Below are 72089 nucleotides of genomic sequence, written 5' to 3' on the forward strand. Positions count from 1 at the left end.
GATTTGCAAGTGGCACAAAATGTACCAAATTTTGAGGATATGCGCATGCAATTTCAGCAAGTGCAACAACTTCTCTAGTCCTTGTCCAATTTAGTAATTTGTACTTAGTCCCTTGAGGTTTGGGAGAATTATGATTTAGATTACCAAAAGAGGCATCAAGGTTGGAAGATTTAGCTTGAGGCTTGGCTAATTTAGCTTTAGGCTTGGAAGAAGTAGCATGATGGTTTGCTGAAGTAGCATGGTGATTGGCCGAATCATTTGGTAAGTTTCCAGATCCTTGATGATTTGTGCTAACACAAGAAGACTGCCATTAAAGTATACCATAATCTATGAATTTGGTGTTAATTTAATATTTAATAATAAAGTGTAGGAAAAATGTACTTATCAAGTTACCATTTTTCTCCATCTGTCCAACTAGTAGAGAATGGACACTATTTCTCAAATCTTCCCACTCTTTTTCCAGTATAATAACCCTCTCACAATTATATGTTTGAACACTCACTTGTGAAGGTGTTGCACCAAACCCAAGTCCCTTTACTCTACCTTTACATTTGGGTCCAAGTGCTTTGGCAAGAGCATCATTCTTAACAGAATACTTATCAACATCTGTTACATTCTTATTTGCTTTTTGAATTTTTCTTCTAAGATGAAAAAGAAAAATGTTAACTTATAAAATAAAGACTATAATACTAATAAAATTGAGTATAAATTGTTGCATTCATTATCGCTGCATTTGCAACCTATTCGTTTTAAAATTCACCAGATTTCCTTGTATGCCCACGAATCCATACATCTCCCCTTGTTATTACATCAGGTGATTCACTTTCTCTTATCAAAGTCATTAGAAATTAAAAGACAAGCACTAAGAGAGAATATTGGATCATGATCATTATACAACAGCACCACTCACAATTATGTTAAAAAGTAAAATATGATTAACAAAAATAAAAACTGTAGTTTCCCATCTTATCTTTAAGGCGAGCATAGCCTTTATGACTCATTATGTGTTGCATAGTTTGTTTTACCCTCATTTTCTTGAATCTCTCACTTATCTGCTATATATCTAGAATTTATTCAATATAATTGTTATGGATTGGAAATACTGAAAATAGAATGGATATATTTGAAAAAAAAAAAAGAAATACTATTACCTTATATTTTGGACCCAAACATTTCTTAACGAAACTCCGTCATTGTACCAAACTCACATTATTAGGCTTGAGTTGCTTTGTAGCACGCTTAAAACCAATTTGCTCTCCTCGTTTCTAGCCTTCCTTTAGCATTTTGCATTTATAATCTCATCAATGCTTTGAAATCTTTTGTAATGACAGTCATCAACAACAAATTTATTCTAAAACATTAACTTATTGAAACTGATAGAGAACTAATTTAACATGGGAAAAAAAAAACATAATATAAGGTTTTTATATTACCTGAACATGCTCCCACAATTGATGCTTAAAGTCATCAACAAATTCTTTCCGTGCATCTATTGTAATGGGAACCAACTCCGTTGCCGTGACACCAAGGAAAGAAGCATACTTAGTTGCATTTTTCCCAAATGGTTGGCCTCGATGATTGAAGTCAACTAGGAGCTTTTCCCCTTTGTTAAGATATTGCAAGTTAGCCCGACCCCTAGGTTTCCTTTTTCCTTCATTATTCTTAGACTCACCAACCTTGCCTTTGCCTTTTACCGTGGATGCTTATTTAGTGGAAGGTGAATTATTATCATCACCTCCTTCATTGTCAAGTGTGGATGCTATGTTAGGTGGAGGATTAGAAGCTCCCTCTTGTATTCGTAAATTACTACCTTGTCTTGCCTATAAGACAACAGCAACAATAACAGCTATCTATTTCTTTGATCGCTTGGCACCCTATTTTGATGACTATATAAGAATGTAAATGAAGCAAATAAAAAAAAAAAAAAAAAGTGAGAACACTTTATACAATTACATGAGGTTAAAAAAAGAAAAGAAAAGAAAAGAAATTGGTAGAGTGGGTCAACTTACTTCACCAGACATATTCACTTTTCTGCAGACTTCCAAAAAATAAATTTCAACCTGTGAACCACAAACATTAATGTAATGATCATAAGTACCATCTCCTAATTTGTATCCTTAAAATCATGAAAAAGATAGCTATCCAAGTGCACATTCAACCTGTGAACCAAACATTAATGTAATCATCATAAGTATCTCCTAATTTGTATCCTCAAAATCATGAAAAGGATAGCTATTGTCACCTAAATGCACGTCAAGTCTTGTTACATCTATAGTATGAACAATGTACAAGCACTCTCATCTCATCAAAATTATCAAAATCATAAAATCCCCTTACCGGTGCATCTAGTACAACATACCAATTTGATTCATCAAATACTCTCCAATAAAATACTTTCGTAGCTTGAGAAGCTAAAATAAATGGATTATTTATAAATTGATGTAGGCCTTGATGGAGATTAACCAATGTGAATCCCCCTTTAGCTTTGACACCATTGGTTATGTTTGCCCAATCATAGTATATATGCACTTTAAACACGTGATAGTCAAGCAAGATTATATCATTTATAACCCCATAATAAGTAACTTTTCCAATGGCTTGAGATGTGTCTTTGCACTAGATCGACATAGTGTGTCTGCTTCCAAGGATGCACTATTATCTTGTGTACTTCGGTCAACATCTCTTCTGTGGAAGCGATTTCCATTGATGATATAGCTAGAGTAAGACATTACATCTCTCGAAGGCCCATATGCAAACCACTTCACTGTAGTTGACATACCACCAGTATTGCCCAACTTGACTTTTCTTTCTAATCAGTCACTAAAAGTTGATACATGTTGTCTTTGTAAAAGGCTTTCATTATTCAAATTGTGCTTTAATGAAAAGGGTTTGGACCAACTTTTTCTTAACCAAAAACCATGTTAAAGTTTTATTTAATAAGAAGGGCTTAAAATTTAATTTAAAAGGACAAATAATCAGACTCACCTAAAAATAATTGTGACAGTGGTGCCCACACCTCCCCATAGGTTTTTGACATCTTTCACGCCTATGTGTGTGCTATCCATGCACCAACACCTATTTTTTTTCTCTCTTTTTTTTTCCCCCATGTAGTAGCTTCTTGTGGAGCCCACTTCTTTCTCTCCCTCACTCTCCCCTTTCTTACATCATCCCCTCTCCCTAGTCCCTAATTGACAAAGAAGTGGTTTTTTTTTTCTTTTTTATTTTGTGGGGCATCTTTTAAGCTGTCCCCTCCCCACATCTCTCTCCCTCGCATCACTTCATCTCTCTACACAACCAACTTCTTGTTTGTTTTCCCTATACATGGCCAAGTTTGAAATTTGAATTGTCTTCCCGTTACTTTATCATGAAAGACTTGAGTAAATACTGGTATTATCACTATTTCTTAAGTTGAACACTATCTATTTCTTAAACTCAACACCGACTATTTCTAGAAATGAACTACTTCACTATTTCTTAAATTAAATACTGGTCCTAGAATTATTTCTTAAACTGAAAAATTGACTATTCCTTAAACTGAAAATGGACTATTTCCTAAACTAAACACTGACTATTTCTAGAATTGAACATGGGTACTATCACTATTTCTTATACTGAGTATTTTTAATAGGAAAAACTAATGAAAAGGGCTTCAAATTTTTGTATTTTAACAAAAAACCATCTACTAACTTTATTTAATGTTAAGGACAAAAGAATAAAAAAAAAAAAATAAACATAAAAAAACACAACTTGTGTTGGGCGTGCATACCATCCCCCCTTTCCACACTCCTCTTTTTCCTCTAGTTATCAGCTATCATTAAGAGATTTATTTATTTTTTCTTAGAATAAGAAAAAGACTTCAAATTGAATTACATTCCTCAGTTTTATTTTTGTGGTGTTGTTTTCCAATAATAGTCAAGATGACAAGAGATTTTTCAATGTGCCTGGAATACTGGGTGGTGCACCACGTGTCTCTATACAAGTGGTGCACCACGTGTCTCTATACAAGTGGTGAGATTCTTATATTAAAAAATTGATAACATAAAAAATAAAATTTCCCATCATTTACATAATAATACGTGGTGTATCACTTGTGTTACGGGTACAAGGAAAATTTTCTCCAAGATGATACCCAAGCTTAATAAATGGGAGGGAGAGCTACATTAAATTATTGTAGGCATGTAAAAAATGTGAGGGAATTTTAATTTGGTAATTAAAAACAGATTTTTAAATATAATTACTGAGAACATAATCTTCTCATGGTTTTGATCTAAAGGATTACTTCTGGGTTCATCGTTTTCGGTGCAATGGGTGCTTTTACAGGACAAAAAAAAGTCTAAGTTTCAAACCTTATGAAACTGAACCAAGAATTAGACATTATTTATAAAACTTGACCAATAAGTAGACACTATTTATGAAACTGGACTAATAAGTAAACAGTATTTATGAAACTGGACCAATAAGTAGACACTATTTATGAAATGAAACCAAGAATTAAGCAATATTTCTTAAACTAAACCAATAGGTGAAAACTATTTATGAAACTGGATCAAGAACTAGACACTATTTATTGAAGTGGACTAATAACTAGGCACTATTTATGAAATCAGACTAAGAAAGAGACACTATTTATGAAACTGTATCAATTACTATACACAATTTATGAAACTGGATCTAATAACTTGGCACTATTTAAGAAACATGACTAAGAACGAGACACTATTTATGAAAGTGGACCAAGAGCTAGGCACTATTTATGAAATTGGACTAATAAATTGTGTATTACCGTTTAATTTCATAAATAGTGTTCAGTTTCATAAATAGTTTCTGTGATGGAAGCACGGGTCCCGTGCGTCAGATCTTTTTTCTTAATTTTTTTTATATATTAAGATTGTATCATTTTCATTAAAATTTAAGTTCTTTTGTCATTTTATTAAAATTTAAGAGTTTTTCATTAATATTTAGGGTAAATTACAAAAAACTACCTCAACTATTGGTCTCACGACACTTTCATACCTCATCTTTTAAAAATAACAATGTCATACCTCATCTTACGAATTTGTGCCAATATCAAACATCCGTCAGTTTTTCTGTTACTTTTTCTGTTAAATGCTGATGTGGCTAGAGATGAGACCCACTCACTAATCCAATTGAATTAAAAAATAAAAAAAATATAATTTTAATAATTAAAAATTAAAAAAAATTAAAAATTAAAAAAGTAAAAAAAATAAAAAAATGGCCTAAGGGATCTGGCCTTCCCTTCCACCTACATCAACCCTTTTTCACCCAAATTTTAAATTAAATCCTTTTACCAGTCTCCTCCAACCTTCCTCCATCGACGATGACCGCAATTTCTTCCCCCATCCCCTCTCTCTCTCTAAAATCGCCTCCCCGACTCACAAGTCAATTCCGTCAAGGACCTTCGTGAGCACCACTCCAAAAACCCTCGCCTGCAATCTGAAACCGTTTGTAGGGTTTGTATAGACGACAACGACAAAGAGGCCTGAGCTCACGGCATTGATCACAAGTGTCTTGAGATTTCAAAATTGGGGAAAACAGAGAAAATGAGATGGATTAGGATCTGCAGGTACATCAGTCAATCATCCCCTTTCCGAAGCATTTCCGGCGACACTGCATTGACCTACCAACGGGGACCAGCGAAGTAGCAGTAGTCAAAGAGAAAGACGACGACGGCGATGAAGACATGTGGGTGGTTGAAGGGTGCGAATGAAGCTCGCATGTGTCTGAGATCAGAATTAGGACGACTGGTTGTGCGGGAAGTTGAGGATCGCTTTGGCGCCCCGAAGCTTGAACGCTGCTTGATCGTAAGCATTGGCTACTTCAATTGCCATGTCGAAGGTCCCCAGCCAGACCCGAAAGCCTCTGTGGTTCGAATCCTGGATCTCTGCTGCATATTTGCCCCACGGTCTTTGTCAGGCCCCTCGGTAGTGCTTCTTCTTCTCTTCGTTTAAACTCACTTTTTGAACCGCCGTCGACTTCATGGCAGCTTGGTCCGAGTTGGTGAACTCGATCCACGCAGTTTTGTTGGGAAGCGAGATTGTGAGTACAGGCTTTCAGACCGGGTTGGCGGGTTTAAGTTGCATGGAGGGCGGGGAGAGGTGGGTCTGGGGGGGAGATGTTGGCCTAGGTGGGGAGATGTTGGCGTGGGTGGGGAAGGGGTCGGGGGTTGTAGGGAAGAGGAAGGAGAGGGGATTTGGGTTGTGGGGAAGGGGAAGGGGTCAGGGAAAATGGGTGTTTGGGTTTATTTTTATTTTTATTTTTATTTTTATTTTAAATAGTAAAATATTTTTTTTAATTTTTTATTAATTTTTTAATAGAAAGTGGGACCCGAATCAAGCCACGTCAGCACTTAACTGAGAAATTCACGGCCAAGCTAACGGAAAGTATAACATTGGACCAAATTCTAAAGATGTGGTATGACATTGTCAATTTTAAAAGATGAGGTATGAAAGTATCGTGAGACCAATAGTTGAGGTAGTTTTTTGTCATTTACCCTAATATTTAATTATTTTTCATTAAATAAAGTTATAGTATGATTTTTTGTTAAAATAAACTTAGCCCAAACCCTTTTCATGAAAGCTCCCTTTTAATATGCATAAAACAAAAACACAATTTCAGGACTCTCTGTGATTGACTAATGTTACATGGCAAAGCTCTTTTTGTTGGAAGTATGCCCACAAAGCCACTCATTTGATGTAATAGCTTTTTGGAATACTTATTGTGTTAAACTTTTAATAGAGGGCAAAGCTTATTGTTAATCACTATTTATAGTATCTTGTGTTTAAGCAATAAGGGAATCCAAGGAATGTATTTGATCTAAGAGACAAGTGATTTAAGTTAGTTAAATTAACGAGACCTTTCTCTTATGTTCATTCCTAAAACGTTCCTAGCCATAGGATTGCCAATTGGGCATTGACAATCCGCTAAGGTTAGTATGTGTTATGTCGACTCAAGCGTGAGTATGAACTAGTCTCAAGTCATTTGGTGTTGGACACTAAGGCAAACACATAGGTGCTCAAAAGAGTAATCGAGTACACTGAACAACGATCAAACGAGAGTTCGAACATACATGTCATGTGAGAACTCAATAGTTGCAATATGCAAAGTAGTCCTTTGACCTGAGGCATCATTGATGTCTAATGGTTAGGTCCTTGATCTTTGATTATGTCAACGGCATTCCATTGGAGTGTCCACGGCATTGTTGGGGTCAAGCTATCTAGTCATGTAGGCATATGAATGTACAACAAGGGATCTCTAACCTTCCATGATGGAAGGAGAATACTCTAAGATATGATTCGAGAGTCTTTGGCCAAAGCATATGAATATGACTAAGGAAGGTGTTCCAAATCTTATTCAATTGAATCATATAGAGAAGTATCACATTGGATAGTAGACATGAAACAAACTATCACTTAAACAATGTGATTAAGAGTATTGTATTAGAGAAGGACCGTATTGCATTGTAGTTGTAACTGGATAGGTTCTCCAACCACTTCTACTTAGCTTGGGTAACCATGACATGCTGCTAGGCGTCACCCATGGTTTGTGGAAGCCCTAAAGATTAGCAAACACTAATTTTAAGGGAGAATTGAAATGTGGTTTCAATTCACAATCGATCGTTAAGAGTAACATCGCCCACTACCTCGCTAATTGGAACCTAATGGATCGTACACCGAGTAAGGATATAAGTGAAGAAATTATATGAAATGGATAAGCAATTAAATGGTTTAATTGAAGAATGGTCAAGATTAATTAAATAGTTAATTAATTATACGAAACGTTCGTATTAGGCGTTTAAGTTAGTTTTGGGCTTCGGGGCGCAAAAACGTTTTGGTCCACAAGGCCCATTATGTTTAAGTTGTATGACAACTAAAACAAAATGGGCAATTAAGCCCAATAACAACATATGGCCGGCCATAAGGGTGGAGGGTAGTGAACTTGGCTTAATTGCAAGTTTGCCACTCCATTGTGAGGTGGTATAAATACATCTTTATAACCATTTCATCCCAAGGGTTTTTCTAATAGAATTTGGGTGAAACCTATTCTCTCAATTTCTACAAAGAGGCCGGCCACCTTAGGGGAAGAAAATCTAGCAATCTTTCTTCCCTAAGTCATCCATTTCATCTTCACACAACATCTTTGGTGTGGAGACTTAGAGACACCAAACTTTTGGTGTTTTGGAGAACAAATCCTCAAATCCTCAAAGAAGAAAAAGGAGCACTAAAAGGGAGGAAATCACAAGGAAGATCCAAGGAGCAAGGAGGTGACTTGAAGGCCCTCCACTTGGGTGAATCCCTTGTGCAATCAAGGATGAGCTTCAAGGGTAAAGAATCTCTAAATTCTTATTCTCTTTAATATTGTTAAAGAGTCTTATGGTTCACCATATACTAGGCTTTGAAAGTCATGGGTTTTATGAATTGTTTTTGAATGCATGCCTACTTTAAAGTGTTATTAGTATGCCTATGTATTCAAATGTTCATGCATGTTCTTAGCTAGGACAAAATTTTTCCTACAAGTGGTATCAAGAGCCTAGGCCTAGTTTATGGTGGATCCTTTTGGGTTTTGTAATTTTTCATAATATGTGATTTAAATGTTGTAAATGTTACAAGCTTTGTTCTTGCTTTGAATATAAATTTTGTTTGAAAATTTAGCATCTCAAATGTTGTAGATGTAGTTCATTAAAGCATGAATAATGGAACTAAAAGTTGGTGCCAAGTGTTTTGGGATTTTCGGCCAAATCCAAAGGGTGATTTTTTGGGTTCATGTTAGGCTTGTTAAAATGGTTTTAAAGTGCTTTTTTGGAACCCCTAAGTACCCTAGGATAATAACCCTCATTTGAGTTGTGAAAATTTGAGTTTTTGGTGAAAGAAAACATCCATGGAGCTATTATGAGTTTTCATGTATGTTCTTCATATTTCTTGAAGTTCTTATCAAGAACAAAAAGTTTTGAAGTTTTGATTCAAAAGTTTTATGTTTTACATAAAGTTTTGATTATTAGTTGATGGGTGATGATTATTGGTGAGAAATGATTAAATGGCTTTAATTATGTCAAAGATATATTTTTGAATATTAGTTGATGGATGATGATTGTTGGTAAGAAATGATTAAATGATTTTAATTATATCAAAGATATATTTTCTTTTCAAACCATCCCCACCATCTTTAATCTCACCCACCAAAATCCACTTACAAAATTCTTTTTATCAAAAAATCTCTATGATACTATCCTTGGCCGGCCACCCCTCTAGTGGGGTGCTTTTGTGCAATTAAATAAAGTTTTGATACTTTTGTGCATTTGTATTTTGGCCCAAAAGTTTGTGTTTTTGCAAAATGGCCCAAATAAAATGAGAACAAAAATTGTTTTGTCTCTTTAATGAGAATTGGATTTTCATTATATTTAGTTCCATTTAAATCAATTCTATGGATCCAAAAACCAATTGTTTAAAGTTGCTTTCTTAGTTAATTTAGTTAATTAAGAAAAGGGTGATTATGAACCAAAGGCCTCGATAATTGAGCTATGTGATTGGCCGATTTACATTATGAATGCTTGGGTTTTAAGTAATGTAGATTTGAATGTAATTTGATTAATTCAAGTTATTGTAATGGGCATAAGTCCTTCAATTTGTTGTAAAGGGCATAAGCCCATTATTTGTGTTGTAAAAGGGCATAAGCCCTTCTTATTATTTCATGTATTCCTCTTTGTTTATATGTATGCAAATTGGAATAGTTGGGTCCAACGCCCAATAGGAAATAACGGTTTAATTGGATTAAACGCGTAACTAAAATCAACAACTATCTACCTTAAACCCAAGGTCCAACACAAGGCTCGTGTTGGATCAAATCAAACGGTTCATAATCATCCTAAAACCTAATATGACTATATAGTCCATATGAGGATGCAATGCGTTCGTTAGTAGTTCCATATAGTCTCGCTTGTTTCAACGAAACAGTGGGAGTATTATATGCTACTAAATCATATTAACTTGGACCAATAGTTGTGATAGGCCCATGTTCTTTTAATATGATTAAAATGTTTTTGATGTAGCCCAACACTACTCCCTCAAATAAAATGGATATTAAGTTGATAAGCGAGAGATGCTTTGAACATCTCTTCGTAGGCCTTCCACCGTGGTGGGCTCCAATCGTTTGTGACTTGTACACCGGCTTCACCCTATCATGGGGGAGTACAAAGTGCATGCTTACACTCAGGAGGAGTCCATAAACATATGATGAGGTAAGTGTAGGCAACGAGGATAGCCAACATCGTATCATCGTGAGGTTATTCTTGAACCCCTACACGAACTAAGCATGGTGGGAATAACTTAACTAAGTGCAATGGTGCCAACATCGTATCATCGTGAGGCAACATTCTCTAGAGGCCAAATAAGATGGGTAATTACAAACGTTGTAAATGAGTAAAGCGTTATTCTCTCATCATTATTTTTGCTAACCAACATCGTATCATCGTGAGGTGGGCTTGGTAATGGTGAGTCTCCCATGCCCCGCTAAGAGTTCAATATAACTCTCGAATTCCATTGAGGGATATGGAGTTTGCCAAAAATAGTGGGTGGTACTATTTGATTCAAGACCCAATCAAGTAGTTAATCAACAATCTAATACGATTTCTGTTATGTTATGTAGTTAACGACATGCCTAAAATACTACCCACCATTATACTTGACAAAATGGCCTAAGACTTTTTCCTTGCATATCTCTCGGATGATTTCACTAAGTTTATTGTAAACTATAAAGTGAATAGATTCGATCATACTTTTAACGAGATGATTGACATGTGCTGTAAATTTGAAAAATGTTTCAAAAAGGACAGTGGGAGTGAGAATGCAAAAACAAGGAAGAGGTTACATAAGAAGAAGGCAAAGAAATCCAAAGGAACATGCTTTCATTGTGGAAAGGATGAACGTTGGAAGAAGAAATACAGGGTGCGCATTGCGAGCCTTATGACACGAACTTTTGAAGAGACTATTTCGGTCATAGAAAGTGCTTTTACAGTGAGCTCCAATTCCTGGATATTTGATTCAGGCGCTAGTCAACATATCTGTAATACGATGCAGGGACTAGTAGGGAGCAAGACACTACGCAATGGGGAGATGGTTGTGCGAGTTGGGAACGGCGCTAAAATCTCTGCAAAAGCAATAGGCACCTACATGCTTAACCTACCCTCTGGGGAAGTCCTGGAACTTAAAAATTGTTTATATTTTCCTTCATGTATAAAGAATTTGATTTCTATCTCTAAGCTTTTACGAGATGGGCACTCAGTATTGTTTGACAAAATGAGTTGCACTTTATACTTGAACGGTCGTATTATCTCTCATGGTAATATGATAGAGGGACTTTTTCACCTAGAGACGAATAGTGGGATGCACTGTATTGAAAGCGGGAATACCTCAAAACCCAAAAGGGCTAGAGAAGAAGTTAACCAAGAAAGGATGTGGCATCTTAAACTTGGACATGTGAACCTTGAAAAGATTCGCAAGATGTCGAAAGACGGATATGTCCGCCCATTAGGTAATGACCAGATGGGTACTTGTGAATGCTGTTTGAAAGGGAAGATGACCAAATCTCCATTCACTGGGAAAGGAGAGCGTGCCACTGAAATTCTAGGGTTAATCCACACTGACGTATGTGGACCTATGTCTACTACGTCGAGAGGAGGTTTCTCCTACTATATCACATTCACCGACGATCACACTCGGTTTGGCTATGTGTATCTTATGAAGTACAAGTCAGAATCCTTTGAAAGGTTCAAAGAATTCAAGAATGAAGTTGAGAAGCAAACTGGGAAACAGATAAAAATCCTAAGATCAGATCGAGGGGGTGAATATCTGAGTAATGAATTCCTAGATTATCTCAAAGAGTGTGGAATAAAATCACAGTGGACTCCACCGGGAACTCCACAACTTAATGGAGTTTCTGAAAGGAGAAATCGAACCTTGATGAACATGGTTCGTTCTATGATGAGTTCCGCTGATCTGCCAGTAACATTCTGGGGATATGCTCTACATACAGCAGCTTACTTGCTTAATAGAGTACCTTCCAAATCAGTTTCACAAACGCCCTATGAGATATGGCATAGTAGAAAGCCAAGTCTTAATCACATTAAGATTTGGGGTTGTGAAGCATATGTCAAGAAGCTTGAAGCTACTAAGCTTGAAGCGAGATCAGAAAGGTGCTATTTTGTGGGATATCCTAGAGAAACTATGGGATATGAGTTCTACCATCCTGACGACCAGAAAGTCTTTGTCGCCAGAACTGCTAAGTTTCTAGAGGACGAATTTGTTCTCAAAGAAACTATAAGTAAAACGATGGAAATTAATGAGATTAATGATGAACCACAAACAAGCACACGACATGTTGACAACCCTGTTCCTGAACCCCTAGCTCCACGTAGATCTGAACGGGTCAATAAGCCACCTAGAAGGTATGGCTTAGACAATGACTTTGCGGAATTGCACCTTCTAGGTGACAATGACACAAAGGAAGACCCTAGAGACTACACTGAAGCAATGTCCGACATTGATTCAAAGAGATGGCAAGAGGCCATGAAATCCGAGATGGATTCCATGTATCAAAATCAAGTCTGGACTCTTGTAGACCCTCCAGAAGGTATAGTACCTGTTGGAAACAAATGGATCTTCAAGAGGAAAATAGGCGTTGATGGGAACGTGGAGACTTATAAGGCTAGACTAGTAGCCAAGGGTTACAGGCAAAGAGAAGGGATTGACTATGAAGAAACCTTTTCTCCTGTAGCCATGATTAAGTCTATTCGGATTTTGCTTGCTATAGCTGCGTACCATGATTATGAAATCTGGCAAATGGACGTGAAGACAGCCTTTCTGAACGGCTACCTAGAGGAAGAGCTTTATATGGCTCAACCCGAAGGTTTCGTGTCCAAGTCTGAAAAGACTAAGGTATGCAAGCTTCAAAGGTCCATTTATGGACTTAAGCAAGCCTCCAGGAGCTGGAACATTCGTTTTGATACTGAAATCAAATCGTTTGGTTTTACTCAAAACGAAGACGACAATTGTGTTTATCAAAAAGTCGTTGGGGAAGCAGTTGTATTCCTAGTGTTATATGTAGATGACATATTACTATTCGGGAATGACACTGCAGTACTTTCTTCTGTAAAAGTGTGGTTGTCCAAAACCTTCCACATGAAAGATTTAGGAGATGCGTCTTATGTACTTGGGATAAAGCTCTATCGTGATAGATCCAGAAAATTAATTGGATTATCCCAATCTATGTACATTGATAAGGTGCTAAGTAGCTTCCAGATGGAACAATCTAAGAAAGGTATTCTTCCTGTAGGACATGGAATTCATCTTTCTAAGTCCATGGGACCTAAGACTCCTGAAGAGATACGGCATATGAATATGATTCCTTATGCTTCCGCCATAGGAAGTCTTATGTATGCCATGATATGCACAAGGCCTGATATCGCATATGCTGTGAGCATTACTAGTCGATATCAATCTAACCCAGGATCAGAACACTGGGCAGCTGTCAAGACGGTCCTTAAGTACTTAAGAAGAACTAAGGACATGTTCCTCGTTTATGGAGGAGCGACAGAGTTGCGAGTGGAAGGCTATACAGACGCAGATTTCCAATCTGACGTCGATGATAGAAGTTCCAACTCCGGATATGTATTCACTCTGAATGGTGGGGCTGTTAGCTGGAAAAGCAAGAAACAAAGTGTAATTGCTGATTCCACGACAGAGGCTGAATATGTCGCTGCAGCTGAAGCCGGCAAAGAAGCGTTTTGGATGAAGAAGTTCATCACAGAACTTGGAGTGGTTCCAACCATTACGTCACCAGTAACTTTGTACTGTGATAATAATGGGGCGATAGCTCAAGCCAAGGAACCCAGGGCACATCAAAAGAACAAGCATTTTGATAGGCGCTTTAATATCATTAGAAGATATGCTGCCGAGGGGAAAGTCAACATCCTCAAAGTTGCTTCAGCCGATAACGTAGCAGATCCACTAACGAAGCCAATGTCTCAAATCCAACTTGACCGTCATATGGAAAAGATGGGTATTAGATACATGGGAAGATGGCTTTGAGTGCAAGTGGGAGATTGTTGGAAGTATGCCCACAAAGCCACTCATTTGATGTAATAGCTTTTTGGAATACTTATTGTGTTAAACTTTTAATAGAGGGCAAAGCTTATTGTTAATCACTATTTATAGTATCTTGTGTTTAAGCAATAAGGGAATCCAAGGAATGTATTTGATCTAAGAGACAAGTGATTTAAGTTAGTTAAATTAACGAGACCTTTCTCTTATGTTCATTCCTAAAACGTTCCTAGCCATAGGATTGCCAATTGGGCATTGACAATCCGCTAAGGTTAGTATGTGTTATGTCGACTCAAGCGTGAGTATGAACTAGTCTCAAGTCATTTGGTGTTGGACACTAAGGCAAACACATAGGTGCTCAAAAGAGTAATCGAGTACACTGAACAACGATCAAACGAGAGTTCGAACATACATGTCATGTGAGAACTCAATAGTTGCAATATGCAAAGTAGTCCTTTGACCTGAGGCATCATTGATGTCTAATGGTTAGGTCCTTGATCTTTGATTATGTCAACGGCATTCCATTGGAGTGTCCACGGCATTGTTGGGGTCAAGCTATCTAGTCATGTAGGCATATGAATGTACAACAAGGGATCTCTAACCTTCCATGATGGAAGGAGAATACTCTAAGATATGATTCGAGAGTCTTTGGCCAAAGCATATGAATATGACTAAGGAAGGTGTTCCAAATCTTATTCAATTGAATCATATAGAGAAGTATCACATTGGATAGTAGACATGAAACAAACTATCACTTAAACAATGTGATTAAGAGTATTGTATTAGAGAAGGACCGTATTGCATTGTAGTTGTAACTGGATAGGTTCTCCAACCACTTCTACTTAGCTTGGGTAACCATGACATGCTGCTAGGCGTCACCCATGGTTTGTGGAAGCCCTAAAGATTAGCAAACACTAATTTTAAGGGAGAATTGAAATGTGGTTTCAATTCACAATCGATCGTTAAGAGTAACATCGCCCACTACCTCGCTAATTGGAACCTAATGGATCGTACACCGAGTAAGGATATAAGTGAAGAAATTATATGAAATGGATAAGCAATTAAATGGTTTAATTGAAGAATGGTCAAGATTAATTAAATAGTTAATTAATTATACGAAACGTTCGTATTAGGCGTTTAAGTTAGTTTTGGGCTTCGGGGCGCAAAAACGTTTTGGTCCACAAGGCCCATTATGTTTAAGTTGTATGACAACTAAAACAAAATGGGCAATTAAGCCCAATAACAACATATGGCCGGCCATAAGGGTGGAGGGTAGTGAACTTGGCTTAATTGCAAGTTTGCCACTCCATTGTGAGGTGGTATAAATACATCTTTATAACCATTTCATCCCAAGGGTTTTTCTAATAGAATTTGGGTGAAACCTATTCTCTCAATTTCTACAAAGAGGCCGGCCACCTTAGGGGAAGAAAATCTAGCAATCTTTCTTCCCTAAGTCATCCATTTCATCTTCACACAACATCTTTGGTGTGGAGACTTAGAGACACCAAACTTTTGGTGTTTTGGAGAACAAATCCTCAAATCCTCAAAGAAGAAAAAGGAGCACTAAAAGGGAGGAAATCACAAGGAAGATCCAAGGAGCAAGGAGGTGACTTGAAGGCCCTCCACTTGGGTGAATCCCTTGTGCAATCAAGGATGAGCTTCAAGGGTAAAGAATCTCTAAATTCTTATTCTCTTTAATATTGTTAAAGAGTCTTATGGTTCACCATATACTAGGCTTTGAAAGTCATGGGTTTTATGAATTGTTTTTGAATGCATGCCTACTTTAAAGTGTTATTAGTATGCCTATGTATTCAAATGTTCATGCATGTTCTTAGCTAGGACAAAATTTTTCCTTCACTTTTCTGGTAAGAATCATTTGCATTCATATAGGATTTGTTTTCCCTATTAAAGATTGATTTGGTGTGGGATTTTAGAAGTCTATACAAATTTGCATAGTCTTAAAAAAGGAAGAGGTTTAAATAAGGAAAATCACTTTGTATATTAGGTAAAAGAGTTAACCTAGTATATAAAGGGCTGTGCTCGGAGTTTTACAAGACACCTTTTACACTCTAATCAAAATCGCGATATTGTTTTACAAGGTCAAGGGGGAGAGACAAAAGGCTGTTAGGTTCTTAGATTTATCTAGGTAATAGTTTGAGAGCATAACACATCATTCATTCATCATGGAACTTTGTGTAAGCCTTTCCTGTGAGGAAGATCATCAACCTGCGTGAATCGGTATTCATCCAAGAGAAGGTGAAGATGGTGTGTTCAACAAGACAAGAGTATTTGATAAAGCTTCTTTTGTGGTGTAAGAAAGTATCAATTGAGCCTTGTACAAGTCCTTAAGTTTTTTAGTGAAATTGGCTGTGTGCCTTGTGGTTTTTCTCTCCTATGTGGAGAGTTTTTTTCCTCGTGCGAGATTTCGTACAAATACTTTATCTTTGTTTATTTTTCAGTTTGTTGTGTTTTGATTTCTGTTGTGAAGAATTAGGATTGAATCACATATCAATCTTGCATGTTGCATTTTAACATTGATCCATCCAGGTTTACAATTACGCTCTTCCCAAACTTTCTCTTATTTTCTACTTTTCCCTAGTCATTCTCCCAATCATTGAGTGCATGGGCAATTCCTACTTTTGTCGTCTCATACACACTCACTTAAGCTTGAAAGCCAATGCCTTGTCACCTTGATTTTGGTTTGAAAAACCACCAAGAATGTTCAAAATCTTGAAATTGTTTTCACAGTTTTGTGTTCTTGGTGTTCATAATGTTTTTGTTGTGTTCTTCATTTAATTTTGAATTTGGGTGTTAATCTTTGTTTAAGTTTTAGTGTTTCCTAGAATCACACCATGCCAGACAAACTAGGAAACCACACCAACAAAAGAGCAAAAGTTGACAAAAGGGGATGAGGACATCCTTTTTGAATAAACATCAATTTTTAGTTTTCTTTTGCAATTTTAAAAAAGTTGCTCAACTTTGTTGTGTTTGTAGTTTGGCCCAAAACTTTTCAATATTTGCAATTTAACCCTACCTCACTAGAAGAACAAAATATTTTGATTACAATTAGACCCATATGTACTAAATCCAATTGTTTATGTTGCATTCCAATTCAATTATTTAATGTGATTAAGTAGTTAGTAGATTGTTGACTATTAACTTGTGCCTTAAAATGATAAGTGATCTATGAGATTGAACATTAATTTAGAGAGTTTGAACCATGAAAATGTGTTTTAATTATCAATTCAATTGGACGACAATACGTGAGACGTTAATTCAAAGAGTTTTGAATCATGGGAATGTCTTTCATTTAAGTTATTGACATGAATATGTTAAATAAGTAAGTTCAATGTAATCATCATTAGCAATAAAGAAAAAGTAATTTTTATTAAGAAACTTAAGGGAGTGTAGTCCATGGAATTAAAAAGTGAAAAAACAAAATACAATTATTTATAGAGAAACAAATTTCAGGCATGAAGTATTATTTTCTTCGCCCTACATTTGCAAAAATCTGCTCTTGAGGTGTATGATGTGTTCAATAGTGAACTTAATTCTCCAAAAAAGTTACGCCGTGTCAGTATTGGATCTCGTTCCACTTGAATACCATATATTGACACCCAATCTTAATGCCCACGGAAACCCTATTTAAGATCAGAAGCTTCTACATGAAAACTTAAAAATGGCCTACAGTTATGGTAGAAGAAGATCCATATAATTCCTTCAAATTTAAATAAAGCAAGCAGATGCTAAACCATTGGGTTTGATGGGTTGTACTAATCTAGTATAGACAAGAGAGGAGTGCAGACCAACAAACTTGACGATCGAGCTAGTAGCCTTTTGTTTACGCTTTCTTTGATTGCCAATATTGTTAGATTCCTAAATTCGACTAAACTTTCTTAAAGTATAAATTAAAATGTTTTCATAGCAATAGATACTTTTGTAATTTAAGAATGTTCCTAGTTTCATTGCTTATATTATCATTTGGATTTGGAATAACACTCTTGTCAACTATCCATGTTAACATAAATTCCTAGACCAACCTCATAGTCCTATTTTCCTACCCACCATTAAAATGTTAAAAAATTAAAGGGTTTTTATCACAAATGGCCCATGAAATTGACTCAACTCATCAAGATGGTCCTTGAAATTGATAATCGATCAATGTAGTCCCTGAAAATAAGTGTTGAAAATCAATGTGGTCCATCCTTCATAATTCTTTTTAAAACTCTGTTATGTGCTGATGTGACACATAAGTGGATCCTACTAGACTAATTAATATTACCAAGTGGCTTTGAAATACTTTAAAATAATAATAAAAAAAAAAAAAACAGAAGCCGAATGAGGAACTGTATGCCTGATATCCAGAAGCCCAAAGCCCCTAATATTGCATCCACTACACAATGAAGCAGCACATCCCCAAAATTCAAAAATTAAATCGAAAATGTAATAAAATAAATTGTTGGAATACGCATCCCAACCTCCATGAGTATGTTGATGCCGCCGATGATCAGAGGGTACCTGGGCTCTAGCTTGTGCCGGTCGAACCTGTGCCTGACCTGAAAAGGCGAAAGATTGGACAAAGTGGCGGAAGTTTGAGCTTGGTCGACCTCGAAGGCCGTGCTCACAGAGGCACAAACGATGAGTCTGCTTCTGTGATTACTCAGATGGGAGAGGAAGAAGATGATGAACAATCATTTTTTTTTTACCCTTTTGTTTTTTTTTTAAGTTTTTAATTATATAAATAATTATATTACTATTTAAATATTTTAAATCCACATAGTAATATTTAATTATATTTGTAGAATTCAGTTATGTATCACATCAACACATAACATAATTTTTTTTATGGAATTGTAACGGAAGGATCACATTGATTTGCGACACCAATTTTCAAGTACTACATTGATTGATTTTCGATTTCAATGACCATCTTGATAAGGTGGGTTAATTTCAGAGACCATTTGTGATAAAAATCTAAAATTAAAATATTGTTGTAAAAATTGTGGGAATTGAATGCCCACATGGTTTAGTCAAAAGTGAAAAAGTAGGATGACTAAAAATGGTGGTATTGTCAGATTTTGTTATTGTTGGATGACATGGTTTTCAACTTGTATGGCAACGCTTTCAACATACCTTAATTTTCCTTTTAGACTTCTGCACATAAATGATTTTATATAAAAAGCATGCAGTCTATGATCAAACAACACACAAGATCAAGAGTGAAAGCAATAGTATCAATATCTCTCCCCTCTCTTTATCTGCATCTTTTGTGTGATATAGTTACAAAAATAAACAGTATGATACATTGCACCTGTTTCACTTTTAACTCTTACAAAGATTATCTCTCTTTCACTTTTACCTATTTATAACAAAATACTATTTCTTCGCCCACTATTATTTTTAGAATAAGTTTTAATATATATCTCAATTATATATTTAATTTTCGAAAGAAGAATTAAAAAAATTTACCGCCATCCTCCTCTGTTTCTTTCGAATCAGATTTTGACGAACTCCAGTTGAGTTTCAATGATGTCGAATATGGTTTCAAAGAAACCCAACTCACTGCAACCCTCCCAATTCGTTTATGACATATCCCAGGTCAAAACCTAAGAGCCTTTGCAGGAAATCCCTAACCCCACTTGAGCTTCGAATAGGGGTTTAAAAAGTGAGTGAGAAAATAGAACAACAAGGTGAGTTTAGCGGCCGGGTTTAGCATAAAAGAACGTGAAAATCCAGTTATAATACCAAAGTTGATAACACTATGATTGCCAACGATCCATCTAATTTCTTTAACAAGGATTCAGGATTTTAAAATACCTTGATAGGCGACATAACGTGTAGGCTTTTCATTTCCTTGTCTACAAGACTTTTGTCCGAGGATGTTAATTTATATGGTATATTACCCAAACTGCTATCATATCACTCATTCATATTGAACTTATGCTGAACTTACTGGAATTTGGTTCCACATTAGAAGAGCGTGGAGTGAGAAACATGAATAAACATTACCCTTGTATTCTTGTTTTTATTATTATCCTGTATTGGCCAAAGTAGTAGTTTATACAAGTTTCTTGAAATACTTTTGAATTGCCCTTCACCATTGCAAGGGAAGGGATTATTATTATTATTATTATTTTTAAATGAGGATTAGTTGTGGTACTCATTTGACATCGAATTTCAACGATCCGAATTGTCTATTTTGTAAGTCTCGATTCATAGATCTATTGTCACAGCTCGTCCCGAATTATTTTTATCGATGGCATGAACTGACTAAATTGCCCTTGAGCGTGTTGGTGGTGGTATGTGTTATTGGGCTAAGGATTTGGACCAATTAAAATCTTTCCTAAGTGTTTGGACCCATTTAGGACTTAAGCTTTTGTTTGTTTTGGTTGGTAGCCCAAACTAGGACCACACACACACACTCCCATACAACCCATTGACCCTTATCTTTCTCTTTCTCTTGGATTTTTCTGAAAGTCCGTACAACTGTACGGACAAACCTCAAACCAGACCATTTCTTCACGGATCGACGTCGAGGAGCCTGCTTTTGTGTTCCTTGTGATCTTAGGAACCAATCCATACCTTTCATTGGACGTGAAGCCTTGGTTTTCCAGAGAAACCAAGAACCCCGATTTTGAGCACTGTTCATGTGATCGTAATTGTGGACTTTTCAAGGAGTTTTGAGGTCCTAGGAAGCTTTAGAACATCTTCACGAAGCTCAGGGAAGAAAGTTGGAGTGTTTTGGACGTCGGGAAGCTTAGTTTGACGAGTTTCAAATTTTGGCCAGATTATCGAGGTTTCTTCGGCAAGATCCCGTGAATTTCAGGGCTTGAAAGTGGTAAAAATGTGTTGTACTCACTCTAAGCTTAATTTTGAGACAAATTTCATGAATTTTGGTTAAGAAATTAAGAAGATATGAAGTTTTAAAGTTTTTTCCGGAAACCGGCGAAAATTCAAGTTGTAGACGGAGGCGCTAACGGCGGCGACCGGCGAGGCTAGTCGGAGAAGGAGAAGAATATTCCGTCAAAGTTGATGAAATATTCTAACGGCGTCAGGTAACGTCATTAATTTCTATTAGGGTTTTAACGGAATATTCCAAACGGCAGTTAAGTTTCTGTCAGGGTTGGTGGCGCTTGGGGGTGCGTCTGGCCTTGCCCTTGCCAGCGCGTGGGTGGTCCAAAAATTATTTTAAAAATATAGGGATATTCATGAGAAGTTATTAGCTAGTTTCGGTTGTATGCTTTAATTAACGTTTATTTAGTTATTTTGCATATAGGTGAGACCTATCCAGAGGATGAGCGCCATCAATCGAGGCTCGGGGGCTACGACCCTTCAACATACCAGTGAGTGGGCTTTTGGTTTTCCGTATATACCTATATACTTGAGATATTTCCTAGAAAATGAAATTGAATGATTATACATTTTGAAATGCCATGCAAAGTATCTGCCTATTTTATTTATGCATTAGTAGTTGCATATATTTATGATTAGTGTTGCGGATGCACAGGTAAGTGCCAGGTAAGTTCATAAATTAAAGATATGAGATTGTTTAAGTTGTGCAAGATATGATGTGATGCACTGAGAGCTCATAAACCTACACCCCGATGTTAGTTCTCCCGCCTAGAGTTAGGGCACAGTCCTTCACGTGACGTTCACCTCCCGCACCATATGCTCACCTTGGATCCAAGTTAGGTACACATGCTTGTCGTACAGACCATTATAGGTGGTTTTGACTCGTCGGTGACCCGCGATCATTCGCACAATCTTCACGTGATTGTAGCACTAGAGCATATTTATTTTACACATAATCTTCTCGTATAGACCACTTTAGGTGGTTCCAACTCGTATGCAGGATTTGATATGGTTGAGATTGGTTATGAGCTATAGACTAAGCCATGCAGGTCACGGTAGGTGGATCCGGCTGATATGATATCTGGCATTGATATATTTTAACTGGATTACTTATGGCATGGTATATTTCTATGGATTTTCATCCTGAGCATGATTTTTGATCTAGCATATATTATGTTTTCTGGGAATTATACAGGTTTTACGGCGAAGGGTTAGAACTTTTGAGAAATGAAATGATTTTGAAAAGCTTTGTTTTTGCCCACTCACACTTTCTGTTTTGCGCCCCTCCAGGTTTAAGGTAGAAGTGCTTTGGTGGCTCACAGGGATTTCGACGATGGTTCTGATAGAACATCAAAAATTTAGGATCACCCTTGGGTGTTATATAATTAGTACTTGTCCAGTCAGACTGCACTTAGGCTATTTATGCTCTGATTGTGTATTTCACACTTAATCTCGCACTAGCACCTTATTTTAGCTAGTACTTTTAGTAGTTTGGTTTTTATTCACTCGTATTTCTCTATATCATTATTGCTTCCGCACTATGCACATGGTTACGTCACTTTCACGTGACGGCCACCACGCCCTGATTTAGGTCGGGGTGTGTCATCTATGAACATCCTTGCAATAATTTATTTGAGGGACACTTTGTGATGCTAATTTCGTAATTTTTTTCAATGATCCGAACCATGTGTACTTTAATACATCATTCATAGATCATTCTCGTAAAAATATAGACAAATCCAAGATGACTAAGACATCCAATTATGGTAAAGAAAATTGACGAATACTGTATTTCAAAGAAACACTATTATGACTACCATTCAATCCAACAGTCAAATGATTTCGGATTTGAGTGATTTTGGGTAAATGTGATACTTGAATGAAGGCCTAAAAATGAATGGTTGGATCATTGAAATATGGTGCAAAGTGTGTCATACAAAAATAAAATCCCTTAAATAAGTTTAGGGTAAATTACACTTTACCACCTCAGGTTTGAGGTCTATAGAAACCTCATACAACATCTTCAAAACATTTCACTTTCATACCTCAAGTACTATTTTATTTCAATATAATACATCTGTTACATTTTCCATTCATTGATCCGTTAAGAGCTGACGTGGCTGCCAAATTTGTGCCATGTGGCAATCTTTTATTTTTTATATTTTTTTATGAATTTAAAATATAATAATTTACTCAAAAAAAAAAAAAAGCAAACCTGAAACCCATTCCACTTCCCTTTAACCCCTAACCCAAACCCTAAATGTCACATCTCGGACCGAGCCCCCACCACATCCCGGGCTCGACTCCACTGTAGCACGATATTATCCGCTTTGGGCTCCGACCACGCCCTCACGGTTTTGTTTATGGGAACTCACACAAGAACTTCCCAGTGGGTCGCCCATCATGGGATTGCTCTCGCGCGTTACTCACTTAACTTCGGAGTTCCTACGAAACCCGAAGCCAATGAGCTCCCAAAAGATCTCATGCTAGGTAAAGATGGGAATATCCATATAAGGCTTACAGGATCCACTCCCCTGGGCAATGTGGGACGTTACAATCCACTCCCCTCAGGGGCCCGACGTCCTCGTTGGCACACTTCCGGCCAGGGATTGGCTCTGATACCAAAATTGTCACATCTCGGCTTGGGCCCCCACCACATCCCGGGCTCGACTCCATCGTAGCACAATATTGTCTGCTTTAGGCCGCGACCACGCCAAAAACTGACACACCCCGACCCGGAATGTCCACTAGAACTCCTAATCGAGCTGTGTTATCTGACACCTGGAAGGTGGCAAAGCCATAGAATGTGATAATGTGTAAATTGTGAATAAATTTAAAACTAAAAGTTCCTATATACACAAGTGCGCGGTGAGCAGGTATGGACCCATTTCACACGTGATACAGAGCATAAGAAAAGTAAAATGAGGTAAGATAATAATTATACCAACATAAGGAGCCACCTGAACTGGGAGTGCCACAAGTCCTCATCGATATGGAACTTTGCTACTAGAACCGAGAGGGGTGCAAAATAGAAAGTGTGAGTGGGCAAACAAAGATTTTCAAAATCATTTCAATTATCAAAGGTAGTAACTTACTACCCCTCGTTGTAAAACCTGTATAGTTTCCAAAAAATCATACTACATAGAAGTATGAAATCAAATGTATACTAATAGTAAATCCAGAAATATACCACTACTCAGCATCTCATTAGCAATATAAAATAATCATGTGCTTAATAACCCATACTAGCACGTAAGCTGGAATCACTTATGGTGACTTGTACAACTACACCCATATCTCATCAATCAATGCTAGCACATAAGTCGGAGTCACTTATAGCGACCTGTACGACTTATCAATATCTTATCAATCAATGCTAGCACATAAGTCGGAGTCACCTATAGTGACCTGTACGACTTATCCTTGAAAAGTAATATGTCAGCAGGATCCACCTCTTGTAGCCTGTACGGCTGAACCCATAACTCATCACATATCCCTACACACGGGTTGGAACCACCTCTAGTGGTCTGTACAACAGGACTGGGTGTAAATAAGTACGCTCAGTGCTACGATCATGTGAAGACTGTGCGAATAATCGCGGGTCACCTACAAGTCGAAACCACCTATAGTGGTTTGTATGACAGGACCGTGCATCTACCTTGGATCGAAGGTGAGCGTAAGGTGCGGGAGGTGAACATCACGTGAAGGATTGTGCCCTGACCACGGGCGGGAGCACTAACATCGGGGTGCAGGTTTATGAGCTCTAACTGTATCTATTGTAACATATACGACTCATGGGCAACCTGTATGATAGTGTTAGAGTTGCTTATCATTGCAACCTGTACGACAAGGTCGAAGTTGCCTTGAACATACACGTAGTCATGCCATAACTCCATCATTTCAACTAATACCATAAACTCACCTGAACTTACCTGGGTGTCCTGCGTTCACCTTTGCACTTCAAAGCGTTCACAATAATTATGTGCAGGTAATATACATGTGGATATACCATGATGCAATCTAATACTCAACCATGACATCGCATTTTCAATTATATACATACATATATATATATATATATATATATAATATGGCATAAAAATGCATAAGCTGTAACGCCCTACTCCCGAACTATTTATTTTTGGGAATAATTATCAGTAACAAGCCTAACTAGACACTAGTTTAATTAACTATCATTACTTACGTTTCCTTACTTCAAATTCTTGATTCTTCACACATTGATTTATGACCAACATTTAACCACCAAATCATAAGGTTAAATCTCACATTTTCCACCAATGTCCCTCACATTACTCAATTCCCTAAATAAGGATATTGTCTCAATTATTTAATCTCACTTCTTGTATGGCTGCATCTAACGTCTCGTTAGACTGCCTACGTACCCTAAACAGGAATCAAGCCATTTGTAGTTCACATTAGTACTTCAAAGCATTCACAGTAATCATAAGCAATAATCAATTTATAAACGTTTCTGGAATTATCAATCATACACACACACACACACACACACACACACACACACAATAGAAAGGAAAAGGCCCACTCACCTAAGGTCCGCGCTATGACTCCCTAGCACGCATATTGAGACATCATGAACCAATGTCGCCTAGAACAATTATCAAATCACATCTCAAAGTTCTTACCGATAGAATACATAATTTACATAAAACACATCCCTATGTAATTCATTTCGGAAGATCCGTACTTCAGATTTCCAAATCTGTAACTTCCAAATGTCCACATTAAGCTTCTAGAACAACATCCTCAAGTTTCAGAACGATCCAACGGTCGGATTTCCGCCAATTGCCAAAATTAAGTGGCAGCCGACATTTTATTTTACAAACTTACAAATCCCATTCGGGAAGATCCGCCAATTCCTAATATCCTTAAATATTACGTACTATCAAGTACTAAGGTTTGGTGATGATCTAACAGTCGAATCGTCAATTCATGTAAGAACCCCGTGATAGCCAACTAGGTGGTCAACTACAAAACTACATTAAAACATCATAATTTCACTAAACGGATGCCAATTATGAAACCAAAGCATCCAATTTAGCCTAGGAAGGACAAGTGGGGTCTTGGCCCATGTGCTGCCACACGCGCCGCCGCGCATGGTGGTCGGCCACCACGGTTTGCCGGAAAATTCCACTATTTCTAAAAGTTCTCAAATTTCACAAAAATGAAGATCTCAAAGAGGGGAACAACTTCTTACCTACCACGAAGTCCAAAAGTGGGCGAAAGATGGTCAATTTCGCCCACAAAGCCGATGGATGCCTAAAGCTTCCCGATGTCAATTCGTCGTCAACGGTGGTCCAACGAGGTCAAGGTTGGTCAGGATTTGCTCCTAGGATGATGGACTACAAAGCCCAAGTGGTGGCATCGGCCATCACTTTGCTGATTTGCCGGAAATTTGAAAAGAGTGGAATGAGAGGGGAATGAGATCTTCAAGATGGTGGTGGTGACATCGAAAATCTCCATCGGAGTTGGCCAGAATCGGCCTTGGAAAATGGGAGGTCGTGGAGGTGTGGGTGACGGGGAAGCGGGGAGCTTTCTCCTTTCTTCTTTTTCTTCTTCTTCTTCTTCTCTCTGATTGGCTGAAGGCTTTCCTTCCTTTTATGTGATTGGTCCTTTGTGCCTAAAATCTAATTGGGATTCTTCTTATTCTTCTTCTTCTCTCTCTCTCTGATTGGCTAAAGGCTTTCCTTCCTTTTATGTGATTGGTCCTGTGATTGGTCCTTTGTGCCTAAAATCTAATTGGGCTTCTTCCTTGAAGGAGTTAAATTAAATTACCAACTGAAATATAAATAACCAAATTCAAATATTCGTAACTATATCGTTATAATCCAGACTTGCGAACAGCTTTTGCCTATGTGTTCGTACCAACGAGTATTACACAAATACGTCAAAAGAATAAGTCATACGTTCCTCTAGACGATGGTCAAAGAAAGTCAAAACCTTCACCTCTAGGGCATTGGCCATAAATTCATTCTTTTAAAATTTATAAAATCGTAGAACTAAGGATGGGTTATCACACTAAATCCCAAGTCTTCTCTGATCCACTCTTCCCTCTTCACCTCCTCGACCCACTTCGTCTTCCCCACTTGAGCACCCCCTTCTCCCATCCCCTATCATCACCCACCCCTTGCCCACCCAAGCCACCCGTTCTCCAATCACCAACCCCGTCTATCAGCCCCTGGATCTTCTCTGCCTTCACCTTTGACAACACACTACAGCCACCACGAAGCCTCGAGCTTCAGCAATCCTTGAGTTTAACACACTGCAATCACCACCAGAAGAAGATGAACACGAACCCAGAAACCCAGAAAAAGCAACTATCGGGCTCGTGCGGGGATGGAGTTGAGGTGGGAGTTGAGGAGGATGGAGGGGAAAGAAGGTTGGACATGGTGGCGGTGGAGAGCATTGGAGGTGGAGGGGTTTGGGCTTGGTGAAGGTGAGGGGATCAGGAAGGGAGGGAGAAGATGGGTTTCTGCATTCTGGGTTTATTTTTATTTATTTTTAATTATTTTTTTAATAATTTAAATAGGATAAATATTATTATATTTTAAATGCATAAAAAAAAAATTTTTTTACCACATGACACAAATTTGGCAACCACGTCCGTACAAATGTAGATACCATATTTGCCATGTCATCACTTAACGGTTTACTTAACAGATTTTTTAACGGATATATGAAATTGAAATCAAATGATAAGTAAATATATGAAATTGAATTGTTTTAAAGATGTTTTAAAGAAATAAAATCGATCCCAAATCCGAGGGGTAAAATGCAATTTACCCATAAGTTTATTTGCGATATTCTCAACGGAAGGGTTGATATGTCTACACATACCAACGAAATGTCCCAATCTGTATTTCTAAATAATATTTGACATCCACAAGAGATGGGCCACGACACAAGTTGGGAGGCAGTTGAGGCCTCTCTCGTGATTTAGTGCTCACTAGAAATTTAGCCCGCAGCCGCGGGAATGCCAACTTAATTATAAGCGTTGTATGTGTTAGAATGAGGAACTAAATGTGTTGTAACCATTGTGTGTAAACATGTAAAAAGTACTTACACAAAACAAGTACAAAGCATTCATAAAATGTATATAATAATTGTTGACAACTCTACATACATATAAATAGTTGTTCAAAATATAGCTGCTCCTATTTGATCGATGTACAAATTGACGTTAGCACGAAACTCATAATAAAAAAATGGAGGGAAGGAAAGAGGAAGATGGAGCTTTACAGGCGTGCAAACCCATGGTAAGCTTGGTGTGGCTCGTTGGAGTCGTGCAGATAGCTGTAAGCCTGCAATACTTTAGCAAATAAATTGATAATGCTTGTGCTCTGCTCTATTCTGTTCTTTCCCAAGTTGATCCTACAAACAAAAGCAGAGACAAAACTTAAAAACCGATGCCAATCAATGAAAGCTAAATAATCCCCATCCTAAATCTTTTACAAAACAAAGCAATAAGAAAATTTCAACACTAAATGTTTTTTCATACGAAAAACAAAACAATGAAATAAATTTCCACATTAGGCTTATTTCAGATATTTAACATCGTACTTTGAAATTTCTCCCACGGAATGAGACTACAGTGTTCATTGACGACCATTGTAAACAAAAGGTGGACAACTCTTTGACCATGTCATTAGACAGTTACAAAAGCTTACTTTCCATGGGCTTGTAACTTACAAATTCCAAACTCAATGTATCATTTGTGTGTCCTCAGCTTTCTTTGTGTAATCCAAAAAAACAAAAATGTGACTCTATGGCCTTCTTATAACACAAAAATATCCCTAATTAGAGCATGCCACACACCAACACATTGCTACTATATAAAATATTTTTCTCAGTGGCAAGTATTATACTCTCCTTTGGCCAAGTGGATATGAAATTGGTTGAGTATACTGTTCTAGCCAATTGGATCAATAAGCTCAAGTTTGCACTGTACAAAACCATAAGTACTCAAGACATCAAATCAAATCCTGCACTTTACAAATCACATATGGGCAAAATAATAGCTCTGAAGAAACTGAAAGAAGTAGAAGGCTTTAGAACATAAATATACCTGAGGTGCCGAAATATGGTGCTGAGGAAGTGTTTTCTTCTTATTTTGAGGGAAGAAGAACGCAGCTCTGAATTTGGACCCATTTTCTTATCCCATAGTTCCCATAACCCATAAATAATTTTAGTGTCGTTCAAATAACAAATACCCCAGATGAATTGAAAAACTGCAGAGATTAGTTTCATGAATACATAGTGAAGCCGAAAGCCATAGTTTATCTAAACAGAGGGTTTATTTAATCTAAAAAGAGGCAAAGACATACATACCAATCCTCCGAATGTTCTCTGCATGATGTTCTACTTCAAGAATGTACGACAGCTTCCCCTGCAGTACAAACTCCCACCCAAAGCACATGCCACCATGCTCTTCCTTGAACAAACAAAATAAATTATACGCAAGTAATGAGCCACTTTCTTTCGGCATCATAATTAATCTTTACTGTCATTCAATAATATACTACCACCGTGTTGACACATGTCAGAATCTAAATTACATCTGTTCTTATAAAAAATGTTTATAACATAAATTTCAATATGTCTGCTTACAATTTTTAAAGGGATTAGTGGGGATAAGATTAGGGATACGCTTTAGACATCAACCCCTTATGGATAGCCCTTCTTAATCCTTCAAGTGTAGTCTAGTCCTTCATATTAAGCATGGCCTAAATGCTGTAACAATCCGAGATAACTTGTATGGAAATGAACTGACAATGAAGGTGGGTATTTGTCTTTTGGGTGATCTCATGATGCAAACATATACTGCAGGATAGGTAGCTAAAGCTATTTATGCTTCGTTCACTTTTTAGTATCTATTTGTAAAGTGGGAAGTTCTTACCTCAAAGTTTGCCTTATATGTGACAGCTTTCTCCATGTTTGAAAGTTGAACCACTGAAATCAGAATCCCTCATATCTGCTGATGTTAAATTGACTCTTCTGCATCAGTCAGTTACATTGGTGTGAAAATGCAGATACTAATGACAAAATTAGTCTTGCTCTTTTCAAATCTAATACATTAGCTTTAGCAGGTCGTTCATTGTGGAGGGTAGCTGACAAATGCAACAAAGAAAAACTACAATTTGGGGGGGAAAAAAACATAACAAAAACCAAAATTTTGAGGAAAGAAAAATTGAAGTTTTTTTCTTATGTGAGGAACCATACCAGTATTTTATTCAATCAAGAGTTTTTCTCTGAGCTAAAAGTTGGGACTCCCACTTTTCAACTGAGAATGAAATAACAGAGAAAACGCACAAAATAAAAGGCCTAATTTCCAAATTATTTTAAAAAAATTTTAAAAATTAATTTGAATCAAACTGAAGAAAATAGGTCAAATTATGTAAATCCCAGTAAGTGGAAAAGGATATGGTGAGTGATTTTTACCTTGAAAACTCACATAGTTTGGAATGGATCATCAACAATCTCTGGAGACTCCACTGGATCCACTATGATATCATCCTCCATGGTTATGATTCAATTTCATTTAAGAAGCAAATCATCAAACACTTGGTGTCCAAAAAAAAATATGAATTTCATTTCAGAAGCAAAACACTTGGTGTGCATAAATAAAATGACACAATAATCTGAACAACCACTACAAATGGCAATGCCATTACAAAATAACGCACTTTTCTTTGGATCAAGAACTTAAAACAAAAAGCAATTTCATATTGTTCAACAAAAATCAGAAACCAGTAATTCACACACATTCACAGATCTTCAAAACAATTGGACAACTACAAATTAAACTAAGCAAATAAAAAATTTCTTGGAATTCAATCGAAATCAGCAGAAGATAAAAATTACGCAAAAGAAATGCACAATCTTGGCATTGGAATTGAAGTACCTGAAGTAGTGTAACTGGCCCGGCATCCACCATTTCAAAGTCCCCAAATCGGCTTTGAACTGCAAAACCCAAATCGAACAAAAACTAAGCAGAATGAGTAGGATTTAAAATGTTGAAAACAGCAAATGACAGAAGGTGGACCAGTAGCCCTACTATATTACCCTCAACATATGACATTGGATACAGCAATGCATAGGTGGAATGATCCAAATTTAGCACAACGACTTTCCTGCACACCAAAACAACAAATTGCCACTGTAAATATTTCACACAGATTCAAAAACCAAAATTGAAGTCATGGAAAAACTTGAAAACCCGGAATTCAGAGTAAAATTTTTACCTTCCGATGAGCTGGAGGAACTCAGACATGCCATTGCAATAAGTGGTCTTTCCTAACCCAGGCGGGGCCGATCACCACTTGCCCAAAAACCATTTTTGAGTTTTAACATCGGGCAGTAATAAACCCAACAAAGAAATCAGTCAGGTAAAACTAACATCTCAATTCAATTTTTCAATTGATTATTTAATTATGTAAATCTCACCTTCAATTGTTTTAAAATCACAAAAGCTGTTAACTATGTCATCTGATAATCAATAAATTTAAGAAAATTTAAAATGAACTCGATTCACTCCAAATGCTGATATTATATGTTCATATATATATTCACAACAACAAAAAATTCTGTTTTGAGTCCCTAGGATCAAAATAAAAACAAAAAACACTAATTCCAGTGCCTAGATATATAAACATCGCATAAAACACTCATTTGCAAACGAGGGGTAAACTCATATAAAGCTATACGTTTATATGGGTAGCAAATAAGCAGTACAGATGCAGGCACATCTATAAAGCTAAATCACAGATCGATTTCATAAGCATATTTTGCTCAAGCTTTTATAAAGGGAGACATGCAAAATCATACAGAAACATCCATTAGTAAACTGGACAATTTCAATATATATATGGAAGCATGCATGAAATCACAGAGAGAAAATAATAATACAACTTTACCTTTGAAGTGTTATTGCGTCAGGATTTGGGATGGAGATCCGACATGCACACATTTGGGATGAGAGAAATGGGGATTAAACCCAGAAGGTGGGATTCTCCGAAGAGCAAGGAAGAAGACGAAGAGAGAAAGAGGAGGGGGGGGTTTAAATGGGGAGAAGAAGAGAAGCGAGCTTCCCTTCCTAGTTGAGGTTCAAGCCCGTGGGAGAGGAGTTGCAGAGAAACTCTGTTCAGCTAGTACTAATTCAATTTACAGAAAAGGGGATTAGGGTTTTATGGAATCGGAACGGATAGACAGCACATGTTCTGGTTCGTGCAAAATCGGGAGAGAGAACTGGAGTTCGTGTAGCAAATGGAGGACTACCGCAAATGAAAAGCCGAGCTTTGTGAGAGAAAGAAGTGGAAACGGAAGGAAAATTCGAGATGTAGTGGAAGCGGAGCAGTCGACGATGATCGACACATTGGCAGCATGGACAAATACGTAAATTCACCGTGTCAAGGAAGAAAAAGAACAGGAAACAGAGAAGAAAATAAGGGCATTTCCGTCATTTCACTATTCATTAACAGTGCGTTTTAGTATATGTATATGTATTATTTCATCAGCTTCTTTGTTTCCTTTTACTTGTTCAACACTTAAATCCAACAGAGTTATTTTAATTAATTGAAATGGACATACTCTCCCCAGAATCGATGTCATTCAAGATGTCATGCAATTGGAAAATTCACTTACTGCAGCATAAAAAAATGGATAGAACTATGCTGCTGAACAAATCAGCAGCGGCTGCTTACAACCAATCACGGTTGGACATGTGAACAAGTTTATTAAAAAAATTAAAATTTGGACACGTATACAGCCGTGATTGATTGTAAGCAGTAATTGCTGCTGATCTTTCAACATCCAAGTCCAGTTCTAAAAAAAAATTTCCCATCGATTCCGTTTCTTAACTGGTGATTCCAATGTACTTGCCTATAACTTTCACTACGTATTCAATCCATGCATGCAACTTTCCTCCCTACTGCTCTGGGGTTCTGCTGATCAACTTGACTTTTGACGTACTCATTAAACTAAATATGCATTAGGAAATTAGAATTATATGCCTCATTTTAAACATTTTTAGATTAAACATTCATTCCTATAACCAAATTAATTGAGGACCGATAGACTTAAATTGTGACAACCCGTCCCGAATGTGTATATTATTTTATCCTCGAGAGCATGGAAATTTCTAATTTACCCCTGGACATTAGATGGTGTCGTGTGACATGGATTTTGGTTGTGGTCCAATTCATGTTTTCCTTAGTTTTTGGAACCAATTAGAACTTAGGTTTTATTTTTCTTTTGTTTTGGTTGGTGACCCATCTGGACCACACACACACACCACTCCCGTTGACTTTCTCTCCTCCCTCTCGATTTTTCTTCATTTTCCGTACAATTGTACGGTCAACAGGTGAACCAACCATTTCGTGCACAGATCGAGGCTGTGAAGGTGATATTTGTATTCTTTACGAGCCCAGGAACTCATTTATACCTTTGGATGGACGTGAAGACTTCGAAAGCTCGGGAACCAGGAAACCCCGATGTGGTGCATAGTGACTCCGTCGTAATCGCGGAGGTTTCGTTGAATTTTAAGGTTCTAGTGAGCCTTAAGACTGCTTCTTAAAGCTCAGGGAGGAATTTTTAAAGGTTTTGGACGTCGGGAAGCTCAGTTTTGGCAAGTTGCAGAGGTGGCTAGATTATCAGGAATTTTCCGGTGAGATTCTGTGAGTTTTAGGGCATAAAAGTGGTAAGGATATGTTCCTTTCATCCTAAGTTTCATTTTGGTTTAAATTTCATGGATTTTGGTGCTCAAATGAGTGAGATGTGACGATTAGAAGTTTTTCCAGAAACCAACAGTCGCAGAAGTCACTGGCGCTGGACTCCGGCAAACCAAGGAAGGAGAAGGGGAATATTCCGTCAACTTTGACGGAATATTACTAACGGCATTAGGTATATTTGACGGTATATTCCATGATTTAACGGAATATTCCCTAACGCCGTTAGGGTTTCCGTCCAGTGTGCCAGGCATGTGCCTGCGCGTGGTCGCGTGTGTGGCCGTGCCTTGGCCGGCGCATGAAGGTGCGTGGGACATCGGAAAACTTTTCTAAAATTATGGGGTTGTTCATGGGGTTGTGTAGGCCACGATGGTATATTCAAATACCTAAATTGAGCAAGGTATGAGAATTTATTACCTAGTTTTGTATATGTGCTTAAAAATAATGTTTAAATAGTTGTTTTGCATATAGGTGAGACTTTTCTAGAGGACGAGCACAGTCCAGCGAGACTCGGGGGCTATGACCCTTCCACATAACAATGAGTGGGCTTTTGGTTTTCAGTATATATATGCTTGGTATTTTTTCCTAGAAAATATGTTTAAATGGACTTGTGTTTTAAAATGCGATGCCAAATGTTTTATAATTAGAATATGCATTTAGTAGTTGCACATAATTATGTTTGACGCTACGGGCACTCAAGTAAGTTCCAGGTGAGTTTATAGATTGTGGATGTGAGTTGCATGATTATGCTGAGATGTATCTATAGCTCATAACCTGCACCCCGGAGTTAGTGCTCCCGCCTGTGGTCAAATGGGGTGGAACTAACAACAGCAGGCAGCAAAGCCGTCCATAGAATTTAAAGTGCGGAAGTAAAGCATATAAAAACAGAGTAGCATATCAATATATTGAATTAAAAAGAATTCAGGTTGATTGAAAAGAAACATCCATGGATGACTGATAATAACATGAAAAGAAAGGATTAAATTAATCATAGAAGATAATTCCATAAATGTAATGATGCAAATATATTTTGAAAATAAGTTTTATTGAAAACTTACTGCAATGCAGATTACAAACTGATGTTGCCTAATGGCAAATGAAACAAGTAAACAAGGTGGAGCTCGCAGGCATCCTGAATAATATATGTATTACAAGTGTTTGGAAAATAATCTCTGTCCCTTGTGGATAAGTAGAGAAATGATATTGAACTGAGCTTTTGAAGTTAAAAACTTATGCTTCTTCTGAAGATGAGTCCTTCTTATATAGAGCCAAGAGAATGATTGAGGCTTGGAAAAAAATAGATCCGGGAATCCCGCTGTCCTCTGAAGAAAGCTGGCAAAACTGGCTGAATGATGAAAGGTGATTGTGTAATCACGTTGTTTCTCTTCCAAAAGTTGGATAAATAGTGAAGATGCTTTGATTCTTTTACAAAAGTTAAAAGAATAGTGAAGATGCTTTGATTCTTTTACAAAAGCTAGATGAACAGTGACCTTTTTGTTTTTCACTATTGAAGAATAATGCCTTGTCTTTTGCGGAAGAGATGATAGCAGCTACTGCTGATGATGTTGTTAGGCTGACACAATCACATGGGCAAATAAAGCAGTTTCAATAATCGAACGGATCTTGTGCGTCTTGAAGGTCCACTTGATCAGCCCAATTGGCGGGAGGCTGAGACCCTGCATCAGAAGCGTCAGAGTCCGAGTCGGAACCTTTCTTTTTCTGTAGCATTGCTGCTTCAACCATGAGCTGTTGAGCCAAGTCCAGAAGCTGTGAGGACTTAGAAGGTTTTCCTTTGAGGGAAGATGACGGACTAATGTCTGATAGGGATTGAATTGGCTCCTGGGTTTTTAGCAACTCAGCAAATTGCTGATGAACTGGCAAAGCTTGTGAGGACGAAGTTGAAACTTTGATTGGCAGTGCCTGGGAAGATGCCTGGGGAAATTCCATTTTTACAAGATCAATAATTTTTTGGTGGTTGAATTTATCCCACCATTTTACCCATCGGGTTCTGTAAATACCACCAGTGTCTACTTCAAAGTTCCATTTGAGAATCCATGGGATCTTGTACTTGGCCATGAGCAGTGAAAAAATAGTAACTTTGTTGTCGAAATGACTTCTGTCAAAACTGGGCTGGAAGTTGTTTGTGAGTACATGACGAAGGTCATCTGGAATGATAGAAGAGCTTGGGCCATAGGAAGCCCACCAATCTGGAAACCATGCAGGAAACCGCAATCTGAAATTCTTATCAAAGGTTATGAACCATGAATGACTAAAGTCTTCTGTCTGGTGGAGGAAAATGTTGGTCCATGCTTGGATATAATCATAGTAATTGTAATTGTTGTTTGGGATGAGAACATGCTGAGTATGAAGGGGTTTTGTGTGATAAAGGGGAATTCCCCATTCGAGTTCGGTAAGGAATTTTCCAATATGGAGTGAATGATACAATATTTTGTTTTGATGAGTGGTACTGTAAATTGGCTTAATAGCAATGCTTTCTGTTTCTGAAAGGATAGCCTGGTAATATTTTAGGCTTTTATAGGATTCAGTTGGTAAGAAATGAAAATTGGGTGGAAGGAGTAATTTGGCAATGCGCTCTGGGGGTTGGTTTTTGTCAATGTGAAGAGGGATGCTAAAAAGCTTTTCTGAATTGGGATTTTGGACATATGGAGATGTTTTAGCATAGCTAGGTGTTTTAGGCTGTGAAGGTGTTGGAGAACGTACTGAAGAGTAAGGATCATAAGGGGTGGCTAAGGCCGTTTGGTAATTTGGTCGGATATTTCCTAATGTTGATCCTAAGGGAGTAAATCTGTTTGTAATGGCGAGGGCCGATGAAGAGTCGGGAATAGACTCTTGTTTTACTGGTGCTGGGGTTTGGGTAAGGGTGGTTGAGAGCCTTCGTTGCTGAGTAGGATTAGTACCCATTCTTCCCCTGCAAAAATTCTCTGGTTAGAAAATCTGGTATGCAATTCTGGCTGCCTTTAATGTATTCAATTTCAAAATCAAAAATACTTAATATGGCTTGCCAGCGTGCAAAAATTTGTTTTGATGCAATGTTTTGAACATCTTTTTGTAAAACATGTTTTGCAGATTTGCAATCAACACGAACTAAAAATTTTTGATTTAATAAATCATCTTGGAATTTGCTAATGCATAATACAATTGATAAAATCTCTTTTTTAATAGTATTATAGTTACTTTGAGCTGGATTCCAAACTCCTGAATGGAAACGAACAATTTGTTCAGGAGATCCGAAAGAAGTTTTTTGTTTAAGGATACCTCTATAACCGATATCAGATGCATAGGTTTCGACTATTTTGAGAGAGTCAGGAGTTGGAATGCCAAGGCAAGGCAAAAGTCTTGACATGATTTTTTATCTGTTTGACTATGGAAGTACGATTTTGAGACCATGATGGAGGATTCTCCTTGAGACGATCAAACAAAGGTTTGCATTGTTGACGAAGATGAGGATAAAATTCTGAAACATAATTGAGAGATCCAAGGAATCTTTGAAGTTGGGTTTTATCAATAATTCGATCTGGAAATTTATCAGCAAACTGGATGACTCGATCAATTGGTTGAATGGTAGACCTGTAAATATGGTAACCTAAAAATCTAACTTTGGTTTGAAATAACTTAATCTTAGATGCCGAGACGACTAACCCATTAGACCTAATGATCCTAACAAATGCATGCAGATGCTTCCAATGCTCATCTATTGATTTTGAGAAAATTAATACATCATCAATATAAACAATCGAAAAATGGTTGTATTGATTAAAAATCTCATTCATGATATTTTGAAATTCACTTGGTGCGTTTTTCAAGCCGAAGGGCATTACATTCCACTCATAGTGTCTGAAAGGAGTTACAAAAGCAGTTTTGTACTTGTCAGATTCATGAATTTGGATTTGCAAAAAACCTGATTTCATATCAAATTTGGAAAAAACAGTTGCTTGAGAAAGTCTTTTTATCAAATCTCTTTTATTAGGAATTGGATATCGGATCCATTCTAAAACATCATTCAAGGGTTTGTAGTTAATAACTAATCGTGGAACGCCGCGTTCTAATTCTGCATTTTTCTGGACATAAAAAGCAGAGCAAGACCATGGAGACTTGCTTTTACGGATAATTCCTTTTTCCAAAAGTTGATTAACTTCTGTTTTACAAAACTCTAAAACTTCTTGGTTCATTTGCATCGGTCGTGCTTTTGTGGGAATTTTTGATTCAGCAAAATCTTTAATATAAGGCAGTTTAACAATATGTTGTTTTCTGTGCCAAAAAGCATTTGGAAGATCGGAACAAATTTCTTTAGTAAGCTTATCAGAAAACTGACGAATAGCATTTAACAAAGATTTGTTTGTCAACTGTTCTTCAATTCTTTTGTGAATAATTTCTTCTTGTAGAAATGCAATTTGTTGGGATTTTGCAGTAATCTGGTTGAGGGTTTTTGAAACATTATCTTTTTGAAGTTGTTTTAACTTTTTAAGATCTGTTTCCATGCAAAAGTCAAAAGTAATTTTTTGGCCAAAAACCTTAGTAGAAATACAGTTATGATGAACTTTGAAAGGATAAATTAATGCAATGAAAGGGAGTCCCAAAATAACTGGATCAGAAATATTTTTAATTAAAACGAATGGAGTTTTAAAACAAACTTCCTGTTGACAAACATGAGCTTTGGGAATTTCATATTTTAACTTCATTCGGGATTGGTTTGCCGCACTGAGTACTTCGGCAGACTTATGATAATATCTAGTCGGTATTAACCCTTCTTGAATACAATTTAAATCTGCACCTGAATCAATTAAAGCAATGGTTTCTAAATGAAAATCGTCAATTATTATCTTGATTTTAGAATACCATTTTCTAATTCTAATTTTGTCTAAAACACTTAAAACAAGTTCTTTTGAAGAAGAAGATTTAACTGAGTGAGCGTCGGAATCGGAATTTGAGGAAGAACTCTCTTGTTTTTCTTCGAGCGCTTGCGTACGTACTCTATTGAGTTGTGAACGAATTTCTGTATTTTCAGATTTTAAAAACTTAATTTCCGATTTGATTTGATTAACTTCTTTTTGCAGATCTTTGAGGGTGATCTCCTTTTTGGGTTTATTAAAACGTTCCAAAGTGGTACTGAGAGAAGTCTTTTGAGAAGAAGTTTGGCTAGTGCCAGGTTCATGAAGAGAAATTAAATTTTTGAGTTTTTTCAAATAAAAAGATTTTAAATCAGGGTCATCGACTTTGCTAATTAATTCCATTAAAAACTCTTCTTGTTCTTCTTGCTTATTAAGCACTGAAATTTTATTACAACAAGTGTCTGTGCACCCAAACTTAATGTTTGGCGAGGAGACGTCGCTAGAACTGCTAGAGTCGGAAAAATCAGGATTTTTATCGGATTGACTAGAGTCGATATTTTTAATTTCTAAAGCCTGAATAAGTTGAACCTTCTCTTCTTCAGAGATCTTTAGTTGGTTAATAGCCTTTTTAACTCTACATTCATTTGCATAATGACCAAATTTACCACACTTGTAACATTTTCCCTTTTTATTCTGAAAATCCTTTTTAGACTTTCGAAAAGGTTTTTTGTTTGAAGATGGTTTTTCATAAAATTTATTTGTTTGAAAAGGTTTGTTGGAAGATTTTTTGTTTTTATAAAATCTGGATTGATGTTTAGAAAACTTGCTGGTTTGTTGGGCTTTTTTCTTTTTACTTGAAGGAGCGATTGGAGGTAAACCATATTGTTCACAAAATGTTCCAAGTTCGTATTTAGCAATAGATTTATCTTTATGAACTTGTTTTGAAATCTTCATGTCGATACACATTTTCAATCCTTCCTTTTGAATAACATTAACTATGTTACCATAAGTAAGGGTATGATAAGGTATGACACCTTCTTCATTTACTAAAACATTTCGAATTTTGTGAGCAAAAAGATTTGGTAAACCATTGATAAATTTTTCTTTCCAAAAAGGTTGATTACTATCTTCCCGAAGCATAACTCTGGATATGAAAACATCTTTATACCATCTGAAATCACTTAAGGTTGGACACCTTAAATTACTCAGTTGGTCGTGAATACGCGTAGTAACGTTGCTGGGTGTTCCTATAAAGTGTTCTATAATCGTATAAAGTAAAGTATTTACTCCGTCGGGTATTCTCTGTCCTATCGTTTCGTCAAAAATGGGAAATCCTTTCTCATCTTTTTTGACCGCAAAGCGTATTTCATCTCTGGACTGAGAAGTTAAGTGTTTCTCCCACCAGGAATGAAGCATTCCAGTAAAGCCAGTGACGAGAAGATCAACGATTTGTATCTGTGTAAAATTGTGATTTGAAATGTAGCTATTAGCAACCATGGACATGTGTTGAAGTTTGTTCAAAAGTTCTTGTTCTGATAATCCATCTATATTCCATTCATAGAGTTTGTCAGCAGAGACTGAAAATTGATTTTGGATATTTCGTTCTTCAAATTGAAGGTCAGGAGGAGTTGGCCTGGGATACCAGTTTTTTGTAAGAGAAGTAGGGTTGACCGGATGAGTACGAATACGTTTTAAATCAAAAGTTGGTTGAAGATCAATGTTTTGAAAAGCATTTTCAATATTTTGAATAGCAGAACTAGTTTCCGTGTCCTGAGAAGAATCTGGATCAGATGTGTCTTCTTCTTCGACAGAAACATCATTGTTTTGCAAAACATTAACAACTTTCTCTTTTTTGAGCTCAGTGAGCATATGATCAATTTTTTGTAAAGTAGTCATAGATTTTAAAGCAGTGGAACTTGAAGCAGTATCAGTAAAATTTACTAAAGGTTTTTCTTTTTTAGAAGATTTTGGTTGAGACGATTTGTCGATTTTGGTTTCAATATTGTCTAACTGTTTTCCAATAGTATGAAGACTTTGGTTTGTAAAATTATTCTGTTCAATGACAGGTTTAAAACCAGAATCTTCTTTTGGAATTTTAAAAGGGGTTGCGGGGATGTTGGTATTACCAGTGGAAATCAAAATAGTTTCTTTGGGAGAATGACTGGAAGAAATCAAAGTTTTGTCTTCCTTAACCCAATTTTCTTTGGTAACAACCGTAACCTTATTTTTTGTTTCATAATGTTTTTCAATAAAATCAAAGAATGATATTTCAAATTGGTATTGTTCTACAAAAGCTTTCCATTCGGCATATATGGCTAGCTTTTCTTCATCACAATACTTTTTTCTAAAAATATTTCTTCTGGGAATATTTTCCTCAGAGGCGATGTCAGCTTTAAGCTTCCTCCATTGGATTTTATGTGGTTTGTTTAAAACAAGTAATTGGTGATTCACCGATGTTGTTTCAAAATCAGAAGCAGTTGGAGAAGTGGGTTTTTCTTGGTTTGGAGGATGGTAAACAGGATGAGCAACTTGTGAAGAAGTGTCGACAGACTTTAATTTGAGCAAATCATTGATTAAATCTTGTTGTGCAGCTTCCTGCTCTTTTAACTTTTTGTTTACTAACGATTTGATCAAATCTTGATCTCGACCCAGTCTATCGGTTGACGTGGATCCAGAAAAAGACTGTCTGCTAGGAGTAAAAGATTTATGTGAATGTACTGATTCACAAGATTTTCTTGCTGGTCTATCAAAATTGATTTTTACAGTGCCGTCAAAATATTGTTCAATGTTGTCAAGATTAACAAGACTATTTTGGACGGAAACCGGCTTACTTTCATTAATTAAACACCAATCTGAAGGGAGACTGATGTCTGACCACCTAATGGTTCTTGGTACTCTTATGTTTGCGCTTTCTTGGGTTGTTTGGATCAAAAGAGTGTGGTCGCGAGGACTTTTGTTCAAAGCTTGAAAATTCATGTTTGTGCCAGTGACTTTGTAATAAATTCTAAAAATAAGTGCCAAAGGTTGTGTTCCTTCCAGGACTTGGTACCCGGAGGTTTTGATATTAAGAGTAAGAGCTTTTAAAACATGTGGATCTGAAAGACTTATTGTGAGATCAGGAAAACAATCAAAATGGATAGGTCCGTTGTAAAGACTAGATTCGATCATTCCGAGTATACTATTGTTGAAATCAGTAAATCTAGCGTCGCGTAGACATAAAAGGATAGAAGTGTTAAGACCTTTTCGTGTTAATGGTTTAACTGCGATTTGAACTAAACCAATATGAAGATACAAATCTGGAGAAAATAATTGACAAGTCTCATGCTCTTTGCTAAGAGCATAAGCCTTCTCAACTGTTTTGACGTGATGTTCTGATTTAAAAGAGGTCAAAGACCATTTTTTCTTGTAAATATTTTGGGTTGAAACTTTTGGAATGTTCCAGTCAGAAAAATCAATACTTTCGTCTGTTTGAAAATCCAGTTTTTGTTCTTCATTGACAATGTCAGGTATAGTTCCTAAGTTGGATCTAGAGCTAGTGCTGGCCATTGAATTAGATCTAAATAATCTACTCATGATATGCACAAAACAAGTATACTATATACAAGACGATCCAAGTTAAGTGCACAGTCCTGTTGTACAGAGCACTATAGGTGGTTCCGACTTGTAGGTGACCCGCGATCATTCGCACAGTCTTCAAGTGATCGTAGCACTTGAGCGTATTTATTTACACCTAGTCCTGTTGTACAAACCACTTTAGGTGGTTCCGACTCGTGTGCAGGCATACTTGTTGAGCTATTGGTTGAGCCGTACATGTCATATTAAGTGACTCCGGCTAGATGGATGAGCTGTAGATTCAGTCGTACAAGTCATATTAAGTGACTCTGACTGACATATCATTTGCATTGATTTATATCACCTGACTTACATATTTTTATGATGAGATATTTAACATGGTATATACGTGAATTTTGCTATTCTGAGCATGGTTGTGATATAGATATGTATTTTAATTTCTAGGAAATTATACAGGTTTTACGGCAAGGGGTTACTACCTTTGATAATTGAAATGGTTTTGAAAAGCTTTGTTTTTGCCCACTCACACTTTCTGTTTTGCGGCCCTCCAGGTTTTAGGTAGGAGTGCTTGTTGGTCGCTTACAAGGAATCGCGGCGGTTCTCATAGATTATCACTAATGTAAGACCACCTCTGGTATTGTATAATTAGTACTTGTCCTATTGGACTGTACTTAGACTATCTATGCTCAGATTATGGTGTATCACACTTAAATATCGGGATTTGCACTTATATTTGCTTAGTGTAAATTAGCTAGCTTGGTTATTAGTTATACACATTTCTTCATATCATTATCATTTCTGTATTGCGCACATGGCTACGTCACCCTCACGTGACGGCCATCACGCCTTGATTTCGATCAGGGTGTGTCAGTTTGGTATCAGAACCTAGATTTGGCAGTCCTGCATATCTTGTGAATATTCTAATTATTTTGGTGTCTTCTGTCAAAACTATGCCGCCTCCTAGAGAGCAACGTTCCTCGGCTGAGTCTGGTTTCCCTGATATTGCTAAGTTAGGGGAAGCTATAGCGAATGTTATTCAGTCTTCGCTTCGCCCTCCCTAGAGGACTCATTTGGAAACTATGTATAATCTGAAGTTGGATAAGTTTATGGGTAATGAAGGACATGAGGGAGCTGAACAGTGGCTCAATCATCTTGAGAAGACTTTTTGTTTGATGCATAGGCAAAGGAATCTCCCTGAGGATAAGTGGGTTGAGACGACTACCTGGTTTTTAGGTCTGGAGCCTGCATCCAGGTGGAGACAGAAGTCTTATCAGCTATCATGAAAGGAAGTTATTGATTGGGAAGTTTTTAAGTAGTTATTTCAGAAAAGATTCATTCCTCCAGAGCATATAGATCGCAAGAAGCAAGAATTTATGCACCTAAAACAAGGGAAGATGACAGCTAACGAGTACTACAGAAGGTTTACTGATTTGTCTCACTATCACCCAAAGGTTGTTGCTAATCCAGTATAGATGCTCTGTCATTTTAGGTTGGGTACTCGAAAGAAGTGGCGTTCTATGGCGACCACGACTCCTTGTGCTACCTACCAGGAGTTTTATGAGATTTTGTTTCGAATTGAAGATTCAGAAAATATGCCCAGTGATAGTGAGGAGGAAGAAAAAGATGGTAACCAGAAGAAAAATGGTAAAGATAACGGTCAATCGTCTTAGGGACCTCGTCAGACTCAAAGCTTTAAGAGAAGTAGTGCTAGTTCCGGTTCTTCTAGCAGGGGTTTGAGTTCCCCTGGGTGATGCGAGATTTATACGCGCACAAATTAAACCCTCTTTTTATCAATTGTAGTAAGTATGTAAGTAGGGATCGTTCTGGACCGGGGATTAGGAGGGATTGTTAATCACTTGGATTTGACTCAAAAACGTAAAAACACAATATAAAACACTATACTAAACTCAAAGAATGCAAAACTAAACTTTAAAACACTAAGACAAACCAAAAGACTCAAAATACTTTAAAGACACAAACTAAATTGATTTCTAACTAAATTGAGCAATAAAGTAAAGGGGGATTGAGTTTTGGACTAAATTAAACTAAATGCACAGATTGCAATTAAAACAGATTGTAAAAACGAAATTGATGAAATAGAATGATGAGAAACTAGTTAGAGGGTTCCTTATCCACACATGAACATATGCATATAATTTGATTCCCAGTTTTGACGTCAACAAACGATGAATGACAATGCTCCAAGTTAATTAGGTCCGCTTAAATTAACCTTCAGATTTCCCTAGATTCATTGGATTGAATGGAATACGCATTACAACCAAATTATTCCTAACCAAAGTCCCTAACTATGGAATACGCATGATAGAGACATTCAACAAAGATCATTAAGTTCAACAGAAATCATAAACATGTTAATCCAGCCTAGGGTTTACTAAACACAATCGTGACTAGCGATTTTTACTACTTATGAATATAAGTTCATAACGATTAGGTGAAATTCCCTTATATCCTAGCATCAAGTTTAGGCATGCAAATTAAGTGTCGACCCTCAACCCACATACATAAACAAGTTCTTAATCAAAACAGAAAAGTAAACCACATCTAAAGTTCATGAATTCATAACTGGAGTAAATCAAATCATAATCAACATATGTCCATGGCTTCAAATTCGCCTCTAACTAAAAAGAAATTAGTTCCACATGTTTAACATAATTGAACAACAAGTTAAATTAAAATAAAAGAAGAAAGAACTCCAAAAGTTGCAGATTGTAAAGATGAATTTGATGGAATTGAATGGATGGGAAGGCTAGCTAAGGGGTTCATCTCCACACATGTTACACTTGCATAATAAAACGATTTCCAATTGCTATTCAATAAACCATGAATTCTCAACACCCCAAGTTAACCGTGATGCACTAATTAACCTTCAAATCTTCCTTATGTCAATGAATTGGATGATGCATGCGACAATTCAAATCATTCTCCAACGGTCCTCAACATGAATGCATAGAAGAGGTACAGTGAGAGATCATTATGCTCTATGAAAATTATAAATGTTGACGAGGCAATTGTAACTATGAATGCATGAAACTCTTGCCAAGAATTCATTTAACGCGATTGTTTATAAGCAACCTCCACTACTTGTGAATATAAGTTTGTAACGATTAGGTGAAACTCACTTATATTCTAGCGTCATATTCATGCATGAAAATTAAGCGTGCACTCTCAATAAACATACATAAATAAGTTATCAATCAAACAGTTAAACAAATTGAATTCACAACTTATGAAACGCAATTAGCAGTAATCAAATCATAATGCAAGCATAAACATATATTTCGAATCCCCCCCTAGCCAAGGGGAGTTTAGTTCCTCATACGTACAAAACAAAGAGAATTGAATTTAAACATTGAATTCAAAGGAAAAGAAACACCTAAACATTCCAACAACTCAAACTTGAATTGTATGAACGTTTAGGCCCGCTTCTCTTCCTCTTTGTTGTAGCACAAGGTCTAAGGTGACTTTTGGGGATTATGGATGATGTAGAATGATAGGTTTTGTGGAATGGTGAAGGAAGTGATGGTGTTTGGATTGGTAGGGAACTCACGGCACAAGTGGATGTTGTTGGTGTGTATGGATGATTTTCTGAATATGGAAGAGTGAATCAATCTTTTTTGGCTGCAATGGATGCTTATTTATAGGTAGATGAATGATTAAAAGAGGGAATATGACAGCTAGGAGGATGGTGGAAAGCTGGAAATGCAAAGGGGAATGCATGTGGCTGCAAGGTGTGAAGTGAATGATGTGCATGTGGAATGGCTGGAAATGAAGGAGTAATGCACGGCTTTGAAGTGATTGTGCTGAAAATGAATTAAAGGGTGCATGTGAGTGAATGATTAAAGAGTAAATGGTTAATGAATGGTTCTTTGTTGATGGTGGAAAGCTGAAATGGTGTATGGTTGGCACGGCAAAGTTGGAGAATGAATGTGTGATGGTGTGATTGAATGATTAAAGTGCATGTGGGTGGAAATGCATGTGGAATGGCTGATTGTTTATGATGATGTGCACGGCAAGGTTGGAGAAAAGGGATAAATGGCTGAATGTGGTGCAATGATGAAGGAATAATGTCTTGGTGGCTGAAATGATGAAGTGGGATGGCTGAAATGTGTTGATATGCACGGCAAAGGGATGTTTGGTGCTGGAAATGAATGTGAAAGCATGTGAATTAAAGCTAGGGTGAATGATGATGAATGCATGTGGATTAAAGAGTGAATAGTGGAAGTGAATGTGCTGAAATGATGGAATGGGGTGCACGACAACGGGAGGAATTTCTGGAATGATGGCAGGTTGTGTATGTGAGTGATTAGGGTGAATGTGCATGTGCTTTGACAGCTAGGTTGAATTAATTAAAGGGAGTGCATGTGGCTTGGCTGGAATGAATGGAATGCAATCTGAAATGGGAGAGCATGTGGGTGAAATAATGAAGGAAATGCATGTGAATTACGTTGGAAAGTGGTGGGTTATGCACGGCAAGGTGTGGATGATTGAATGTGCATGTAGGGTTTATATGTGTGTGAAAGTGGTTGAGATGGTTTGATGAATGAGTGGATGGGGAATGGGAGTGAGGAATGTGGTTTTAAGTAGTTAGAAATAGGAAACAAAGCCCTTCCTTGCACGACAAGGAAGGGAAACATAAGGGGACACATGGCATGGCTTAAGATTGCAAGTTTTGCGACCTAGAATAGGTAGGATCCTTTGATATTAGGTCTTCAATTTCGTCCAACACTTTGGTTCCAAGCATAAGCTATCCATCCTTAGCCCAAAAGTGCTCCAAAAGGCTCCAAAATGCATCTTTTTGCTTCCTTAGCCATATGAACCTAAAAACACACGAAAATGGCTTAAACTACTAAAATTACTAAGTACTAGCAACATAAATGCAAGAAAACAAGCAAACTAAGGCGCATAAATATGCTCCTATCACTGGGCAGAGGAGAAGTGGTAGATTTTTTGGAGGTCCTCGATTCCAGAGGCAGAGGAATTCTGATAGTGCAAGTACTCCCTTATGTCGCAGATGTAATAATAAGCATTTTAGGGAGTATAGGCGAGGTAGTAGCGGATGCTATACTTGTGGTCAGATGGGGCATAGGGCTATGCATTGTCCACAGAATCAGCAGAGGCCCCAGCCACCTTTTTTACCACCACTAGTTTCGATCCAGCAAGTTTCAGGACCTCGTAATTATGCCCAGACTGGTCGTGGGGGCGCTTATCATTATCAAGGCGATGTTGCTCCTTATTCTGCAGGGAAGTATCAGTATCTGCATGATCCATATTATCAGAGTGGTTACCCTCAGTATCCTGGAGGTTATACGTAGTATCCTCCCTATTCAGCTGGTGGGTCTCAATGGTATCCTAGAGGACATTCCTAACACATGGAGGTTGCTTCTAGTAGTGCAAGACCATTGAGGCAGCCTAGTCAACCAGGTCAGGGGAGTGGTAATCAGGCTAACAGAGGTCGAGGAGGACGACAATAGGCTCAGGGACATATTCACCATATTACACTGTATGATGCTCAGAATAATCCTGATTTGATCATGGGTACATTGAATATTCTTGGCCATTTTGCTAGAGTATTAATTGGTTGTGGTGCTACGCATTTTGTTATTTCTCATACGTTTGCTCAGACAACACAACCTCATCCTACACCTCTTGAGTATGATTTAGAGTTGTCAATGCCTAGAGGGGAGACATGTTATGTTAGCTGTGTGTATACAAGATGTCCCGTGTTGGTGGAGGATGTTGTTATGCCAGCCGACCTCATCCCATTAGATATTGTTAATTTTGATGTTATTTTAGGCACATATTGGTTACATTACAATCGTGCCAATATAGATTGCTACGAGAAGATAGTCACTTTTCATTGTCCTGGATTACCTGAGGTTACATTTGTTGGTGAGCGTAGTAGAGTGAGACATGGTGTTATTTCTGCCATGAGGGCTAAAAGGTTGTTAACGAAAGGTTATCAGTGATATTTGGCTTATGTGGTGCTTGACAATAATGTTCCTAACAGTGTGGAGGATGTACGAGTAGTCAGCCATTTCCCTAATGTATTCCTTGATGATTTACTTGGATTGCCACTAGATTGAGACGTGAAGTTCACTATTGATTTACCTCCAGGTACAAACCCTATATCTTTAACTCCTTATCAAATGGCTCCTGCTGAATTGAGGGAATCGAAAATCCAGTTGCAAGAATTAGTTGATAAGGGTTTTATTCAGCTTAGTACTTCACCTTGGGGAGCTCCAGTTTTATTTGTTCGAAAGAAAGGCGGGACTGCAAAAGCTCCTTGTCTGCACGAGCGTAAAAGGTGACAACCAAACGCTCCTAGCCCACAAGAGCATAAACTGTGTACTGCAAAATCATCATCAAAACCATCACTCATTTGAACTACGTCATGACTTGATCCTTCCTCAACCAAGGGTACGTAGGCAACTTGAAACTTCAAAACTTCAAGTATAGTCACATCACCAACAAAAACACAAACACTTTGAAGCATAAAAAGCAAATTCAAAATATGAATACTTTATTTCTTTAAAGGAATGATTTGGTTACAAAACCATGTTACAAGGGTGAGCATCACACCAACGTCACCACCGAGGAAAGTTGTGACCAAAAGGCACTACACAGCATAAACTCGCTGCAGTCTTTCGCACAACCCCACATGGTAAAGGTGACACACTGGAACAAGCTCCAAGCAGCAACGGCAAAGAGCCCACGGCAAGTAGTAAGGTCAGTGTGCACGACAACGTCACCACCGAGCAAAGTTGTGACCAAAAGGCATTACATAGCATAAACTCACTACAGTCTTTTGCACAACCCCACAAGATAAAAGTGACACACTGCAACAAGCACCAGGCAAAGAGCACAGTTGCACCCACATCCTACTCACTCCGTCACCAATTGCAAATTAACAAGAAACTGCCACCAATTGTGAACATGGGTAATCCATCAAAACAACGAGGAAATCCATGAATGCAGTGAACACTTGTAGAAAAAAAAATTGCAATTTTCTTTGTATAAAAAAAAAAAAGTAAATTATAGTTTCTTCCCAATTACATAAAAAAAATTAAAAAAAAATGGCACAACAAAACAAAACAAATATATATATATATATATATGTGTGTGTGTGTGTTAAAGTGGGGTCTTTCTCCACCTTAAATGACGTCCCCCAGACCAAAATGGATGGAATCAGTCCTAAATCCAATTGGTGCAACCCGCCTCGCACCCACCTCGATCCCACCGTCATAAACCTCCAGAGCAACCCCAACTTCTTCTTCCAACACCTGGACCTGCCGCAGACTGCCGCGATTCACCAACCTTCTCCGCAGCTTCCCTGCAGGACCTCTCCGTCCAATTGTCGTCGCCTGTTGCTGTTGTATAGACTGGGAGGATCGACTGAGGAGCGTCTGCTGCTGCGGATCCAGCGAAACCAAGGAGCTCTCCGTACATGCTCGTCATCTTCAGTGGCCATCGTCATGCTCTCCGCCCAAACTTCACAACTCCCGCGTCTTCAACCACATGTCACTCTAGGAACTTCCTCTTCTGCGCATGCAGCAGATCCCAGAAGGCCGGCAGCAACTAGGTAATGACTCGAACCTCCCTCCGAAGCCATCGCTGTCAAAAGTTCCTATCCACCATAATGAGGCCATTAAAAAACCCGGTCTCTGTAAAAAGGTTACCAGGAAGAAGATTGTGGATGCCCAAAGCAATGCCAAAGTTGAAGTTGAAGGCTTGAACCCGTGCCTGGAAAGCACCACCACGTTTAGGCATTCTGAGCAACAAATCCACGCAACCTGCCCACTCTTCTCTTGCTTCGACGCTACCCACCGCAGTCCGCTCCTCCCATCGTCTCGAACTCCATCGAGTGGATTAAACCACTTTTTTAAAAAATAATAATAATAAAATAAAAAATTCAGGGCAACCCTTGTGCAGTAAGCGCAGCAAACAGCAACGGTATGGCAGCAAGCAAGGCAGTGGTTGTGCAATGGTTGCAGTTGCTGCTATCCTATACATATATATATATATATATGTATATATATATAATGGTCTCCAAAGCAGAGAGGCACATGAAGGAAGGGACGTGCACAGTAGGGGGAGTCAGAAACAAAATATTAAAAGCACTGATGGTGCGGTATGAGTGATGGTGGCGTGCGGAAAGCAAATGTAAAAAAAAAAATGAATAAAATAAGGAGGATGGCCATCATTTTGTGAGTAGTGGTGCATGCACTGAAAATAAATAAATAATATATATATATATATATATGTGTATCAATTATAAAGGCTTCAGGCACCGTGTGAAGGTAAAGAATAAAAAAAAAAGGGCAACAATGATGATGTTGGGAAGCATCTTTCAAAGGTAGCACCAACTGCCAAATGTTTAAATTAGCAGATTGAAGGGATGAAAGGGAAACGCGGGCCGACAACTTCATTTGAGAGCTGCTGCAGTTGTGGTTTTTGGACGTCGCCCATTATTAGTACTACTTTTACAGCTTTTGGAAATGAAGGCATGAAGAAGCATTCAAGGGGAGGGCATATGGCTCTCACAATGCCAAAAGCTAAAACCACTCACAATTGCAAGCTACTGTTAGCAAGTCAAGAAGGAAAAGGAGAAGACGTGGTGGCGACATAATTATTGCAAAGAAGAAAATAGGGGAAGGATGGTGCACGACACCACCTTGCAAAAGTATGATAAAAAAAATAAAAAAATAAAAAGGAAATAACACATCTTGGTGAGATATATGTTTTATCTGTATTTAGCACAATACTGACACACCCCGACCCAGAAAGTCCACTTGGACCCTGAATCAAGCTGTGCTGGCCGACACCTAGAAGGTGACGAAGCCATAAAATGTGATAGTGTATAAAAAGTGAATGAATTTGAATCCAAAAGTGTCTAAATACCAGAGTGCGCTACGAGTGGGAGCGAACCCATTTCACGCGCGATGTCAAAGCATAAGTAAGGTACAGTAATGTGGATAAGAATCATACCCTCAAAAATATTCATCAATACTAAGATTCGCCACAAATTCTTGTCGATACAAACTCAGCAGCTAAAACCTGGAGGGCACCAAACAAAAGGTGTGAGTAAGCAATAAAACCAAGCTTCCCAAAGTTACTACCTCTTTAAAAGTAATGCCCCTAAATGTAAAACCCGTATCGTTTTCCATAAGATAGTACAACATATATACATATATCCAAACCATACTCGGAAATGACCAAAACCACGGTTTGCCATCAACTCCACCATACATTAATAAGTAGGCCAAATGAACTAAATCAATACAAAGTGATATATCAGTCAAAGTCATCTAAAATGACGTGTACAACTTATCCATATCTCATCAATCATGGCTAGCATATAAGTCGGAGTCACCTATAGTGACATGTACGACTTATCCATATCTCATCAATCCTGGTACGACTTATCCATATCTCATCAATCCTGGCTAGCATATAAGTCGGAGTCACCTATAGTGACCTGTACGACTTAGCCATATCTCATCAATCATGGCTAGCATATAAGTCGGAGTCACCTACAGTGACCTCTTCGACTTATCCATATCTCATCAATCATGGCTAGCATATAAGTCGGAGTCACCTACAGTGACCTGTACGACTTATCCATATCTCATCAATCCTGGCTAGCATATAAGTCGGAGTCACCTATAGTGACCTGTACGACTTATCCATATCTCATCAATCATGGCTAGCATATAAGTCGGAGTCATCTACAGTGACCTGTACGACTTATCCATATCTCATCAATCATGGCTAGCATATAAGTCGGAGTCACCTATAGTGACCTGTACGACTTATCCATATCTTATCAATCTTGGCTAGCCAATAGCTCAATAAGTATACCTGCACATGAGTCGGAACCACCTAAAGTGGTTTGTACGACAGGACTGGGTGTAAATAAATACGCTCAAGTGCTACGATCACGTGAAGACTGGGCGAATAATCGCGGGTCACCTACGAGTCAGAACCACCTAAAGTGGTCTGTACGACAGGACTGTGCACCTACCTTGAATCCAAGGTGAGCGTAAGGTGCGGGAGGTGAACATCACGTGAAGGACTGTGCCCTGGCCACGGGCGGGAGCACTAACACCGGGGTGCAAGTTTATGAGCTATACTATGTCTCAACACAATCGTACTCACTACCATCACTAACATCAACATATACTCACCTGAAGCTTACCTGGGTGTCATGCGTCCACCTTTGCACTTGAAAGCATTCCCAATAATTATATGAAAGTAGTATACATATGGATATACCATGATGCAATCTAAAACTCAACCATGTTGTAGCATTTTCAATTATAAACAATACAGTGTGAAATGAACAATCAATAACGCTCTACTCCCGAACTACTTATTTTCAGGGATAATTATCCATAATAACCCAATTAACACTAATTAACTAACTAATTCACAAAACTAAAACTTGTCTTTATCAATTTCCTTCGCATTACTCAATTTCCCAAATAAGGCTTTTGTCTCAAATATTTTATGGCTGCATCTAACGTCTCGTTAGACTGCCTACGTACCCTAAACAGGGATCAAGCCATTCGTAGTTCATATAGGTACTTCAAGCATTCACAATAATTATATGAAGGTAATATACCTAATCGATATAAAAATATCGATAGAACTCTCAATAATATGCACAATAAAAAGGAAAAGATCCACTCACCTGGAGTGACACACCCCGTCCCGAAGGAGGGCATGCTGGCCGTCACGTGAGAGTGACGTAACCATTTGCACAGTTCGGAAGCTTTAAAATATACAACTTCTAAGATGAAACACCCGGAGGTGAGTCCTCATTTGGTTCATTCTGTCAGAACACCGTTGAATTTCCTCGTAGTCACCACACCTTTTCAATTCTTGAACCTGGAGGGGCGCAAAACAAAGTTGAGTGGGTCAGCAAAACAAACTTATTCAAAACCTTCTTTTCTCTTTTGAATATACTAACCCCTCGCCGTAAAACAAATATAGTTTCCCAGAAAATAACATATATACGTATGTATAGATATGCCAGTCATGCTCAAAGATATATCAATCATGCTTGAGAATATGCCACAACAGAATCTCATAATCAAATGTAAATGCTCAAGCGTAAATCACATCAATAACATATAATCTGGCAGCCGGGAGTCACCTAACGTGACCTGTACGGCTGCAGATAGAGCTCCAATCTCAACTCAATATCTGAATCTGCACACGAGTCGGAACCACCTAACGTGGTCTGTACGACAAGACTGGATGTAATATATACGCTCTAGTGCTACGATCACGTGAAGACTGTGCGAATAATCGCGGGTCACCTACGAGTCGGAACCACCTAATGTGGTCTGCACGACAAGGCTTGCACCTAACTTGGATCCAAGGCGAGCGTGTGGTGCTGGTGAACATACACGTGAAGGACTCTGCCCCTCTCTGGGCGGGAGCACTAACACCGGGGGTGCAGATTATGAGCTCTCTAAACATCTCAAACTATTACTGCATACAAACATGAATACCACTTACCTGGCACTTACCTGTGCGTCCACAGCACCAAATACACATATATAATTGTATGCCACTACTAATGCATGTGATGATAGTATTTCAATCATATTCCAAATGTATTTCATACGTATATCAAATGTATTTCAAATGTAGCTTACCTGGGCCTCCTCAGCACCATGCAACAGTATGCATAATTATGGTAATGCACATATTAAAATATGATGCATATATGACAGGATATTTAATTCGTATTTCTTTTAAAATACGTTTTCTGGGAAATTCGTCAAGCATACGTATATATATATATACTGAAAAATAACTGCCCACTCACTTATCACATCGACGTCTCATAGGTCCCTGAACCTCCCCTAGCTTGGTTACATTATTCCTCTGTATAATTTTCACCTATACAAAAAGTAACCAAATTGACGTTATTTAACGCACATACACCAAACATTCGTCCATAACTTTCTCATACGTTGCTCAATTTGGGTGTATGAATATACCACGGTGATCTACACGACGTCACGAACGCGTGACAATTTTCAGAACTCAATTTGGAGCTCTCACGCGCCCCCACGCGCACTGTTCACGCGCTGCCCACGCGCGCGTCTTCTTCCTCGCGTCGCCGGACTGGTTTCGCCGGCGGTGGGTGTTTTGCCGGAATTTCTGGGTAAACTTCAAAGTGTCATAACTTCTTCATTTCTTAACCATTTTCGACGTACTATATATCAAAATGAAGGTATTGACGAGACGAACACATCCATACCTTCCTCGACCCCTAACTCGCCGTGGATTCGCCGGAAAAACCCTCGAAAGCTCCGGCCAACTTTGACCACGATGATCCCGACGTCCAATTCCTTCAAACGAAGCACTCCGAGCTTCCTTAGGACCTCACCAAGCTTCCTACAAGCTTCAAAATCCCAAAAACATGCTAGTTTAAGTTTGCATGAACAGTACCTAAATCGGATTACCTCGAATCGACATGAAAACGAAGGATTTCTCACCTGAAAATGGTATGGTTGCACTCGTACGAGCTTCACGAGTTCGATGGTGTCCTTAGTTTCTTCGATCCATCAAGGTTTGGGTGATTTGTGTGTCGTCCGTACGTTTTCAGAAGGAAGAAGAAGAAATGGGAGCTCGGGAGAGAGAGAGAAGAGACAGAAAAGAGACAGAGGGAGAGGGAATCACGGGAGAGAAAGAGAGTGTGTGAGTGTGTGTGGTCCTACAACACTACACAACACAACACTACACGTAAATGTAACGAACTAGGGGTAAAATTGTAATTTCAAATGTACGTTTCGATATTTCTGGGACGGGATGTTACAACCTACCCTCCTTAATAGAATTTCGTCCCGAAATATTCATTTTAATCTAATTAAAACAATTTTGGTCCTATTACAACTATTGGTCCATTTGATTGATTTAGCTGTATATAATACTCCCACTAAGCTTTTAAAACGGTTTTTAAAGCAAGAGTATATGATACTACTAACATAAGGTTTGCATTCATTGATGGACTATATAGTTGCCTTAGGGCCTTAGGATGACTATGAACCTTTGATTCGATTCAACACGAGCCTAGTGTTGAATCTCGGTCTAGGGATGGTGATTGATTTTAGTTACGCGTTTAATCACATTAAGGCGTGTTGTCTTATTGGGCGTTGGACCCAACTACTCCAATTTCATGCATATCGAATAAAACAAGAAAGGAGTACTTCAAAGTAAATAAGAGCTTATGCTCTTTTACAACAATTGATCAAATCAAATTACTTTAAAGTAAAGAAGAGCTTATGCTCTTTTACAACAATTGATCATATCAAATTACAACCAAAATTTAATCTACACATTCCCATGGTTCAAACAAATTTGAAACGGCCTTTCACATAGCTCAATTATAGCAGGCTTAGGTTCATAATCACCATTTCTTTAATTAATTAACGCTTTAACTAATTAAACTTGAATGCAACATTTTCATTTGGTTTTTGTATCCATAGAATTGATTTAAATGGAGCTAAATGAAATGAAAATCCAATTCTCATTTAAAGAGACAAAACAATTTTGTTCTCTACCTAATTTGGGCCAAAATGCTATGACCTCAACTTGTTTGGGCCATAGTGCAATTAACCTCAACTTTTGGGCTATTTTGCAAAAACTTAAACTTTTGGGGTCACTTTGTAAAAACACAAAAGTCCACTACTTCATGTAATTACAACTAGAACCCAAAAATTTCCACAAAAGCTAAAACTTCATTAAAGGAGCAAAACAATTTGTCCTTTTAGTGATTTTGGACCTTTACGTAAAAACATAAACTTTTGGGTCAAAGTACAAATACACAAAAGTATCAAAACTTTATGTAATTGCATAAAAGCCCCACAAGGACCCTAATTGAGTAGGGTGGCCAGTTTTGAAGCAAAGTAATAAAAAAAAATTTCAAAGTTTTTGTAAGTGGGGTGTGTGAAATGGAATAAATCATTACACACCTACCCACTAAAATTTCTTTAATTTTTCAAAATAAATATCTAATATATTTAAACATAAGAAATATTTCAAAACAAAAACTTTATGAAATAAATCAAAACTTTGAATCAAAACACCAAACCTTTTGTTCTTGGCAAGAACATATCAACAACAATGAAGAACATTCATGAAAAACCCATAAGAGCTCCATGAACATTCTTCACCCAAAAACATCCCAAAACCACTCAAACTTAAGGGAAATAACATACAACCATACTAGGGTATATAGGGGGTTCCAAAAGTCACTTTAAAACACTTTTAACAAGTCAAACAAGAACCCAAAAATCCACCCTTTGGATTTGGCCGAATTTCCCCAAAAACATGGCACCAAAATTTAGCTCCAAAATTCATGCTCATATGAACTACATCTACAACATTTGAGATGGCAAATTTTCTAACAAAATTTACATTCAAAGAAGCAAGAATAAAGCTTGTAACAATTACAACATTCAAATCACAAACTATGAACTACAAAACCTAAAAGGATTCACCAACTACTAGACTTAGGCTCTGATACCACTTGAAGGAAGATTTGTAAAAAACAAGTTCATTTGAGCAACATCAACAACATGCAATTAACAATTAAAAGGTGGAATCATGTTTATATGCACTCAGAAACAAAACTTAACCCATGAACTTCAAAGCCTAGTAGATAGGTGAACCAAGACTCAACTCAAAACAAAGTGAGTTGAGAAATCAATACCTTTGTAGATTCCTCTTTGCATAAGCAAAGTCTAATCACCCAAAGAGAGGGCCTTCATTCCTTGCATCTTAGATCCATGGATTTGGATGGATGAAAAGGTTTCTCCAAGTTCCCAAAATTGAGAACCTCTAAGTCTCCACACCAAGGCATATTGTAGAAGAAATGAGTGACCTAGAGGAAGTAAGATTGCTAGCTATTTTCCTCTAGGGTGGCCGGCCTCTTTGAGAGCAAAGAGAGGTTTTTGTTCTCATCTTTTTCTCCAAAAAAACCTTTAATGAATTTTGGCTATAAAGTCATACTTATTCCTTAATTCATTTGAGTGGCAAACTTGTAAATAAGTCCAAAACCACTCCTTCTCTAACATGGCCGGCCATATGGGATTTATTGGGCTATTTGGGCCTTTGTGAATCATTATTCATTAAGTTGTCACACAACTTAAGTCAATGGACTTGACGTTCGAAGCCCATTGGGCCTTAAGGTCCAAAACTATCCCGAGGTCTTCTAACGAACTTATTCGTTTGATTAATAATCATATTAATTAATCCTTGCCATAAATAATTAAACCATTTAATTATTCTTACTCATCTCCGTTGAATCTTCAATCTCTACCTTACACGGTGTACGATCCATTAGGTTCCTTTTAGCGAGGCAGTGGGCGATTCAAACTCTTTCAAATCGATTGTGAATTGAAACTTACTTTCAATTCTCCCTTTAGTGTTTATACACGTTTAGGGCCTCCACAAACCATGAGTGACACCTAGCAGCATATCATGGTTACCCAAGCTAATCAGAAGAGGTGGATAACCTATTCAGTTTAGGATTACAAATGCAATACGGTCTTTCTCTAATACAATACTCTTGACCACATTGTTTGGTTTGATAGTTTATTCATGTCTACTATCCAATGTGAATCTTGTACTTATATGATTACCTTGAATGTGATCTGGAACGCATTCCAACATCTCATTCATACTCTGGCCAGAGATTCTAAATCATATCATAGAGTATTCTCCCTCAAACAGTTTGAAGGTTAGAGATCCCTTGTTGCGCATTCACTTGCCTCCATGGCTAAGTGGCTTAACCCCGACGATGTCGTTGACACCCTGATAGAGTGACTTTTGACATAATCAAAGATCAAGTACCTAACCACAAGACAGCTGTGATGCCTCAGGTCAAAGGACTATTTTGCATTATCCCAACCATGAGTTCTCATGTGACATGAATATGAGAACTCCTCGTTGATCGTGTTCAGTGAACTCATTCTCTATTGAGCACCTACATGCTTGTCTTGGTGTCACTCACACCAATGACTCGAGACTAGTCACTCTCCCTGAGAGAAGACACAGCACGTACTGATCTTAACGGACTATCAATGCCCAATTGGCAATCCTATGATCAGGAACGTTTAGGATGTGTCTATGAAAGAATGGTCTCATAAATCTAACTTCTTTAGATCGCATTCTCCCAATCACATATTCCTTGGACTTATCGTTTAAGCATATAACATTTATATGAGACGGCTCAAACAATAATGTTTGCCCTTAATATTAAACTAGATTAGTTTAACATGTGAAATGTCCATAAAGTATCATCATATGATTGGTTTTAGGGCACATTTCCAACAGCGGCACGCTCCTATCATTCTCGAGACTCAAATTTAAGCAGATGTTAGACGGGTAGGCCATTTTCAAAAAAAAAAAAAAATTGGTAAAAGAAAAGGTTTAGATGGAGTAAAATCTCAGAAACGCACCAGGGACAAGTTTCATGAGCAGGCAATCTTCAAAGTGTGCATGTTGGATGTGATCGATACCTCTATAAAAAGAAAGGCAATGCAACCACCAATCCAAAAAAAAATCGAAGAGACACCATTCTCCGAACTTCAAAAGCCAGATTTTCTTGCGTAAAATATGTCGACACTTTTTAGACACAACCTTAGCTTGTCAGATAACACGTGCAACTTTGTCAAAGATCTCTGACAAAGTTGAAAATGCGTGGAGTCCACTATTCCAACTACCACACTTTTACCGACAAGCGTGGGTGACAAAGCCACACCCGCACCACTACCTGCTATTAAAATCCCTATATATGTCAACATTCATCCTCTATGGCAAGGCACACTTCCAAAACGCCTGGCTCTTCTTCCTTGCCAAGAATGTAGCTGCAACCAAACTTCTCAATATACTCAGTTTTCTTCTTCCTTGAAAACTCCTTTTCAACCAAGTCTTCAAAAGCAAACGTATCTCATATCATTAGGGTCGAAAGCAAGAGTATCTTATAGCATGCCTTTTCCACGTCCTTTCCTTTGTTCTTGTTCTTCCCTGCAAGACAAGGAGAAAGAGAGCGATCAGTCGGCACTTGGAATCAAGTTTCCCGTCTAGAACCGACTGCTTGGAACCTCTTCCCTGATTGCTTACCCAGCACTACTCTGAAGTACTCATCTTCAACTGTTGATGTACCTCCAAAGAAGATACCAGATGACTGGAGAACGGATGAGGCAGAAGGAAACAATAGATCGAAGCATGTGGAGACAAGCGCAACAAATATATGTGCTGATTCATCCACTACTTCTTCGAAAGCAAAAGTATCTCATATCATCAGGGGCGAAAGCAAAGGTATCTCATATCATGTTTTTTCCCTGTCTTTTCCTTTGCCCTTGTTCTTGCCTGCATGACAAGGAGAAAGAAAGCAATCAATCGGAACCCGAAATCAAACTTCTGATCTGAAATTGATTACCCAGAACCTTTGCCTGGTTGCTTACCTAGCGTTGCTCTCGAGTGCTCATCTTCAACTGTTGGTGGGTCTCGAATTTCCTTAACAAATTTTCCAAGACAGTTGATATGATGTTGGCTCTTTACACTGAAGCTGCCAAGCATAGGCAAGTCACTGAGAAGTGATGCTTTGAAGGACCATTAAAATGCAAAAGGTTGCGCACCACTTCGGCTATGCAAAAGAAACAAGCAGAGAAGAATGCAGCACAATGAGCTGGAATAAATCAATGTAGCACGACACCCTCCCCTCTAGAACCGCATAATCTAGACGGAGGAGTTTAAGTCAAATCCAAGCTCGACATCGTTGTTCTAATCAAAGAGCTCGAGAAGCCTTAACAACCTTCTGCTGGCACCGTTGCCAAAGAGCAAAGCCTCGTCGTGCGACGCCATCAAATCGCCAGTACTTCTTCAAAAGAAAAAGTATCTTATATCATCAAGGTTGAAAGCAAGAGTATCTCATATCATGCTTTCTCCATGTCCTTTCCATTGTCCTTGTTCTTACCTGCAGGGCAAGGAGAAAGAGAGCAATCAGCCGGCACTTGGAATCAGCATTTCAATCTGGAACCGACTGCCTGGAACCTATTCCCTGATTGCTTACCTAGCGTTGCTCTTGAGTAGTCGTCTTTAACGGTTAATACACTTCCAAAGAAGATACCACATCTGCTTGGAGAATAGATAAGACGAGTGACAATGAACATCAATCTTATGGATCGTCAGCAAACGCAACAACTGCACGTGCTGATTCATCCCCAACCCTCTTCAATATGAATTGGAAAGATTGAACAAAGAAACAGGCCATCACCTCCACCTCGTGCTTGCCTGCCATGTGTCTGAATCCTGAAACCGTTCGTGGTCCTATTTTCATTCAAGATCAAGCCTCGATGGCCCTTGAAGAAATCACAAGTCTGATTCAAAATCAAGTGTTCACTACTCTTAAATCAAATTCAGCTCCAGATAAAAAGAGTAAGTTCAGACCTTTGGAGGAGACTAAAAAACCCTCCAGCCCAGTTCAAGATTAAGCCTGTGGAAAATCAACGATTTGAGGAAACTAGAAAATCTTCCAATCGAATTCAAGATCAAGCTCCGATAGCCTTTGAAGAAATTTCCAGCCCAATTCAAGATCAAGCCTCGACAGCCCTTAGATCGACATCTATATTAAGGGACTTCAAAATGCATCTTCTACACATGACAAGCACATCTATACGATGCGCCTTGAAGTGGGGGCATTTGTAGACATCGAAATTTCAGTGAAATAAATGTTGGCCAATGCATTAAAATTACAACCTTTATTCATTTCACCTACATCACACACTCATTTCACTTATAAACTCCATTCATTTTACCTACATCACACACTTACTTCACCTACCAACTCCACTCATTTCACTTACAACATCCACTCACTTCACCAAAAAAAATGGATGGTGGTGATTCACTTTCAAAGCTTATAAATGGGCTTCTCTATCAAGGAGGAAAGGGGGAGAAGAGATGAATTGATATCACACCAAAACCTTGAAGCTTTGGAACTCTAAAGCTTTAAGCAAATCCTGAAGGATCAAGAAAGCTCTCTTCATTTTTCGTCAAATCCTCCTTCAAGATCAAGCCCCGACGGCCCTTGAAGAACTTCCACCAACTCAAGATCAAGCCCCGACGACCCTTGAAGAAAGTGTTCATCGTTCATCATCCGTTCATCCTAAGATCAAGCCCCAACGACCCTTTGGATCAACAACCTCAACAAATCCACACATCCAACCGTTCCTCAAGATTAAGCCCAAAAGCCCTTGAAGATCCGCTCATCCATCAACCTTCAAGATCAAGCCCAAAAGCCCTTTGAAGACCCGTTCATTAACCTTCAAAGATCAAGCCCTGAGGCCCTTGAAGAAACTTCCCTCAACCTTCAAGATCAAGCCCCAACGGCCCTTGAAGAAACTTCAAACCGTTCATCCAAGATCAAGCCTCGACGGCCCTTTGATCAATCGCACATCCACAAATCAACACCTTACGGAGATCGAATCAGAGGATCAAATTACAAAGAGATTGTAACCCCAAAATCATTAATACAAAATATATTTTGTACACGTATTCTTGTTTCAGAAATTTCCGTGTTTACAGAGACGGAGGATCTTATGAGAGATATGTATCCATGGTTGTTTTATGATTATTAGAGGTTTGTAATTATTATGTGAATTTCGGGGACAAAATTTTCTTAAAGGGGTAGGTTGTGACAGGCCGTCTCGAATGTGTATATTATTTTATCCTCGAGAGTATGGAAATTTCTAATTTACCCTTGGACATTGGATGGTGTTGTGTGACTTGCATTTTGGTTGTGGTCCAATTCATGTTTTCCTTAGTTTTTGGAACCAATTAGAACTTAGGTTTTATTTTTCTATTGTTTTGATTGGTGACCCATCTAGACCATACACACACACCACTCCCGTTGACTCTCTCTCTTCCCTCTTGGTTTTTCTTCATTTTCTGTACAATTGTACGGTCAACAGGTGAACCAACCATTTCGTGCACCGATCGAGGCTATAAAGGTGATATTCGTGTTCTTTACGAGCCCATGAACTCATTTATACCTTTGGTTGGACGTGAAGACTTCGAAAGCTCGGGAACCAGGAAACCCTGATTTGGTGCATAGTGACTCTGTCGTGATCGCGGAGGTTTCGTTGAATTTTAAGGTTCTAGTGAGCCTTAGGACTGCTTCTTGAAGCTCAGGGAGGAATTTTTAAAGGTTTTGGACGTCGAGAAGCTCAGATTTGGCGAGTTGCAGAGGTGGCCGGATTATCAGGATTTTTCCGGCGAGATTCTGTGAGTTTTAGGGCATAAAAGTGGTAAGGATGTGTTCCTTTCATCCTAAGCTTCATTTTGGTTTAAATTTCATGGATTTTGGTGCTAAAATAAGTGGGATGTGACGATTAGAAGTTTTTCCAGAAACCAGCAGTCGCAGAGGTCACCGGCGCCGGACTTTGGCGAACCAAGGAAGGAGAAGGGGAATATTCCGTCAACTTTGACGGAATATTACTAACGGTGTCAGATATATTTAACGGTATATTTCATTATTTAATGGAATATTCCCTAACGCCGTTAGGGTTTCCGTCCAGCGTGCCAGGCACGTGCCTGCACATGGCTGCAAGTGTGGCTGTGCCTTATCTAGGTCGTGCAGGAGCGAGGGACGTCGGAAAATTTTTCTAAAATTATAGGGTTGTTCATGGGGTTGTGTAGGCCACGATGGTATATTCAAATACCTAAATTGAGCAACGTATGAGAAGTTATTACCTAGTTTCATATATGTGCTTAAAAATAATGTTTAAGTAGTTGTTTGTTTCACATATAGGTGAGACTTTTCCAGAGGATGAGCGCAATCAAGCGAGACTCGAGGGCTACGGCCCTTCCACATACTAGTGAGTGGGCTTTTGGTTTTCAGTATATATATATATGCTTGGTATTTTTTCCCAGAAAATGTGTTTAAATGGACTTGTGTTTTAAAATGCTATGCCAAATGTTTTATAGAATATGCATTTAGTAGTTGCACATAATTATGTTTGACAAAGTGGATGCTCAGGTAAGTGCCAGGTGAGTTTATAGATTGTGGATGTGAGTTGCATGATTATGCTGAGATGTATCTATAGCTCATAACCTGCACCCCAGTGTTAGTGCTCCCGCCCGTGATCAGGGCAAAGTCATTCACATGATGTTCACCTCTTGCACCATACGCTTATCTTCGATCCAAGTTAGGTGCACGGTCTTGTCGTACAGACCACTATAGGTGGTTCCGACTCGTAGGTGACCCACGATCATTCGCACAGTTTTCACGTGATCATAGCACTTGAGCGTATTTATTTACACCTAGTCTTGTTGTACAGACCACTTTAGGTGGTTCCGACTCGTGTTGGTTGAGCTGTACAAGTCATATTAGGTGACTTCGGCTAGATGGATGAGCTGTAGATTTAGCCGTACAGGTCATATTAAGTGACTTCGGCTGACACATCATTTGCATTGATTTATATCACCTGACTTACATATTTTTATGCTGAGATATTTGACATGGTATATATGTGAATTTTGCTATTCTGAGCAGGGTTGTGATATAGATATGTATTTTAATTTCTGGGAAATTATACAGGTTTTATGGTGAGGGGTTACTACCTTTGATAATTGAAATGGTTTTGAAAAGCTTTGTTTTTACTCACACACATTTTCTGTTTTGCGCCCCTCCAGGTTTTAGGAAGGAGTGCTTGTTGGTGGCTTGCGAGGAATAGCGGCGGTTCTGACAGATTATCACTAATGTAAGACCACCTCTGGTATTGTATAATTAGTATTTGTCCTGTTGGACTGCACTTAGGCTGCCTATGCTCTGATTATGGTGTATCACACTTAAATATCGGGATTTGCACTTATATTTGCTTAGTGTAAATTAGCTAGCTTGATTCTTAGTTATTCACATTTCTTCATATCATTATCATTTCCGCACTGCGCACATGGCTACGTCACCCTCACTTGACGGCCAGCACGCCTTGATTTCTGTCGGGGTGTGTCATAAATTATTAAGAATTTTCAATAAGATAATATACATAAATCGTTTCTAACTTGGTACAATCTTTACTACTGTAAGGGCTATTATTCTTTCTCAATCTCTATTTTCTTCGTTAGAATTCAACTATGATTTAGGTGAAATTAATGTACCATCTTTCTTAACAAAAACATTAAAATGTACCAACACAACCTTTTTTTAAATTAAAACGTACCTATGCCGAATTGAAAGTCTTCATAGTACATTAAAATGTACCATTACTAAATTAAAATGTAACCATGCTGAATTAAAATGTACCTATGTTAAATCGAAAAGTATGGATGAATTTTAGGTACATTCTTATTTTAAATGTACCAATATGTATGTTTTAGTAACTTTCTATTTTATTGTTTGTATCTACATTTTATGTGTGTATTATGTATTTGCCAATTATTTAAAGAAAAAACTTGTGCAAGTTGTCTTTTAGGTACGTTTTATGAGTCAAGATAAAACACCAGTGTTGTATGAGTATTGGAAGATTTCAGATTTTCATAATTTTATGAACTAATGACAATTTTTAAAATTGTAAATGCATGAATAATGAAAAGAAAACAAGATAATTTGCCAAAAGGAAATAATATAAAATGAAATTAATGATCCCCAAATTTATCAGAGAATGTTTAATCAAAATTTTAAAAGAAACAAATGTTTAGTCTAAGTAATTAAAAAACAAGGCACCTATATCTTACGACTACGATTGACAAACGATAGGACTTCTACATTATATTTGTTTAAAGAACAAAAATGGTAATTCGAACTTGAGTAAAGAAGATAAAATACGTTGTTTTAGTTAGTTTGATTATCGAACGGTAGAACGTCTACATTATATTTATTGACCCCCTTTATTGGGTAATAAGCAAATTGATTTTTTTTTATATTAGAAAAAATTAAAAGTTAAGTGAGAGGCTTTAGGTTCGATTCTTACTGAAGACGAATTTGAACTACATTATTGCTAGCCCATTGTGAGGCTAAGCCCATCTCCTTTCCCGTGTAGATAATATCGTTTATTCCAAAAAAAGAAAAAAAAAAAACAACAAACCAACCTATTTGGTAGGGTTAGTGAGTTGTGTTAAAATATATAAGCACGGATACTTAGCTTAAGGTTAAGTGAGAGGTTTTAGGCTCGATTCTTACTAAAGACGAATTTGAACTACATTGTTGCTAGCCCATTGTGAGGCTAAGCCCATCTCCTTCCCCGTGTAGATATTATTGTTTATTCCAAAAAAAAAGAAAAAAAAAACAACAAACCAACCTATTTGGTAGGGTTAGTGAGTTGTGTTACTATATATAAGCACGGATACTTAGCTTAAGGTTAATTGTCTGTAATTAAGCCATTTGAAGCTGCATTTTTCCCGTAAATGCAATGGATTTTGAGCTAATTGATGATCCATTCGACTTCAAACTGGGCTACATTGATGAACTTCATGATCAATACCAGTGTAGCTTTGGAACTACTAGTGCAACTACCTTCCAAACATCACCAGAAACATCAGATTCATTCGTCCTGTTTGCCGTCCATGAAGACTTGCACCACCTTGATCAGCCCCTCAACGAACTGCTCCAAATAGAAGAAAAGCTCATGGACGTTGATGAGTCAATTTCATATTATATATTTTAACCTATTCTTAGTATACTTTGGTTAATATTTTAGAAGAATTTTGATACTTTGAATTGTATTTCTAATATAGGACTTTCGACTTTTTCTGGAGCAAAACATGGCCAAATGGATTAATTTTGGAGTAATTCCAATTGAAGGACGTTCATAAGTCACTTGGCTTGATCGTATCAAAATATCAGATTTTTCTACCAAGCGATGAATTTCTGGCAATAAAATAAATGAGCAATGCGCAGTGTTAGAATAGTGACGTTTTGGGCATAACTTGCATTTTTAGAGCCCAAGATGACCTCGGATGGGTTCGTGGCCTTCTAGAGATGTGTTCAAAACATTCTTATCTTTAAAAAAAGCTATCTTGGGCCGGATTTGGAGGAGATTTGAGGCTAAAACGTGGCTGAACAGTTTTTGTGCAGCTTTTTCCTAGTTTAATTAGGACTTTATTTTCTATTTTATTTTATTATTATTTAGTTTCTTAGTGGGAATAAAATACTTGATTGTTAGGGTTTGTGCGCTGATTTTAGAGAGATATTAAAAGGCTTTGGCCGGTTCTAGGTTTGGGGGAGGCTTTCTTTTATGCAACTTTGGAGAGACAGAGAACTTGGCTAGGGTTCTTGGAGATTTTCTACTTTAAGGTGTTTGCATTCCTTTTATTCTTAATAATATTTTCTATGATTTCAATTATGAATATGCGTAACTAATTTTTTTTGCTAGGGTGAAGTCTTGATGTGACAACCCGTTCCAAATTTTACGTTTTTATTTTATTTTAAAAGCGTGAATTTACGAAATTGCCCTAGAGGCAAGGACTTTGACTTCCGTTGACCATCGACTTGAGAGTTGTGGGACTTATTCTTTTAGCATATCCTCGTAGTACTCGTTGGTACAAACGTATAGGGGAAAGCCGTTTGCGAGTTCGGTTTATAACGGTATAGTTACGGACGTTCGAAATTGGTTATTCAAGGTTTAGTGTTAATTAAATTAAATCCCCACTTTGTGGGGTGAAACCCAATCAGAAATGGAGGAAAGAAAGAAAAGAAAAGAAGAAAAAAAAAAAAAAAAGGAAAAAGGAAGTGGCTTTCCCGTCCACCCGCACCCACCACGAGTTCCCATTTTCCAAGGCCGATTCCGGCCAACTCCAGTGGATTTTTTCGATGCCACCACCACCATCTTGAAGCTCTCATTCCCCTCTACAAAACCCACCCAAGAACCACCTTGATTAACCATGGTATGTGGCGGTTTGAGGCCACGAAAGTCGACGAAAATCAATAGTGCTCCGGCCACCCTTTTCGATTTTCCGGCAAATCGACAAAGCGATGGCTGATGCCACCACTTGGGCTTTGTATCCCATCATCCCAGGAGAAAACCCCAACCAACCTTGACCCCGTTGGACCACCGTAGACGACGAATCGACGTCGGGAAGTTTTAGGCACCCGCCGGCTTTGTGGGCAAAATTGACCATCTTCCGTCTACTTTTGGACTTCGTGGCAGGTATGAAAGTTGCTCCACTCACTGAGATCTTCATTTATGTGAAGTTTGAGAATTTTTGGAAATAGTTGGATTTTCCGGCGAGTCGGGGCGGCCGACCGCCACTCGCGGCGGCGCGTGGCTAGTGGGCCGCCAATGCTATTTTTAGGCTATGTCAAATGTCTTGAATTCAGTTTTGTCATTTGAATGACGTAGGTTGATCATTGGAACCTAAATTCGTTACGATACGTTACTTGATAAAAATGTGAATCGATGATCCGACCGTTGGATCGTCACCAAAATTGGATACATTATAATACGTAATATTTAAAGATCATAGGAATTTATGGATTGGGAATCCGACTTACGGATCTTCCTGAATTGGATTTGTAAGTTAGTAAAATAAATGTTCACGGCCACTTGTTTTAGGCAATTGGCGGAGATCTAACCGTTGGATCGTAATGAAATTTTAATATGTTATTCTAGAAACATATTGTGGATCGTTGGGAGTTGCAGATTGGAAATCTGATATGCGGATCTTCCGGGTCAAGTTATACAGGGTTGTAAACCTTACCGTCGATCTTTGATCGACTGTTGACTTGTGGTCAATGGGTCTCAAACTATTTTAGAATGTCGTTGAGGTTGTGTTTTATGGGAATTACGTATTCTACGGATAAGAGTTCTGAGATGTGATTTAATAATTGGTCACAGGGACCAATCATTCAGGACGCCTCGATGCGTGCGCTAGAGAATCATAGCGTGGACTCCAGGTGAGTGGATCTTTTCCTTTTTATCGTACATATTATTGAGAGTTCTATCGACACTTTTAAATTGATTAGGTATATTACCTTCATATAATTATTTTGAATGCTTGAAGTACCTATATGAACTACGAATGGCTTGATCCCTGTTTAGGGTACGTAGGCAGTCTAACGAGACGTTAGATGCATCCATAAAATATTTGAGACAAAAGCCTTGCTTGGGGAATTGAGTAATGCAAAGGAAATTGGTAAAGGCAAGTTTTAGTTTTGTGAATTAGTTAGTTAAATTAGTGTTAATTGGGTTGTCATGGATAATTATCCCTGAAAATAAGTAGTTCGGGAGTAGGGCGTTATTGATTGTACACTTCACACCGTATTGTTTATAATTGAAAATGCTACGACATGGTTGAGTATTAGATTGCATCATGGTATATCCATATGTATATTACTTGCATATAATTATTGGGAATGCTTTCAAGTGCAAAGATGAACACAGGACACCCATGTAAGTTCAGGTGAGTTTATGGTATTAGTTGAATCAATTGCGTAATAGCATGACTACAGTTATGTGTTAGGCAACTTTGATATTGTCGTACTGGTTGCCATGAGTTGCACATGTTATATTGAGATGCATTGAGAGCTCATAAACCTGCACCCCGGTGTTAGTGCTCTCGCCCGTAGCCAGGGCACAGTCCTTCACGTGATGTTCACCTCCCGCACCTTATGCTCACCTTGGATCCAAGGTAGGTGCACAGTCCTATCGTATAGACCACTTTAGGTGGTTCCGACTCGTAGGCGACTTGCGATTATTCGCACAGTCTTCACGTGATCATAGCACTTGAGCGTATTTATTTACACCCAATCCTGTCGTACAAACCACTTTAGGTGGTTCTGACTCGTGTGCAGTTATACTTATTGAGCTATTGGCTAGCCATGATTGATGAGATATGGATAAGTCGTACAGGTCACTATAGGTGACTCCGACTTATATGCTAGCCATGATTGATGAGATATGAATAAGTTGTACATGTCATTTTAGATGACTCTGACTGATATATCACTTTGTATTGATTAAGTTCATTTGGCCTACTTATTAATGTATGGTGGAGTTGATGGCAAACCGTGGTTTTGGTCATTTCTGAGTATGGTTTGGATATATGTATATATGTTATACTGTCCTATAGAAAGCGATAAGGGAATTACAGTGAGGGGTTATTACTGTTAGAAAGGTAATAGTTTTGGGAAGCTTGGTTTTATTGCTTACTCACACTTTCTGTTTTGTACCCCTTCATATTTTAACTGCTGAGTTCGTATCGACGAGGATATATAGCTAATCTTAGTATTGGTGGCTACTTTTAAGGGTATGATTCTTACCCACACTACTGTACCTTACTTATGCTCTGACATCGCATGTGAAATGTGTTCGCTTCCACTCGTAGCGCACTCTGGTATTTAGACACTTTTAGATTCAAATTTATTCACTTTTTATACACTATCACATTTTATGGCTTCTTCACCTTCCAGGTGTCGGCCAGCACAGCTCGATTCAGGGTCCAAGTGGACTTTCTGGGTCGGGGTGTGTCACTTGAGTCTTAGCATGAATATGTAATTTTTATTTAATTGCTTGTGATTGATTGCATGCGTACTTTGAATTATTGATCACCGTGATTAAAACTATCTAATTGTCTTAATGCCTGATCACCATTAAGATCTTTAGAAAAGTAATTTGATGCAATTTTGGTCGGAATGTTCCCTGAAATTGACGCTGGCTTCTTGTGATTAATAATTGTAATTTCACTTAAGATGAACACCACATCTTAAGGGTTGCATGGTTTTTCAAAAGGTTTTCATAAAGCACAATGAGTCTCTAATGTTCAGATTTGATCCGAACGTCCGAACGGATTGCATGTTAGATATACGTTCTATGTTGGAGGTTCCAAGTAGAATATAAATTAGGAAAACCTAACCTTCAAAGTGGCATGTGTAGATCATAAGTAATTGGTAAAAATACATAGGATTGCTAGGTGATGGTGGAACCCTAGTGCTTTCTTAATTTGATTTTTCCAAAACAGTTTTCTTTCCCTTTCATTTTTAATATTGCAGATTAGTTTATTTTTATTAATTAAATTCGTTTTAATTTAAGTAGGTTATAAAACCAATCATCTCAACTTTCTGCTTTACAATAATTAATTGGAATTTGGTTTGTTTTGAATTATTTAATAATCCCTGTGAAGAACGACCTTGCGAGAACCGTTTATACTACAACAACCTTGTCATTCTTGCAAGTAATATAGGAGTTTTTAACCCGTTTGCATGTGTGGTAAAATCTCTATCAGACATAGAGCACATCAATCAGAACCATATAATTGGTCTTGAATCTGCCTCTTACGTAAACGAAGGAACCGAGCAAAATGCTCATGTTTTGACACGAAGGAATCAAATTCAAGTGGAATTGTTGGAAGAGAGCAGCTTAACCGAACTCTTATTCACAGGTGCTGAAGCTGTTGAGGCCAAAGACGGGCCCCTTGCTTTGTACATAATTTCGAAGCTTAAAACAGTTGTATTAATGGATACTAAGGAAAATGAAGACAACCTTTTCAACAGGTTGGCATTGTTCTTCATTCAAGGCCTTTACAACAAGAGCCTTAATGTTGCTCCTGAAATTTCCCACAAACCGGTAGTTCCTGGACCGTTGGCAAACATAATGTCCGCATTTCAGATGCTCCAGGAGCTCTCTCCTTACCTCAAATTTGCACATTTCATGGCCAACCAGGCAATTCTCGAGGCCATGCGAGGTGTTAACGAAATTCATGTCATTGACCTTGACATCATGGAGGGGAGCCAATGGCCTTCTTTGATGGTTGACCTTGCAATGAAAGGTGGCCCCACAGCTTCCATCAGAGTAACAGCCTTCACAGTGGACGACCAGCAAACTGTTCACCAAGCCGGGATAAGGCTAAAATAGTTCACTGATACTCTCAACTTGCCGTTCGTGTTTGATCAGGTCAGAGAAAAAGAATTTAGTTGAATAACTGGAGTAGGCAATGCGGTGTTAATAGGCAACTGTATGATCCACAGCTTCACATGCCCAACAGAAGCTTCGCATCGGTGAGAACATTCTTGGATCATATGAGAAAACTATTGCCTAAGATTGTTGTCCTAGTAGAAGAAGAGCTGAATTTTTTGGGAGTACCTTCAATGTCCTTCGTAGAGTTCTTCTGCAAGTCTGTCCACCATTATACTGCGCTTTCTGACTCATTCGGGACTAGTTTTCGTGGTTTAGGGTACAAAACCGGATTGAAACAGATAGAGGAGGAGGTCTTGGGGATTAATATTGTCGATAGTGTGATGCGGCTCCCATGCGATAAGGAGGAAAGGATGATGTGGGGGGATGGTTTTTTTGCCTCCTTGAAGGGCGGTTTTAAACCCATCCCGTTCACTTGTTACAATATTCCTCAGGCGAACTACTTGGCTAACCTGTTCGATAAGGGGTACTCTGTTCAGCACCACAATTGCAGGTTAGCTTTGTGTTGGAAATCAAGGCCTATGTTAAAAGCCTCCGTTTGGCTGCCGATAACAATATCAATGCTTTGAACATCGAATCGCCTTCCTACTCGAGTGTTATGGAATCAAAAAGCCGATGTTTAATCAATCATCAATGCATCACCAATTATTCCACTTCTCTTGTGTGGGAGGGTGAAGAAAGCTTCTTAATTATTGTAAGAATTAACTACTGGCTAGTGTTAAATACAGTCTAAAACCTTTGCCAACTACCAAACACTGCGATTGAAAAAAGAATCAAACTTACTTATTACTCATGAGTGCAAACATTTCCAAAGGTATCTGGCTTTCACAATATTAACTTCCAAAAGGGATCAAAGGGATGGCCTTTCTAGCATCAGTAACTACGATTCAATAACCACAGCGAATCCTACAACTGAAGATTGGCTGTGAGATCCGAACCCGGCAAGTGAAACGTTACATTAACTAGTGTTTACAGAGGTGAGAGTGGAAG

The 72089-nt window shown here is 38.0% G+C and overlaps 3 protein-coding genes, 1 long non-coding RNA gene and 1 pseudogene across 25 annotated transcripts in view; 2 read left to right on the forward strand and 3 right to left on the reverse strand.

Moving 5' to 3' along the window:
• Positions 1-28061: 28061 nt before the first annotated feature.
• On the reverse strand, positions 28062-32347 carry LOC137720881 (uncharacterized). 21 transcript variants are annotated; one of them, XR_015966307.1, is made up of 10 exons: positions 31244-32347; positions 31065-31132; positions 30904-30962; positions 30441-30502; positions 30222-30282; positions 29899-29996; positions 29331-29433; positions 29068-29230; positions 28563-28944; positions 28062-28373 (listed from the first exon to the last, which is right to left on the reverse strand). XR_015966307.1 is itself a non-coding variant. In XM_088699585.1 (9 exons), the coding sequence occupies exons 6-9, from the start codon at positions 29932-29934 to the stop codon at positions 28800-28802; spliced, it is 447 nt and encodes a 148-aa protein (XP_088555711.1). In that variant the 5' UTR covers positions 29935-29996; positions 30222-30282; positions 30441-30502; positions 30904-30962; positions 31065-31132; positions 31244-32346; the 3' UTR covers positions 28381-28799. The 21 variants fall into 21 exon arrangements, 11 of the variants coding, with proteins under 11 accessions (XP_088555730.1, XP_088555735.1, XP_088555711.1 ...); XR_015966288.1 differs by having other exon boundaries at positions 30441-30562; positions 30904-30987; XR_015966305.1 differs by lacking the exon at positions 28563-28944 and having other exon boundaries at positions 29331-29429; positions 29899-29973; positions 30441-30562; positions 31244-32344.
• A 10654-nt stretch (positions 32348-43001) lies between these two features.
• On the forward strand, positions 43002-43898 carry LOC148699326 (uncharacterized; annotated as a pseudogene).
• An 8966-nt stretch (positions 43899-52864) lies between these two features.
• On the reverse strand, positions 52865-54825 carry LOC148699327 (uncharacterized). The gene is made up of 5 exons (XR_015955897.1): positions 54681-54825; positions 54443-54586; positions 54180-54342; positions 54005-54078; positions 52865-53055 (listed from the first exon to the last, which is right to left on the reverse strand). It is a non-coding gene; the product is annotated as an uncharacterized LOC148699327 (long non-coding RNA).
• A 15815-nt stretch (positions 54826-70640) lies between these two features.
• Positions 70641-71668, forward strand: LOC137719934 (protein NODULATION SIGNALING PATHWAY 2-like). The gene is made up of 2 exons (XM_068458914.2): positions 70641-71029; positions 71134-71668. The coding sequence occupies exons 1-2, from the start codon at positions 70641-70643 to the stop codon at positions 71666-71668; spliced, it is 924 nt and encodes a 307-aa protein (XP_068315015.2).
• A 192-nt stretch (positions 71669-71860) lies between these two features.
• Positions 71861-72089, reverse strand: part of FAS2 (Transducin/WD40 repeat-like superfamily protein) — an 8281-nt gene continuing 8052 nt past the window's right edge. For both annotated transcript variants that reach the window (XM_068459876.2, XM_088699622.1), the window contains exon 12: positions 71861-72089. This exon is cut by the window's right edge. The gene's annotated coding sequence lies outside the window, so the exon portion shown is untranslated.

The sequence above is a fragment of the Pyrus communis genome, chromosome 1 (assembly GCF_041283825.1).
Source record: "Pyrus communis isolate YQ-2024b chromosome 1, ASM4128382v1, whole genome shotgun sequence".
Taxonomy (NCBI): domain Eukaryota; kingdom Viridiplantae; phylum Streptophyta; class Magnoliopsida; order Rosales; family Rosaceae; genus Pyrus; species Pyrus communis.

Coding starts and splice junctions, on each gene's coding strand:
- LOC137720881 (XM_088699585.1), bottom strand. CDS start 29,934: ATGGAGAAAGCTGTCACATATAAGGCAAACTTTGAG. Junction 29,434..29,898: donor CATATAAGGCAAACTTTGAG/GTAAGAACTTCC, acceptor TGTTTGTTCAAG/GAAGAGCATGGTGGCATGTG. Junction 28,945..29,067: donor ACCATATTTCGGCACCTCAG/GTATATTTATGT, acceptor GGTTTTGTACAG/TGCAAACTTGAGCTTATTGA.
- LOC137719934 (XM_068458914.2), top strand. CDS start 70,641: ATGGATACTAAGGAAAATGAAGACAACCTTTTCAACAGGTTGGCATTG. Junction 71,030..71,133: donor GTTCACCAAGCCGGGATAAG/GCTAAAATAGTT, acceptor CGGTGTTAATAG/GCAACTGTATGATCCACAGC.